The sequence below is a fragment of the Hydra vulgaris genome, chromosome 08 (assembly GCF_038396675.1).
Source record: "Hydra vulgaris chromosome 08, alternate assembly HydraT2T_AEP".
Lineage (NCBI taxonomy): Eukaryota > Metazoa > Cnidaria > Hydrozoa > Anthoathecata > Hydridae > Hydra > Hydra vulgaris.
In genome coordinates, this window is record NC_088927.1 from 10108274 (window position 1) to 10180362 (window position 72089).

At 26.9% G+C, this 72089-nt stretch overlaps 3 protein-coding genes and 2 long non-coding RNA genes across 5 annotated transcripts; 2 read left to right on the plus strand and 3 right to left on the minus strand.

Moving 5' to 3' along the window:
- Positions 1–9799: 9799 nt before the first annotated feature.
- Positions 9800–12962, plus strand: LOC136082992 (uncharacterized). The gene is made up of 4 exons (XM_065802404.1): positions 9800–9904; positions 10945–11141; positions 12281–12519; positions 12900–12962. Exons 1-4 carry the CDS (start codon positions 9888–9890, stop codon positions 12960–12962), a joined length of 516 nt encoding a protein of 171 aa, XP_065658476.1. The 5' UTR covers positions 9800–9887.
- Positions 12963–15622: 2660 nt separating this feature from the next.
- LOC136084159 (uncharacterized) lies at positions 15623–16001 on the minus strand. The gene is made up of 2 exons (XR_010640368.1): positions 15917–16001; positions 15623–15836 (listed from the first exon to the last, which is right to left on the minus strand). It is a non-coding gene; the product is annotated as an uncharacterized LOC136084159 (long non-coding RNA).
- A 1232-nt stretch (positions 16002–17233) lies between these two features.
- On the minus strand, positions 17234–20494 carry LOC136084160 (uncharacterized). The gene is made up of 6 exons (XM_065804295.1): positions 20425–20494; positions 19781–19864; positions 19385–19665; positions 19211–19285; positions 18943–19077; positions 17234–18861 (listed from the first exon to the last, which is right to left on the minus strand). Exon 6 carries the CDS (start codon positions 18604–18606, stop codon positions 17503–17505), a length of 1104 nt encoding a protein of 367 aa, XP_065660367.1. The 5' UTR covers positions 18607–18861; positions 18943–19077; positions 19211–19285; positions 19385–19665; positions 19781–19864; positions 20425–20494; the 3' UTR covers positions 17234–17502.
- Positions 20495–23768: 3274 nt separating this feature from the next.
- Positions 23769–24443, minus strand: LOC136082993 (calcium/calmodulin-dependent protein kinase type IV-like). The gene has a single exon (XM_065802405.1). It carries the CDS (start codon positions 24441–24443, stop codon positions 23769–23771), a length of 675 nt encoding a protein of 224 aa, XP_065658477.1.
- A 2866-nt stretch (positions 24444–27309) lies between these two features.
- LOC136084161 (uncharacterized) lies at positions 27310–29749 on the plus strand. The gene is made up of 2 exons (XR_010640369.1): positions 27310–27421; positions 29654–29749. It is a non-coding gene; the product is annotated as an uncharacterized LOC136084161 (long non-coding RNA).
- Positions 29750–72089: the final 42340 nt, after the last annotated feature.

The window sequence follows — 72089 nt, forward strand, 5'->3', positions numbered from 1 at the left end:
CATAACTCAAACTTTGACTAAAGTGGGTTTATTTAAAACATGTTTAAAACTCGCTCAAAGTAAATTTTTTTTAAACATCTATGAAATTTAGCCTAAAAGTGGATTTATTTTAAAGATGTTTGAAACTTCGCCTAAAGTGGACTTATTGAAAACTTTTTTGAAACTTCGTCTAAAGTTTATTTATTGAAAACATGTTTGAAACTCGTCTAAAGTAGATATTTTAAAAACATGTTTGCGACTTAGTATAAAGCGGATTTGCTTAAAGAGATGTTTGAAACTTCGCCTAAAGTGTATTTATTTAAAAGTGTTTGAAACTTTGCTTAAAGATTTATATAAAACATGTGCGAAAGTTTGCTTAAATGGATTTATTAAAAACATGTTTGAGAATTCGCCTTATTTAAATTTTTTTTAAACATATATGAAACTTAGCTAAAAGTGGATTTATTTAAGAGATTTTTTTTAATTTTATGTTTTTAAAAATTCATTCATTCATCAAATTTTTTTTAATTTTACATGTTTAAAAATTTGTTTAAAGTAGATTTTATTTAAATTATTTTAAAAAATTTGCTTAAGGTAGACTCCTTTAAAACATGATTAAAACTTAGCTTAAAGTGGATTTATTTAAGAGATGTTTGAAACTTCTCTTAAAGTCGATTTATTTAAATATATGTATGAAAACTTCACTTAAAGTGGATTTATTGAAATCACGCTTGAAGACTCTTCTTAAAGTAATTTTATTTAAAACATGATTGAATGTAAACTTAAAGTGCATTTACCTAAAACATGTTTAAAAGTTCGCTTAAAAAGGATCATTTTAAAACATGTTTAAAATTTTACTAAAAGTGTATAAGAAAATCAGTGTAAAAAAAAAGTTTTAGGTTTGCTTTAAAATAAGTTGAAAAGTCTTTTTAATAACTCTTCACAGAAAAATGTTTTTTTAATAAAAAATTGATTCTTTTAGCTTTTAATAATCGAATTTGTTATAAGTATTCTACTATTAAATATGTCAAATGTTAAAAAAAGTTTTTCTAAAAAATAAGCATCGACGTTCCGTATTTTCTTCATAACGAAAAAGCAAATATAATACAAACTTCTACATTAATCTTCGAGGTAAATCAAATTTTCTTAAGCTTAATAAAAAGAACATTTTATGCGTTTAAAATCTAATTGTATAAAAAGTTATATTTTCATCAGAGTTGTGTTTTTCTTTTATTAATAAATAAAGTACAAACTTTTATGTCGAAACGGATTTTATTATCTAAGCTTTAAATAATAAAAATCGTTTAGATGTAAAAGTTTGTATTTTATTTTCAATTAAAGAAATACCAAACCCTTTTTTTTTAAATTTACTTCGTCACTATATATTTTACGTACATTTAACTTTAATATATTTATATGTATTCATTTATAAATAAGATAAGAACTTTGAAAGCTGAGAGATAATAGTATGAAACTTAAAACTTATCGATGAATATAAGTCTAGTTGAGAATAGTACAAAAAATATTTTATTAACTTATTTACTTACTTGTTCGTTACGTTTGGGGTAGAGATGAAATACAAGGGGTTTTTTGTTCCCAGCCTCTAATCATCGCATTTTTTTGTAAAGCATCATTATTTGACATAAGAATAAACATACACATGTTTAGAGTTTGTTCCACGTCTGGAAATCTCAAACACCAAAAAATGCTGGATCCGTTACTGCCTTTCATTTAGATACAATTAATAACAATGTTACAATAATTTTTTACGTGATATAAAAATGTTTTTTTTTACCTCTGATGCTTACTAAAACTGATGTTCTTTTCAGTTGTTTTTGAACTTAACAACAAATCCATTTGGTATAAAGTCGATGTAAAGTAATTTACCACGATAATGTAAAGAATCAAACATTAAATTAAACATAAAAGATAAAATCCATATTAAGAACAAAACAGAACAACACCTAAATGTTTTACAAGTTAAAGTATCAAAATTCACCTGGGGTTCTGCCTGATAATAAAGTCGCATAAAAGCAGAGTTATCTCAATTATGCGACCGTGGCGCAGTGATTAGAGCGCTTGCTTTATAAGCAGGAGATCTAGGTTCGAAACGAGCTCTGGACATATTTACGCGTCACGGTAAGGAAGGAGGCGTGAACTTCCTGGTTAAATGCATTTCCGCAGTACTCTGTGACAAGACCGTTCCCAGGCAACACCAAATGGTCGCTCATTATTGGCCCAATAAAGTTTTCCAACGGCTATATTGGGCCTAGGGTTTCTCAAACGGGATCCCGTTTTCCCGGGATCCAAAAATAAGAAAATATTGTTGCATTTAGTTGCATTTTTATGTGTTCTTATCTTATATTAAAACCTAGCACAACAAGAAATGTTATTGAAACTATCTTAAACTATCTAATTCAAGGAATGTTTTCTTTTTTCTCGTTATTATAAAATATGAGTAAAATATAAAAAAGATTTCTAGTGACGAAAACAGTAAGTTTGATTTTTAAACTTCTAAGTTATTGAAAAGTTAAACTTTTTCTGTATTGAAATATTTAATAATTTTTGTATTTAAAAAACGGCAAACAAAGACATATAAAGTCATACGTAAGATATCATACATATGTAAGAAATATTTATAACTTTACCTTTAGTTGTTTTACGATTCAATTTAGTTATACCATGTCAATTGTAAATGGATCGAAAGCATGGCAGTATTTTTGTAAAAAAAAATCTGGCGAATCTGCAATTTGCAAAAAGTGCAATGTAAAGATAATGTGCAAAGGATTTTCGACAAGTGGGCTCCTTCGTCATTTAAAAAACGCACATAAAGATTTGGATTTAAATACGAAGCGTCAACATGAAGATACTGGTTCGGAAATTAAAATATTGCAAAAGAAAATCGCATTGTTTGTTAAACAGCAGGCAATCGAGCAAATTGTGTCAAAGCTAGCAACGGTGGATTGCTTCTTAATAAATGCCATAACAAAAAGTGAATTTATTAGAAATCATTTTCTGAAAAAGGCATGCTATTACCAAAAAATCCATCTTATGTTATGAGTATGATAAAAAAACAATATGATTTAGCTAAACAAACTGTGGTTTTAGAGATAACAAAAAAAATATCTAGCGGGTCGCTATTTTCTTTATCCTTAGACGAATATACGTCTTTAAAAAATCGACGTTATTTAAATGTAAATTTACACTTACTAACAAAGTTTTGGAAACTGGGATTGACTCCGATAGCTGGATCACTTCCTGCAGAAAAAATTGTTGATCTGGTTGAAAATAAACTGTCAGATTTCAATTTATCAATTAAAAAGCACATCATAGCTAGTGTCACTGACGGATCCGTAATGAAAATGGCATCATCATAGCTAGTGTCACTGACGCATCCGTAATGAAAAAATTTGGACGACTAAGAGGTATTGAACATCAGCTGTGTTATGCCCACGGGCTTTATTTGGCAGTATGTGATGTTCTTTACAAAAAGTCAGACTCTTCAGCAAAAAATATATAGAATCACAGTTGGAAGATTCCGATGAAAGTTTGAGTAATTACGATAAGTTTGATGATGTATTTGACTGTAATGATGAGTCATACAGCTCAACAGGCGTTACGTTTATTGATGATTTACAAAATAGCGTAAATATAGCCTTAACAATTCAGAAGGATCGAAAAGTGGTTCGAATGTTCCGTAAATCATCTCTTAAAAGTTGGAATAGAAAGACTTGGTAGAAATAATGCTACTCTACTTGACGCGGAAGGTGTAATGATTCATCTTGGATGAATTGGTGGAGAAAAAAATTTGATAGCTCGTAAACTGCTTCAATCTGTGCAGCAGAGAATTAAAGAATGCAGAAATGCCAATTTAATTGGACTACTAAAATTTTCAAACAACCCAATTAGTTATAATCAGGAATTAAATATCAACTCCAAACTTACTCTTACAAACATGCATTAAAAGCAACAGCAAAAAAAATTTATGCCAGGTTGTACATAGAGGATGCTAGCACTAGTTCATCAAATAATGAAATAGTTGAAGTGAGTCGTGATAATGAAAGCATGGTTTATGACCCGTCAATATCTCAACCTGTTGCTCCAAATTTATTAGGCAAAAGTATTTTGACACTAGAACAAAAATTGGATGCGACTATTTGTAATGCCAAACAAGTAGAAAAAGCAGCTCTAGAAGACATTAGCAATTTAAAAAACCTCACAAACGAAATCAAACTTTTTGAGTCAACTGGAAAACGTAGCGAAAGTTTAGAAAGAGTATATTCCACATTAATGACCATCAAGCCGACATAAATTGAATCAGAAAGAGCTTTTTCTGCCGCGGGTCTATTTATGGGAAAAATTCGTTCACAATTAAGTGACATATCAATTGATTGCTTATAATTTTTAAAACAATATTTTATTTTATATAGTAATATAGATTAACGTGCTAAGATAAATTAGTCAAAACCCACTTGTTTTTTTACTAAAAATAATGCCGGGAAATCCCGGGATAAATAAGTTACACACCGGGAATCCTGGGATGCCAAATTTACGGGAAATGAGAAACCCAAATTGGGCCATCAAAAGCCATCCCTTCGCAAGGTTTGTGGAGCCTTGGCGTTTGCTTGCTTGCTCGCGCAGCCGATATCGGAGCGTGTATATAGAGAACGATTTTTTGAATTTAATATGAAAAGGTAGATGTTTTTCATGACACATTAGTTTTACCTTTGCAAAAGGCACTTTATGAAAATATAAAGACTTGGAAGCAAGTTTGAAGTTTTTGAAGTCATCTTTGTACATTTGTATGACTTTCAACTCTACTCCAGAAGTTTTTTCAATAGATGACAGTAACTTGAATAAGGTAGGAGGACTGTAAATCTCAAAATGTCTTAATTTTTTCTCAATCACACTATGCGCAGTGTCAATATTCTGTACTGAACTATGACCAGGTTCACTATACTTCTGTTCAATGAGTGGTATTCTGCTTTCATTTTGAAAATTTTTTATTGCCATAGACACAATTGAGTTCTTATTATGGGGAACACATGAATCAGACCACAAAATAATTTTATTTATTGATATATTAGGGCAGTCATGAATAATTAACTTTAATAGTTTATACAAACAACTTGCAAGTTCATTTGCACCTCTACCAGCCATAGATTCATTCCAAAGTGCACAATAAGTTTTGTTATTCAATGAAATTATAACAATTTAATTTTCTTTTGTTTTTTAATATTGAAAAAAACATTTCAATATTAAAAAACAAATGGAATGCATTACTTTTTATTTACAAAAAACAAATGTTTAAAAGTAAACAAGTGAATGAATATACGTATTAATCTAAAGTCACGTGAGCAAATAGAACGCTACTATTGGTCTACGCGAAGTACAACAAATGTAACTCGAGCGTTTTGTATGAAAAGTTCATTTACGACAAATGACCTACTGAAATATATTGGAAAAAATTTTAATTGAGCTATCGGATAATTTTTTTAAAAATAAGTCCACAAAAAATACATAGTTCGCATATATAAGTCATTTTTTTCAAAAATATCGAATACGACACTTGTATTCCGGGCTGACGATATGCAGACTACATTGGGAAGTGATTGGGCCTATCTTTACATAGACGGGGCAATATATTTGCCAATATTGGCCAATATATTCGCGCCTGCGCGATTCAAATGCCAAATAACCGAAAATGATAATTTGTAACTACAACGACATCGACTTCTAGCTAAATTTTTTTTTTTATCTTCTAAAGTAAGTAGATTTAATTTAGTATTTAATTATAAAGCACAGCTCATATATTCACGTTATATAAAATTCACTTTAGAGTTTCGTTTTGACTTTAGATCTGTTTATTTAGTCCCATAGGCTCTAATGGCATAAATAAACAGATCTAAAGTAAAAAACAACAACAATAAACTAGAGCTCTAGTCTGTTTATTCAGGGTTCCCACCAGTCCTAGAAAGTTCTGGAATTTGAATGTAATCCTAGAAAGTCCTGGAAAGTCCTGGATTTTTCTAACTATTCTGTAAAATCCTGGAAAAGTCCTTTAAAATGGCATAATATTTCTAAATTTATTGTTTTTTTTAAGTAAAAACATAAATATTTATATACATATAAATTATATGTTATATTATATTATAATATATTTAATTAATTTAATTAATATTATATTATAATATACATGTATATATGCATATAAATATAATTATATTTATAATTATATACATATAATATACATATAAAAAAGTTTTTTATATGTATATTATATGTGTATATAGTCATTATATGTATCATTGCTAATATTTTGTGTTATTTTGAGCTATCGAAAAAAAAAATCCTAGAAAGTCCTGGAATTTACAACTTTTTTTTTGTAAATCCTTGAAAAGTCCTGAAAATATTGAAGCAAACGTCCTGGAAAAATAGAAAAATTGTCCTGGAAAGTCTTGGAATTTCAAATATTTTTTTCGGTGGGAACCCTGTTACTGTTTTATTTTTTATTTTTTTAATGTATATCTCTTTCATAAGTTTATAAGAAAATCTAAATACAGATCTGTATAAACTGTAAAAGATATAGATCTAGATGTATATTTTTATTTTATAATCATACCTCTGGCACTTCCCTATTGTTTTTATATTAATATATTGACCTTTATTGTTTTAATTTGCTAGAACTGCCTATTCAGTTGCCATAATATGATCAGATTATATAAATTTGTATCGATCTATATTACTAGAATGCATACTGTGCCTTCATACTGGTCAAAGAGAAAAAAAATTATGAAGTCAGTAAATAAAATTATGACTGCTATTGATAAAGAATATGACAACTGTAATACTAAACCTTTCAACCAACATTTTGAGATATCTATTTTCAATGACAATGGGAATACAGACACTGGGCATGGGGAAAAAAGTAATTGTGTTGATTCAAAATCTTCTAAAAATCAAAATGTGTTAGATTATGACAAGGAATCTGAATTAAACAATAGTTTAAATGTAATAGTTGAAGAAAGTTATGAAATTGCACCTGGATATGTTCAAACTTTATCGAATGACAACGAAATCAATTATAGATATGAATGGGAAAGGTATATGCAGCAGGATGAAATTGAAGGTTGTGATGCTGAATCATTATCAGAGAATGATTCTGTTGAAAGTGAAACTGAGGATCCAGATGAAATTAAAAATAATGAAAAATGTTTAGCATTTGAATTAAAAATGTGGGCAGCATCTTTTTCTATTTCTATGGTTGCCATTTCTTCTCTTTTGTCTATACTGAGAATATCTCACCCATCACTTCCAAAAGATCCAAGAACTTTACTGAAGACACCTTGTGTAAGCAATGTCAGAGAAGTTGAAGGTGGTTCTTATTTTCACTCTGGTATTGTAAACTCATTGCAGCACCTAAGCCATTTAATACATTTCTTCAAAAATGCTTCTTCAGAAGTTCCTGTGATTTCTCTGCAAACTAATTTTGATGGATTACCTTTGCACAAGTCCACTACACAGCAATTTTGGCCAATACTAGCCAAGGTATCAAATCCATTTAATAGTGATCCTTTTTTAATAGGCTTGTTTTGTGGCATGAGTAAACCAATACACATAGATGAATATTTAAAAGATTTTATTGACGAAATGCTTGAATTAGAAAAAGGCCCTGTAAATTTGTACGTAGATGGCAAAAATTACTCTGCTAATATAAATCTATCCTGTTTTATTTGTGACACCCCTGCAAGAGCATATATGAAACAAATCAAAGATCATACTGGATATTATGGATGTGATAAGTGTACACAAAAAGGGGAATGGCACAACAAAGTTACATTTCCAAGCACTAATGCTCCACTTAGGACTGATCAAGCTTTTAATCAGAGGGCTGATTTTGAACATCACATAGGAGTTACTCCTTTAAAAACTTTATCTATTGGCATGGTGACACAGTTTCCACTTGATTACATGCACTTGGTGTGCCTCGGAGTAATGAGGAGGATTTTAATGTTTTTACTGAAAAGTCCTGTTAGAGAAGGAATTAGATTAGGGCAAGCATCCATTAATGGCATTTCAAAAAGGCTAATTGAATTTAGAGCTTTTATTCCCCAAGAGTTTTCCAGAAAATGTTGACCTTTAAGTGACATTGAAAGATGGAAAGCAGTTGAATTTAGACAATTTTTATTACATAGTGGATTTGTTGCGCTTAAAAGACATCTGTCAAATACCTTGTATAAAAATTTTCTTTTGTTTTTTGTAGGGATTCACTGTTTAGCTAGTCCAGATCTGTGTGCAAGTCATGCAGATTATGCAGCAACTCTCCTATGTGCTATTGTTGAAAATGCTATGGAAATTTATGGTAGAGGATTTATTAGCTACAATGGCCTGTATGTACATGGCCTCATAATGTACATGGCCTGATACATATAGCAGAAGATGTAAAAAAATTTGGATCACTTGATAACTACATTGCATTTCCATTGGAAAACTTCCTGGGACATTTAAAGCATTTGATACGCAAACCACAATTACCTCTTCAACAGGTTATTAGACGTAGATTAGGAAAAAAAAGGATCATTAATAAGAAATTCAAAAAAATCTATGGAAGAAGATATTCCCAGAAAGCTACATGACCAAGGCCCTGTTATATTTAGAGAACATTCTAATTGTTTACAGTTTAAAGAAATTTTCGTAAATGGTTTCTTTTACTCTACATCAGACGGAAACAATTGCGTAAAATTAAATAATGAGTTTGATTCAAAATATTTTAAAGTTGGATAGTGATGAAAAACATGGTATTGTTTATAAACTTTTTTTAACTATTGAGCCCTTTTTCAATTATCCAGCCAATTCTTTGGAAAATTTTGATATTGTGTAGGCATCTAATTTGTCTAGATATTATAAAACTGCAAGAGTGAATGGAATTCAAAAGAAATATGTGATGTTACCATACAAGACTAAATTTATTCTGATTTCTCTGTCTAAGTAGCTTGTATCAAATTATAACTATAAATAATATCTTAAAACGACTGTGCTCTCATTTTTTATTTCACTATATCTCATACAGGTCCTATTTTTATGTTTTGGTGTTTTTTAGATGTTATATAATTGCTTTTTTTACCATATCAAATAATGAATTTGAATTAAAAGGCAGATCTTTTAATTTTTCTGTCTTTTAATTATACTGTTAGTTTATAAAAATTTTTTAGCATAAGCCAGTAAAATAATTCTAATAGAAACCGAGCTAAAAAGTAAACTTGACCGGAAGGTGGATTTGCATTTAGCAATTTTGTTAACTTTATATGTGATCTCAAAAGATGTACGGGTACTTGGGTATTTTGATCCTATATATAATATGCCTTTTTACCAGCAAAGCCCTTACAAGTGAGCAAGAGTATATTGAGTTTTGGCATATTTTTGGTTATATATACCTCTTTACGTTTTTTCTTACAGCATACCATGTTTCATCTACTAGAATTTCAGGAGGGAGTGGCAGTAGTTCCACAATGTTGGTTATTGCAGGAATCCGCTAGCTGTTGGCCTCAGGGAATCGGTGCTACACAATTGGCAAAAATAGGAAAAGCACCAATATTAAATCATAAAGACTGGCCTATCTATCCATATTTGCTTATATTGAAAAGTGGAGGTAAGTAAATTGGTATTAATTCTATAATTATAAAGTGCCATGTATTCTTACATTTTTTAATGGATATGCCAAAAAAGCAAACACATTGGGTAGCATTCTATTTTACCTCTTTTTTACAATGATTAAAAAAAAATGAATTCTAAAATTTACTTGTCACAGGTTATGAAAAGATGAAAAGGGCGGAAGTTAAGTCCTTGGATAACACTGAAATTTCTTCAAGTTGTTCTGAACAAGTAAATGAGCCAGAAAAGAAGAAAGAATGCCTAAACAGCAATGGTATGATATATTGTTGCTATGATATATTGTTGTTCTAATTAACAATTACTTGTAGTGTGCAATTGTGATATTATTATTTTGTGTTTTACTTCACTCGGCTTTTTAAAGACAATTTATTTATTTTAAAAAAGTAATATAAACATTAGGTATATATGCTATAGGTAAGCAGGCCTATAAATCGAGCCGAACAAGCCAAGCTTGCCAGGGCTTGGCTTGGCTCGTTTACACATTAAGAGTGTTCAGGCTCGGCTCGAGCTCATTTCGAACATGAGTTTCTTTGTTCAAGCTCGGCTCGTTATGGATTAGGATTGTTTGGGCTCGGCTCGTTTTACATGTTGCTCGAGCTTGACTGGTTTAAAACTTGAAATAATTATTGTAACCTGTTAGTTTAAAGCTTGTTTAGTAAAAAAAAATTGTTCGTTAAAGGCTCGTCTGTAAATAATGCAAGTCCAAATCAACAAACAACATAAACAATCCTACAGTCTATTAAACATGCGAATAAACAACATAATGAAATAAGATCCCACAAATCTAATAGTTCAAAATAAAAGTTAAAACTAATAGTTCAATGTTCAAACTTAATGTTCAAAGTTCAAACATTATGTAAACTCTCACAAACATAATAATTCCTATTAAACACTGCACTCTAATAGTTCAAATTACATTTTCACAAATGTAAGTCTTGCTCTCATTGCATTAGATAAATAAATATATATATATATATATATTCGAGCTTTAATCGAGCCTATATGAACGAGCCTATGATGTTCAAGCTCAGCTCGTTTAATAAACGAACCTAATTTTTTGTTCAAGCCCGGCTCATTTACCATTCGAGCCGAACATAACGAGCTCTTGTCGAGCTGATCACCAAGTCGTTCATGAACACGAGCCAGGATTTACAGCCCTATAGGTAAGTATATATAATAAGGTTATTTTGTAAATTTTTAAATTCCCTTTAATTGGTTTCAACAATCAAGGGTAATTTTTTTCAGTGTATTATTTACACACCTGAAATAATTATTTTGTTTCTAATTTTCCAGGGATCCTGAATTTGGATCTGAAATACAATCCAGAAAATTGTTGAAGAGGAGTCGTCAGTGTTCCAGCTCAAGTTCAGAAGAAGAACTACAGCCATCAAAAACTGTGATGCATAAATCACTTCCTCTACCACCATGTCCACGTCTAAATGTACCTCTATCTCCTCAAGTGTTTGGTCAACGTTCTGCTTCCACAACTCGTAAGTTTTACTTTTATAAAACCATCTCAATTTTCCCTGACAAACCCAATCAGATACAACCATTATTCCTAATCTACGTTTAGGATCATCACTTCTTTTCTTGTCTTTTACAGTCACACCACACATTCATCTGATAATCTTCTTTTCTGTCCTTTCATAGCACTGAATATCATCAATCTTTGTTGCCCATGTATCACTTGTCATACATCATAACACTCTGTACCATGGCGTTCTAGAAATACAGGCCTTGACATCGTGACTGGAGGCCGATTGTATAAGGCTAGATTTTTAAGGATTTGGATTATTTTTGCTTTACAATAGTAATACTCTGCAGCGATTGGCGTAAACACAAATTATGAGTGACTTTGTACAGTTTTTTTTTTTATCTAATTTGTATTTTTTAACTGAAAACTTAGATGAGCAATATATTAATCAATGAATTTAACAATCATGCCTCAAAAAAGTCTGTAAAAATGCCTTCAGTCAATCTTTACTCCACTATTCGTTTAATTTATTTTTTGACTTCTTCTTTGTATTCACTAAGAGTACATTTTCTACACTCAAAACCAACAATCTTAAGTGAACCTTGTATACCACTACATCTCTTATGAACCTATTGTTTACAAACTGTACAAACAGTCGAGTTTGCTCTAACTCCCTTCCTACACACTTCACATTGCCACTTCCCAGTATTTTCTGCTTGCTCATTCTTGACTTTACAATGCATAACTTTAGTCTTATTCATGTTTATCCTCAACCGTTTTGCTTCCATTCCATCTTTCCAACAACTCTTTGTATTAGTTTTTCTAATCTGTCACTGCTATCAGACACAAATCAACTGCATAGAATAACTCCCACGGTAAACCAACTCTGAACTCTTTAGAGAGAGCTTCCAAGACAATAATAAAAACCAAGGGACTGAGTACTGAACCCTGATGCACACCAACCTTTACTTCAAAATTATCACTCTCCTCATCTTTTGTTTTTATTGATGTTGAACTAACATAGCCATGATAACTGTCACCAGCCATTCTTCAACTCTTAAATAATTCAAAGCCCACCATACTACTTCTTTTGGTTCTATGTTTTAAAATACACACCATTAGCATTTAACATAAATATATTTGTTTTGTCTTTAGTTCCTGATATTGTAAAGCATGCCGTGGCTGAGGCTGTTCGACCATTTTTCCAAAGTGTGTTCAAGCAACTGGAGGAGCTGAAAGCTGAAATTAAAGAGCAGGGACAGAAACAAGCTCCCATTGGACAAACTATGACTGCAAATCTTCCAGAGGCTCTGACCTTTCCACTCCAAGAAATATATGATCTTCTGGAATTTAACCGAATTCTTATGGAAGATTCTGAGCAGAGATCAAAAACAGTCTGCTATTTTTTATTAATTTGCGATATTTTATATCTCCATTTTACTAAATTGTTTCATATTTTTTTATATAATGTCATATATTTTAAAAAATAATAATTATATATTTTCTTGCTAACAAGCGTTTATAGAATAACATATAAGTACACAGTTATTGTTTTTAATTGAAAAATTTGCCTGTCCTTTTGTGCGGCTAATGTTTCACAATAAGTTGACCATTAAACTGTTTAAATATTCAATTCATATGCCTACCTGCCCCCCCCCCCCCCCTGTCATAAAGTTATACAAAATCCATGATCTACCTATCCCCTATATGTGTGACGTAATTTGCGAAGGAACCCTAATATTTATTGTAATATAAATGTTGTATGCTTTTTCAGACGGAACTTTTTATCATTAAGCTAAATATTCCAAGAGTGGAAGTCCATTTATCAGAAACTTAGTAAATAAAAAGGAAAGCCCTAGGGCTTCCCTTTTAGTTATAAATGCTAAAAAATTCCAATCATGCATTTCAGTTGAAATGAATAATTAAAAATTTTTTAACTTTTACTTAATTGTGTTTGGTGGCAGGTTTTCCATTCCATTTGCAGATGATCTATCATAGCGTATATATTTTTTTTCTTAGATAAACTATTTGGCTCGCATTGGTGGGAGTAGCCTGGAAGACTCTATGAGAAAAATATTGAAAAGAATTTTGACAGCGCAACTGTCGATGTTATACAACTTTACAGGAAGAAAAGGAAAGCTAGAGTTTGGTGCCCTAGTTGGGGTGAAAGATATGGTAAGTCTAGAAATTTCATAGAATAGCCATTTGCCCGAAATACTTAGGACATTCAAAAAAATTTATTATATATATATATATATATATATTGATTTTAAATTTTTTTCTGTTGGTATATTTTTATAGTTAGCTATATTTTACTTAATTATTTAGACAAACAATAGCTTTCAGAATGTATATTAAGTTGTCATTTAATAAAATTTATGAAGATTTTTTAATTTTTTGTCATTTGTCAAAGTTTTTATTTAATAAAACAAAAGCTCTAACCAAATTTAAAAATTTAATTTAAACTGAGAGGATACCTGTGTTTATGACAGGACACCTATGTTCTTGTAAAATGGTAGTGGATTGGAGTTTTATTTAGATGTTTTTGTTTTTTCATTTTCTGTTCACCTCTATTGATTCTTGGTATTTTTTTATGCAGATGCAGTTAGAAAAAATTATCCCACAGCGACGATTAGTCAACTGGAAAAGATCCTGTCAAAATGGCTGTCAGGTTCAATTGACAGGTATGGCCTCAAAAAAATTCGCGAGGAGAGACGTAGAAGTTTAGAAATTCCTGGAGAAGACATTTAATTTTCTTTTTCATAATAATTAATTATATAAAATGTAATGTTTGTTTTCATTAAAGTGTTTATCTTCATGTTTAAATTGTTTATTTTTCAATTAGAAGCTGTTGAGAATAGATTAATAAAAATTATTATTTATATTTCCAATTTGTAATGAGTTTATAAACATATAGTTGAAGAATTATAGTGAGAATGTGTTCTAATCACTAAAGCGATTTTTTCATAAAAATCTGTTTATAATCTATTTAAAAAATATATCACTATAGTGATATATTTAGCGACTATATATAGTGATCTTTTCATAAAATTTTCATAAAAATCTTTTTAAAATAAAATGGAATGTCAATATGTTTGAAATAAATAATAAAAACCATAAAAGTCATAATTATGACTTTCATGTCATATATAGATATATATGTAATTATAAAATAAGATATTTTGATATTTAAAATAAGATATTTCTGCATGGCATGCAAATTATGAATAATCAATAATTTGCCGTTCTCCAATATTATGCCAAGGTTTGGCCAGTGTTGGACATTTATTGGGCCGTGATTAGCCATTTTAAACCTATATTGGTCCAATATTATTTGTAATAGTTTATTTGTAATGAAAGTGAAAAATAATGTATATAAAACTTTGATGGCGAGCATATGTTTCTTGCTAGTGGTCGCCATTTGGCTCTTTCGGAGGCTATTGCTCCCGTATTTATTATTGGAGGTCATTTGTTCTTTGAGCACCGTAAAGACCAACTCTCGATCTATAGGCTAAGACTAAAAGATTTATAACTTATAAAAATAAGAGCGAGAAATGAATATTTATATCGGACTTAATTCACGAAAGTGACGAACACTAGGTGTTTTACCCTAGTTAGTAACACACAAAATATTATCAAATTTAAAAAAAGGCTTTTATTTTACAGCGTAAAAGCATATTACATGATAATTATACAAAAATATATACATTATATAAAAGCTGAAAGTTTAAGCTATAAAATGGTGTATAATAATTTAATTTTTGAGAATGTAATTTTTTTGCTTTTTTCCACTGTGCGCCTGGGTGATTGAATAACTTTAAGCTTTTACATCGTTTGAGCACTGTCCGGCTTTTCGAAATACTTTTAGCGTTTAATATATTAATTATTACAGTTTCTTAATATTGATTGTTTATGTGCTGGTTATTGGAGTGCTGTTAAAAAACAGTTGTAATGCTTTGCTTATTACTATAAAGTTTTCAGGCTTGGCGTTAAATAAAGTATGTTATAATCCTTCATAAGATTTTCATTAAAATACTATTTAAACTATTTGAAGTTAAGAGAGTAGGATTTTCTAAAGAATTTTATGAAGGATTTAATAAGGATTTTATGAAGGAAATAAATACAAATCTAATTATAGCTTGAACTAGAGCTACTTAGAGTAGCTAAAACAACGCAAGCTTAAATTATTTAGTTAAACAATTATTTCTATTAAAAATATACATAACTCACTATAAAAGATTACAGTTTTATAGTCAGAAATTCTCCAGTTATTACAACTTTAAAAAATTAAAATTTATTTATCAAAACAATTTTGTTTATTTTTATATTTATTATATCAAAAATTATCTTGTTTTTAGTGAACTTAATATGAATATATTAAATTTACTAAAAACATATAACAAATTGAGGCGGAAATTAAAATATTGCTTTTAAAAACATTTTATGTCACAAGGCATACAACAAAATTGAGGCGGATTTATAATAAATTTTAACTCATAAGATTTATTCGATTTATTTATTTATCAAATGGTTACTTAACAACTTTTATAGTGATTTAAACAAACACAAATCACAAATATTTAAATATTAAGTTCTTCTGTTCTTTTTTTTCGTAAGCTCGTCCACTTTACTCGCTCGTTGTTAATTTTGTTTCTTAATGCTTTTTCTCGAATCCCAGTTTGGTTACAGAAGACCTTTATTTCATTATACTCTAAAATGGAAAACACTTTAAATATATATATGCCATACATTTTATGTACTTTTAAAAGACAATAATTTTGTTTTAATTACTAGGCCATCCAAAGTTTTTATCTCTGATAAATTTTCCAAACATTTCTTCCAATAGTTCTTCTTGTTCTGTTGACCACTGAGTATACATTCTCTCTAAACGAAAATTTTTGTTAGTTTAGACGGCTGTCGGATGCGGGGTGAAGAAAGTAGGGAAAAAACGCCGGTAAAACTATTAAGACTTTTATTAAGTAAAGACAAGTTTTTATACAGATTTTTTGAGGCAAATTAAGACAGTTAGCAGGTTTGGGGTCGTCCATAAATTATGCCACGCTTTAGGAAGGGAAAAGGGGTTTGACGACTCGTAAGGAACTCGCTACTAAAGAGTTACGATGTTGTGAAGAGGTGGGGAGGAGGGGTAAAAAAACGGTCAGGAATTGCGCGACGTAATTTTTGGAAAACCCCTTTGCAAAAATGTCCAATATTACCTTCTAATTTTTGAGCAGGAGATTTATTCAGTTCAACATTTGAATTTCGAATTTCTTTTGACAGATGCTGACTTTTTAAAGGTTTTTCTAGAAGTAAAGATTTTTAAATTTTAGATATAATCATTATAAGTTTTTAATCAAATAATAACAAATATAAGATTTAATAACATTACTAAAAAAGTATATTCCTCTGAAATTAACACTATTTAATAAAGAAAAATCAAACATTACCATGTAAATGATCAGTTGCCTCATTTTCAAATTTGCATCCTTTTTCAGGTTCACCTCCATTGGGATCTACTATTTAAAGTTAAATTTAGGTGCAGTTTATTTATTTAAAGTAATAGAAATTCTATAAATAAATAAATAGAGATTTTAAAATGAATATAAATTCCCACCTGTTTGAATCAAACTTAAACTGGTTTTCATACGTTTGGGATTCTTGGGTCTGCTTCCTGCATCAATAAAAAATAAATTTTTGAAAATAATTGTAGAATATCATTAAGTAAATATTATTTAATGCAAAAGAAATTATTATTGAAAAATATAACTTAAGTCTAATTTAATAAATGAACTTACAAGTCGTTCAAGTGAAGTAAGTAATTATTTCTAAATCAACAAGACTGCGAAGTCTTGTTGATTTAGAGTCGCATTAAAGATTTTTAACCATTTATTCTTAAAATTTTTAATTTAGATTGTTATAATTTGCGCGCAAATAACCTATTTTTTTAATGTAAAAACATAACTTACTTTTAAAGTATTATATATTAAATTCTATTATAAAGTATATAAATATTTTAAAACTATATCTTATATTTGTTTATTTATACTAGTATAGAGTATATAGAGTATAGAGTATACTCTAATGTAGAGTATATAGAGTATACTCTAATGATACAAAAACTACTTTATACCTGCATCGATAGCCAACAAGTGTTTTCCTGTAGACAAAATTTGTTGGTGGGCGGCTGGTGCTTGATAAATATTTTCATTTATATTTTTGCTATGACCAAAATGTTTAAAAACTAAACTTTTTTCTAAATCACTAAGGTTTATTGCAGCCATAAGCGTGCTTAATCTATGTCTATTTGTTGTACCAGTTAATCTAGACTTATTTATAATAGGCAGTTTATCACAAACATTAGTTAAGCTATGCCAGCCTTAACAATGCTTTTCTGAACTTTGACAACTAGGAAATACGTAAACATTTGATTCCAGAACTCCCACATTGCTTCTAACAACTGGATCGGATAAAATTTCCATAGCACGGACAGTATCTTCGGGAATTAAAACAGGGACAAGATGATTTGAACCTTTGCCACTTTGGTAAGTTATTTTCATGTTTATTTCATTTATCTCTGTTAAATCTTCAGCACGTTGTTCATCTAACCATGCATCCTTTGCTGCTTCAAACCACTCTCGTAACAAAAGACGGGCAGGCTCACCGCCTCGTCTACCATTAAATAAAACAAGCCTTGTACATGCAGCATCACGCAGTTCAACGTAAGCGTGAAGATCCCATAAGACAAAGTTATCCTCTTTGTACTTTTTCATAACAGATATGGAATAATCACGTATCATTTGAACATCTGATTCAATTGGTAATTTTGATGGTTTCTTTAAACTAATGTTTCTGCGTTCATTTAAATCATATGTTGCATCCCCAAATATTTCTTCTTTACGAAGTTGTAGAAGTACTAAAAAATCAGATATTGATTTAGCTGAATCATCATTATCTTGAGCCAAAAAGTTTCCGATACATTTTTTTGCACTGCTAGAAATTAAATAATATAAGGCAGCTTTTAACCCTGATTTTTGATTTTCAGAATACGTATCTGTATATACTTCAATTGCAAGCTTCAAAGAACTAAAATTTTGTCGAAGAAACATATCGGCTGCATTGCAATAAATTGGTTTTACATCGTAATTTTTAAAATGCGAGTATAGATGGCTTAATCGTCTCATATCATTTCGAACAGAATTTTGAACTTCACTTTTTTTGCTAAGTTTTCTTCTCACTTTCTCGTAAAGTAGTGACCCAATCATCAAAATTGTTCGGTCACTCTTCGCAATAATGCCAATAGGATATTCTCTAATTACTTGCAAAATTTCATTTTTGAAATTTTGAGTTAATCCTTCTTGTGATTTATCAGTAAGGATTTCAACCGGTACTGCACATTTTGAATAAGAAGAATCTTTTCCACATACATTCATATGACGAGAGTAATAAGATTTTGAATAAAAACCATGACACAATGAACACATAACTAGATTTTCACACTTTCGTTGACTCCGCTCTCTTTCGAAGTGAGGAACTTTTAAATCAATTTGTTTCAAATTAAAATTGCGTATACCATCTTTTTTAAAACATTGAAACAGCCTGTTACGCTCTATTTTGGGTTTTAGCAAAGCAGTTTTTACTTTTTCGTTAGTTTTGTGTTTTTTTGCGATATGTCTTGAAAGTCTTCGAAATGATTTACCACAGATAAAACATAATCTTTTAAGTATTCTAATTGAACCCTAGAAAATAAATAAAAAATTGATATCAGATTGTATTCATTTGTAAAACCATAATCAGTTTGCTAGCATTATTAAACTTACTTTTTTTACTTTATGATTACTTTTATTTACTTTCTCTTCGTTATTTAGTTCGTTTTTTTCATTCAAGTTAGTAAAGCATAAATTTTGGTCATTCAGTGTTGAAGACAAAAAGGTTTCAGGATCTTTTATTGAGTTCTATAGAAAAATTAGTAAAAGAGTTTTATCAAGTAGGAAAAACATGTTTACAAATATGTTTAAAAGTCAAACTAATATCTCAAAAAAAAATTTAAAAAATCCTACAACGATAAAAATTTATTTTATTTTTTACCTGAGATTCCGATATAGAATTACCGGTTCTGCTTATGTGACTCGACCCGGAATTTGTTAAAGTGTTGATAAAGTTCTAAATTAAAACAAACATTTATAAGTTGATATTGGTTGAAGAACGAGAAAACTTAAGATAAAGTTTGCCTTTTAACGAACAATTAATTCCATTTTCTACCTGAGCATCATCCGAATCACCATTAATGATACTACTCGCTTCACATAATTCAGGGTATGAAGATCTATTAACCGTATTCTATAATAACAACAAACTTTTTTTTTAGTAAGTTGAAAAACTTTTTGAATAATGCTAGTGAAAAAATAAAAACTTAGAGTGACGTAATAACATTAATTCCCTAAAATGCTAGTATAATTTTTAACCTGAGGTTCAGCCGATAAGTCATTAACAGTACTGCTAACAGGGGTTAATATAATGTTTGTTGAACTATTGATAAAATCCTAAAATAACAACAAAATTTAAAAAGATCATTTTGTTTTAAATATTGAAACAATTATACTAAAAACAAATTTTAAAATAAATGGCACTTATATAAAACAATTAAACAAAAAATACCTGAACAAAAGTGCTGACAACAAAGTCAACCGCATCACTCGTTTCCGTTAAAACCAAATTTGAATTATTTGCATTATTGTCCTGCTAAAAAAAAATTATGATAATAATAAATAAATAAAAATGAGATTTTTTTTATTTAAAGTATTTTTAAATGGATTTAGATAGCAACTAGAAAAAAATAATTTATGTAAAATAATATTATTTACAGTTAGAGGCTTGGTGTTAAAGTAACCATTTGTCTTATGATTATAAACAAAAAAAGTAATAATAATAATTTCAGATACCAACAATAAATTTTTTATACATAATAATATTACCTTAATAAAATTTTTAATAACTTAAAATAATAACTAAACAAATTTGTTTTACGAAGATTTTTGCAATATTTCAATTAATCATTGCCGTGGATAGTGCGTCCTTCCCCCTTCCCCCCCCCCCCCTCCCACATAAAAAAAACAACCTGTTTTTAAGGTCCAAAAATCCGGACAAATTTTCCACTAGATAAAACTAGAGCTCTTTCTAAAATTGCGCCCCCTTACGATTAGGGGTGTGGGGTAGCCTAGCAACCGGCCTGCATTTAACGAAATTTTGAATAATCAAACTGATTATAGACAATAATTTAACTAAATCGTTTAAAAAATTACCTCTGTAAAAGAAAAACTGGATTTATGGTCTTCAACTAAATCAACTACTCGAATATTCGATCCTTGCTCTGTAATCATATATGATTAAGATTTTAAAAATGCTAAAAATTGCTTCTATTAATATTTATATTTATACTTACTAAAAAATTTCTAATTAAATAAGTAATACTAACTAAAAACAAAGTTTGAAATAGCTATAAAACTATATTTTAGAAATTTAAAATTTTTTTTGAACACTCGTAAAAAAAAGTAAAATAAAATTTTTCAAATTATAAAAAACAAATGAGTTGTTTTTCATCTAAAGCTCTTGTGAACCCTTTATATGTATGCATGTTTTAAATTAAAAACTTTAAGGATCATACAGAACGATGTTTTTGGTGCGGAAGTAAAAAATATTTTTAATTTATATCATAATGTTGAAAACTTTTTATTTTAATAAAGCTTTCTTTAAAATATTCCTGAGTAAAACTGGTTTAATATAAATTTTTATTTGGTAGTCATTTGTAAATGAGTTTTCAAATCTGAAAATATTTTTCTGCAAAATACTTGGGTAAGTCGCATTAAGTTAATTTAAATGTATTTACTACTTTTTGTCAAATTTTAATCAGGTTGAGACATATATTTTCGGTTATATACGATATTAAAAATTTACATTGGCAGCCAAAATATATCATGATGAAAATTTCATGTTAATTTATTGTTTAAAATATAGTTAAAACTTTTCAAATTTCTTATTCGATTAAATCTTATTTAAGCGAACAAGAAATTTGAATTTTATAGTTTTAAAAAATAAAAAGTTGTAAAAGATAAAAAAAAAAATCAAAAATAAAAAGTACTTTTAGTTTTCAGAATGATGCACATTCTGAAAACTAAAAGTAGATATTTACAAAAAATATATTTGCAAACAAAAGCAAGATTTAGAATTTCTATATATAACTTAAATTCAATTTTTGTAAACTATATATAACTTTTATAAATTCAATTTTTGTAAACTATATATAACTTAAATTCAATTTTTGTAAACTAACTTTTTCTTTTTTCTTCTTTAAACTTCTGGTACAATATCTTTTCCTTCATAAAATAAAAAAGTTAACTGTTATAAAATTTATATTAACTTGACTACAAAGTATGCTTTAAGAAAATAACGCTATTTCATAAATCAAATGTAAATCAAACTATTTATATTAAATGTATTTTATCTGAAAATTATAAATATTATATTATAGAATTTTATAGAATAAAGTTCTATTTAAATAGTACAGAATAAACTAATACAAAAAAAATTAACTTACATCTGAGTGCCAGTCAAGGTTATTTTCTCCGTAACAATAGGTTATTTCTTCAAATTTTTCTATTTTTCTTATTGAGAAGAGGCAAAGAAATGGGACATTCTTTATGGTTAACTTTTCCATTTTACAGTTAGGAAAGTATTTAGAATCATTAACTAGCCTACCAAAAGAACCATCATCTTTGGTTGCATCAATACTAAATATTTTAAGATTAAAAAAAAATTTAATAAATTCGAGTTTGATTAGTTTTATTTTAGATGACTATAAAAATCTCCATATATTTGGGCCAATGTTGATATTTAAAGTAAATAAATATCTTTTAGTTAAGTCAACAAACTAAAACCAAAATATTATACGTAAGTTGTATTTGTTACTAAACAAATTTTACCAATATGCTTCATTGTTGTGCTTGAAACTAAATACATACGACCCAAAGCCTTCATTTTCATAAATTTCTTCAAGCTCTTTCATTTCATTCTTTTTTTTTAAGACTCCTTGGTAAACAGCAACAAATTCACCCTTGCCTATTTCTGTTGTTGTAAATACTCCAAACCCTAATTTTTTTGTAAAAATGCGTATTTTTAGAAATAGTTTTAAAATAAATTTATATCGATGATAATTATTAGTAGTTTAATTAGAAAAATATGTATAATACTCCAAAGAATTATATTGTTATTTCATAAATCAAATATATAGCTTTCTTCGCAAGCTTACCTTTGTAATCATTTATAAATTTTTTTTCAAGATTTTCAGGGTCAGATTTACTTTGGTAAAACTTTTCTGCTATTTCATTTTGAAAGCAGCGAGTCTTTTTCTGTGTTAACTTTAACAAACAAAAACACAACTTATTAAAAAATAAATATATTTTAATCTATATTATTAATTATATCTAGTTATTACTTCTTTGTTTTACAAAATCGCGTACTAATTTTATTTTGCTGTTTTTTAAAAGAGTAATCAAGTAACTTAAAGATATATAAGCATTTACTTTCTTTGATGAATCCAAATTTTCAGACTAATTTCAAATAAAACTTAAATAGAATTTAAAAATACCCAACACATATGAGTTAACTTTCTTTAAATAAAGAAAAATTGTTCCATACTATTTTGTTATTCATTTTAACCTTGTTATTGAAAAAAATTGTTTTGTTAATTATATATATATATTTTTTTATTATATGCAAATTTTCCAGTAGGCACGGGTTCTAAAAAATACGTTTATTGAGCGTTCAAAAAACGTCTGAAACGCTCAACAGACTTTTAAAACATGTTTAAAAGAAATCTTTTTTACGTCCCATGCTTACTGGGTATTGCTTCTAGTTAATAATAAAAGATAAGAAAGTAGTCAAAGTTTTAATATTGCAAACGTTTAAAGTTCTATAGTTTATGCTAATGTCATTTTATTTTGAAATAAAACTCCCTTTTTTTTTGAATCAAGTTGGGCTATGAATTCCAGTTAAAAAAAATGAAATCTTTTTTTAATTCCAGTTAAAAAGGAATACTTTTCTTTATTACAGTTTTGTTCCAAGAATGAAGTCTTATTTTTAAATAATAATCAAATTTTTTTAAACATTATTTTCGTGAATTCAAGTTTAAATATTTCCAAAAATATTGCTCGTGAAAAAATATGATGGTTAAAATAGCTGTTTTACTAATATTACTTTTTTTTCATACCTGCCTACGTTCGTTGAGTGGATAGTTTTTTGCTTCTTGTTTTGGTTTTATTGCTTGTTTGCTTCTTCTATCTTTATTTAGGGTTTTTAAAATCTGAAAAAAAAAAGTTATTTTAATTTCATCTTTAAATGTTAAATCTATTGAAATTTTGATATTACTTGATACTCGAATTACCTTATCAATATCTTTTCTGACTTCTGGATTTTTGTCCCAGGCATTGCAAATCATTTTAAAAACCCAAGTTTCATCATTAAATGTGTAAAACTGGTTTAAGTCATTTATATTAGGTCGTTTATCTTGACTCAGAGCTTCTATTAGGAGAGAATCATTGAGTATAGGTATTATTTTTACCCAAGGGCTTTCATATCCAGAAAGAACTTCTTAAGCTGACATTGACCAGGAATAAATGTCTGACTTAAAAGATGGAGATTTAACTTCTTGTTTGCAGATTTCAGGTGCTGTATAAGCTAAAGTCATTCCTAATAAAAAAGGTTTATTTGTCAGGGTGGCATGAATAGTTTCTTGTATTAAGGATAGGTCATCAAAATCAGTTAATTTGACGCATAGTTTGTTTAAAGTTCCAGTGACCAAAAGATTAGATAGTTTAAAGTCTCTGTGTACAATTCCAAAATGATGTAAAGTTTTTAAACCTAAGGTAGCTTGTTTGATAATGTCTAATCTCTCGTTTAATACATAATGATCATTTTCATTAAAAATTTTTATCATTTGGGATACATTGTTTACACATTCATCTCCAACATTTACTCTGCAGAAGTCAAATATTAAAGCTGATGGTCGCAATGAGTATCCTCTAAACACTACGAGGTGAGGGCAAACTAGTTTGCGTAGTTTATCTGCAACCTGTAGTGTTTTCTTCTTAGATAAAGAATGTTTAAAGATTTTTACAGCCACCGGATCACCTTTTAGCTCATATTTAAAAATAGATGCAGATGTCCCTTCACCTATTTTTGTACAAAAAATCAGTGGAATATCTATTGAAAAATCTTTTACTTTATTTTCTAGTTCTGACAATGATTTTAAAGAGAATGTAGCCATTACCTATAATTGAAATAATACTAATAAAATCTTTATCTCTTTAATTATTTCCCTAATCTCATACTAACTTCCTTATTACGACATATATTTGGCAACTTTTATAATTATTTATTTCTTAAAATATAATAGAGTTAATTGACATATGAACTTTATTAGATGTTTAAACTCTGAATAAAACAACAAGTTCGCTTCAATACTCTAGTTTGAAAGCCAACATTTTTTTATATTTATTTATACTTATTTTTATATTTTAAAATAACTATAAGTTTAAACAATCAAGATATTTTTGTAAAATATCTGATCTGCAAGATAATTAATAAAACCAAACGAATCTTTTTACATTCGCTTTCTAAAAAAGCTATTTATCCCAAAATTTGCCTAAAATATTTATTGACAAAGTTAAAATCAAAAAAGATTTTGTTACTAAATTTTTAGGAGTGGTTCTCGATGAGAACTTTACATGAAAACCACATATTGACTATATTTGCTCAAAAATATCTAAAAGTAATGGAGTCTTATATAAATCCAGATTATATTTAAACAAAAAGAACCCTAACCCAACTTTATTACTCATTTTTTCACACTCACATAAATTATGCTAATTTAGCACCAAAAAAAATATTTTACAATGCCTTTATTGCCGTCAGAAGCAGTGGGGAAACTAACATATCGTAAAACCCGCAATGCGAGGGAGCCCTAAGCTGTAGGAGATCCAAAATTTTATATATTATTCATTATCCATTTTAAATTTTTGAGCACGCCCATGGAACTGTTAAATTTTTAATCTATTAAATTCAGAATGAATTTATTCATTGTATTGCTACACGTTTAAAGACAATGCTAACCAACTGTATTAACAATGCCTCTTTTTATACATTGATACCACGCTAGACAAAAGAAGACTAACTAAATCAAGTACTTAGATATATTGAAATAACAAAAAATGAAAAAGATGAACCAACAATAATTGAAATTAGGGAAGTTTTTTTGAGTTTTGCGAAAGTGCACAACTACACAGCTCTTGGATTATATAAAGCAGGGATGTGGAGTCCCAAAAGGACTCCGGCTTTATATATCTACTTTTTCCAAGTCTGTAGTGTCTAGAGGCTCTAAACATGTTTGTTGACTTATGATCTGCTATAAGAAAAAAATTCATGAGATTTAATGGTTTAAAACTTGTTGTTTTTAAGCCCGGAGTCGATGCTGCCATTATACCTAAGGACTCCAGGTTCACAAAATGATTGTTCCTCTAACCTGAAAGTCTTAATTTTTTTTCTATTAGTAGTTCATAAACTTTTTTATATTTTTATAGCTACTGGATACCAAAAATAAAAATGAAGTAATCTTTTTGTGACTTTCATATCCGGAGTCCTTTTTGGGACTCCGCATCCCTGATTTAATGGTTCTTTATTATAAAGAAACATTAAATCTGCTTGAAAAGAATATCAAGACATTAAACAAATGTAGAGGACAAGATAATAAAAAATTATTTACGCAGTTCTACAGACAAAGAACATTTGCATAACCTATCTATATTAGAAATCGAAGCAAAAACAGCCAACACCATGGAAATCAAATACGTGATTACAGATTTTGCCAATTTAAAATCAAGGAGCATTGATTTGCAATTTTAAATAAACTGCAATTTATTTGTTTAATTTCAGTTGTGTAACAGTTTTTTCAATAAATAAATTTAGATAAAAATTATTACTTTTTTTTGTGGTGGGGGTGTAAATAGTATTTTGCGAGGGGGTCCAAAATTTGAAATTCCGCCACTGGTCAGAAGCATGCTATCCGCTTTATTAATTTTACGGTTTGTTTTACTCATTCCAAATTGTTATTTATGGAAATAAACTTATTTAATATTTACGAGCACAATGTTTATAACGTGTTATGCTTTACTTACATGTGGAAAAACAATTTAACTTTACCTATCTTTAAAATTTTATTTCTCTAAACCCAGTATACTTAGAAACAAAAATTTTGTATATGAACCAATTTGTAGAACAAAGTTTAACTATTTTTGCACTACATTTCGAGCACCATATAACTATTTTTGATATATCCAATACTTTTTTCCCGATCTTTAAAAACAAACTTAAAAGTTTTATTCTATTTATTGATGACGTATTTAAATTCTTTTTATAATAACCGCGTGTGCGTCTTTTTTACTTTTCTTATGATGTGGAAAACATTTTAAATTTGATCGAAAAAAACATGTTTTTTTAGATATTTATAGTTTAAGCACTTTGTAAAAGTTCTAGCTTTTTGATATATTATCACGTCTAAATTAAGGACGTTTTTTAATTTTATTTAAAACAATTCGATTGAGCAAAATCCTAAAGAAGTTCAAAATGTTACTCCTAAATTCTGTATAAATAAAAAAAAGCTCGAAGAAATTTTAATTTAAAATCCAATAAGAAGAAGAGTTGCATTAAATCTAGTTGTATAAAGCAAAGATAAGTTTTTATTTATTTCATTTCATTTAAAACATAAATTACAGATTGTCAAATATAAGGTTTTTACAATTTTTATCAAGTTTTTACAAATTTTTCAGTTATTTAATTCGACGTAAGAATCGTCTATAAACTACGTCATGCACTAATGGAGTGGGGAGGGGCGAAAGTTTTCAAAAAAATCAAAAGTTTTTTCTCCCAGAGATTTAAGTTAAATAAAAATTCAAAATAGCGTTTAATTTAATATAAATTGCCTTGTAAAAGAGCTTAAGTTCTCTTCATTTTTTCAAACAAATTTAGCATTGCGTAATTTATGAACGGTTTCTTAACTGAAGTTCAACATTTACCGTTTCTTTACGTCATTTTTATGTCATTCAGTAAAATAGATTTTTTCTAAACAGTGCGCAATATATAGCCTTATGTTAAATTTACGACAAGGAGCGAGTAGTATCAGTAGACGTATCTGACTTAATCTTTTGAATCGTTCGCATTCTGATTGTTTTAGTTTTGCTTATAGCAAAGGTTCGTATCTGTTATTATATTTTTGAACTATAAAGTTAATCAGTTACTTAATTAACTATTTTAATATTTGTTTTTAATCGCTAAGTTGTCGAGAAGTTAATTGCAATACTTATTTGCCGTTATTACTTTTTGCAGTTTGTTTTTTTATATAGTTGTAAAAGTTATTATATATTATGATTATAACTTAATAGGATTAAATATTAAGATTATTAAAGGGTTAACAACTTAAAATCAAGTGATTATATATTGTTATAGTTACATTGTTATATTTATATTGTTATAGTAAACATACGTTGGCTTTTCTTTAAAATTTATAACATCAATTAAAACAAATTAGATGTAACAGGTCAATTAGATTTTAGTAAGCAATGCCTTTATACCTTTTTAAATTGATTATAACTTTTTTAAACCATAGTTTTTCGGATTATATATTTATACATAAGTAAATTTCATACTTAAATTTCAAGCATAATATTTTAGTAAGAAATAAATAATATAAATACCGATTCAGGTATTTATATTATTTATTTCAGATTCAGATAAATACCGATTCATCATTATTATTCAGTTAAATTATTGTAAATTTTAGTAATTTAGTAATAGTTAAGCATTAAAGTAATATTTTTTATTCTTGGTTATTTAATTTAAAGTGTTTTTATTATCATTTTAGAGGATCAATTTAAGCGGAATGTCTGCCTTATTAGAGAATTTATTAAAGAATTAGAGAATGTTAACAAAAAAATTTAGATATTCAGAAAATCATTGTAAATTGCTCTAACAAAGTAACTTGTACATATTGTCTATTCTATTAGGATTGAAAACCATTGTTGTAATTTTATTTGTTTGACTTTTTTTTTTAATCCTTCTGATACACCATCTTTGCCAGATTATTTTAAAATCAAGGAAGAGTAAAGGAAATTGAATTAAATTTAAAAAAAATTAGGGAATATGGCACTCCATTGAACTTACATAACTTAATTAAGTTGTAAGTCATACACATATTGTTTTATGAACTTCTCTTGACTTACATTTGACTACATAAGTTGTAATTGAAAAGCATTTTTCTAAAGGAATTGAAGTATGATTTTTTCTAAAGTTGAGTTTTGATAACTTAAATTTAAATCAGGTGATCAGGGAAGCACACCTTAAAATATTGTCTAACATCCCCTAATTAAAGTTTTAGTAACTTTAATTAGGCAGATCTTGTAAATGATAAAAAAAATCATTTTTAGGTATCAGCAAACACTCTGAGATTTTGTCAATATTTTTGCTGTTAAGCATTTAAAAAGATTTGACTTTTTAGTACTGTAAATAAAGTTACTAGTGCTTCAGTATTTTTGTTACAAAATTTTTAAGACTTCTTAGAACTAATGGCAGATCTGTATTTCAAGCTCTTAATAGTAAGTCTGTAAAGAGGTCTTTAACAAAACAAATAATAAAACCCTGCCCCTTAGAGTTAGGCTCAGGGTTTAGTCTGGGTATGGCTTTCAATTTAAAAAAAATTTCTTTGTTGGGTTCAGGGTTGTGAAGTTGTAAATAAAAGTTTTTTTTTGGTTTTAAATTTTTTTTTTTTTTAATGTTTATAATGAAACAACTTTTTACTCAAATGGTATTATAAAAAGTTATCAAAACTTGCCATAACAATATTGATATATATTTGTCTCATATATAAGTATAAGCTGTATAGAAAAACTATAAACAGCTGTAAGAATAATCTATTCATATTTCTGCACTGGTTTTTTAACGAGTGTCTTTTTTGTTTTATTGTGTTTACCTAAATTTTGCGTTTGCCTTATATTATCACATTTATGTCGCAAAAAAGTGTCGTTATTAAGCAAAATTACTTTTAAGTTACTTGATTTTTAAAGTTGGGGTTTAAAGTTACTTAATTATTATTAAGCAAAAGAACTTTTTTGTGTTATTTATAAACTTTATAAATATTCAATTTTTTATGCAGTACATACAATTTATTTTGTAACTTATAATAAATAAGAAAAAGAAAAGTCATTAAATAAAATGTACCTAATGCATATTGATATTAGTAATGTTAGAAAGTATTAGTAATAATAAATAGATGTTTATATAAATTAAAGATATGTAACAATGTAAGGAGTGCTTTGTAATTATTGCTCCTAAAATAATAAGATTATTATAAGGCTTAGAAAAGTAATAGCTAATATGTTATGTTTAATTAAAAGAATTTAAATTTGAAAATGTTTTTTATTTATTTAGGTTTGGCTGTTTTTGGGCGCACTTTGTCATGGTGTCTGCTATTAATTCTAACGCTATTACCTACATATAAAAGCACAAATAAACAAAATTACATTAGCTTCTTTTGTATTATATATTTCACACTTTATTTGTTATTCATCAATTACTAATCATTTGAAACAGATAGCCACTACAGTTAATTATGTTATTAATGTTCTCCCAGACTTATATGCAAAATTAATAACATTTTATCACAAAGATTTTTATTATTATTGTTAATATTTATTAGAAATGAAATTGAGTTCAAACTAATTTTTTTTTGTAAAATTAAACTGAATTAAATTAAAGTTGCCTTGTTAAACTCAGGGACCTCTGACATTTTATACAAACGCTTTTTCGCTAAAGCTGCATGCTGTTTAGCCAAAATTATTTTTTGCTTGACTAATTGATAAATAAACTTGTAAGATTATTTGATAAATTAACTTGTAAAATTCGCTTGTAAGAGCGTTTGTAATAAATTTCCGTCTAAAATCCAAGGTCAAAAATTATATCAAACTGCTTTTCACCGTGTAACTCGAGCTGTATAAAATAGCCGCATGAGTTATAATTTTATTGAAGGTAAAATTGTAAATAGTTTATAATTTTAATAGTTAAAATTGTAATAGTTTATAATTTTATCAAAGATTAAATTATAAACTAGGATTTACGTAGTTGAGTCGTTCTCTAAAGCGTATTGAAAAAAAATCATAAGATTGTGGAGTCATAAATAATTTCTAAAGATATTAAAATAATATGTATAATCAAATGTATACTGCAAACAATTTTTACCTCGCGATGAAGAGTGATTCTTTTCTTTAAATGAATGAACTTTTAATTCTTGACTTTGAATGAAGTATTCGCACAAGCAACTATTTATCTAGAACGGCGCAAAATCTTCGAAGTTCGAATTTTTCTTATAATATTATCTAGAAGTTTCCTTGTCGTATTTATAATGTCATCTTCGCCACATTCTTCTTCAAAGGAATATCTAGAAGTTTCCTTTTAAAATTCATGACGTCATCGCTCTTTATTCTTAAAAGTAATATCTAGAAGTTTTAAATTTATGATGTCAGTAAAACGAGTGCTTACTTAAGTCTTATTATTTCAGCTCACAACTAATTTGTTTTATCTGTGGATAATAGATCTTTTAAAAAATCTATACGCTTCTCGGAAATTCTTTCTAGAAACTATATTTACAATTTATCTAATCTCTTGCCTGCAATAAAATTCTGTTCTACTGCTAAAATGAAATCGAAGTAAACATGCAGACTCTTTATAACGACTTTTATTGTTAAAATAAATTTTTTTTGAAAAAAAGATTTTCAAGAGTTCCTTTTTAAATAATGATGTCATTTAAGCGGTCCATCTCCTTTTTTTTTTGAATTTTATGTAATGTTCATAATTTAAACATTTTGAGCTTTAATATTTAGTTATATGATTATTTATCGATCTTGTTGTGGAACATTGTTATGTGGAAGACTAAGATAAACTATATTCAACAGATACACTTTATAACATTCAACAGATAAACTATATTCAATCAAAAATTGCCAGAACTGTAATGTATCGAGTCCGCCAATATATGTGAATATTTCAAGTCTCAAATTGATATGTTTTGGGCTGATTCACTGTTTTATTAACTATGCTAATATATCATGGGCAAGTACACATAAAACGAAATTTGAAAAAATTTATAAGCTACAAAAACACGCTTGCCGAATCATATACTCTAAACATAAACGTGAACATGCAAACCTCTTATTAAAGATATGAAAATGATGGATATATTTGAAATAAATATCTTCCAACATCAAATTTTTATGTATAGATACTACAACAATTTTTTACCATTAAATTTAGATAATAAGTTCGAAATAAAGCTAAATGAATAGTATTATCTAAGATTAAATAGAAACATTAACTATAAATTGCCTCGGAAATGTAACAAACTCTCAGAATATTGTATATCTTATCGAGGACCTAAATTGGAATGAATGTGAAAAGGATTTTAAGTTTACGGTGAAGTCCTTAAGTTCATTTAAGTTTCAAGCATGAAAAAAATTTTTTTTAATGTAATGTTCTGAATAATAAAAAAATTATTTTTATATAAACTAATTAATTTTTTGTTTTTTTGACTATTATAATAGTCACATTTTAACGTAAAACCAAAAATTTTTGTTATCGGCGGATTTTATACTCACTCTTTGATTTTTTAACAAACGACTACACCAATTTTTTAATTTTTATAAACTACATTTTAATGTTTTCAAATCAAAATGTGTTCTAAATTCTTTTCTGATGCAGATTTTTAACTAAAATTTAGTTGATAATTTTTTGAAAACTAGACTTTTAAAAGCAAATTAAAGACAGACAAACTGAGTTCTTAATTTTTCAAAAATTAAATTTTTTTTAAAACTAATACAGCTCAAAATTTGATGCAGGTTTCTAATTTGCATTAATAATAAGTTTCTTAAAAAGTTTTTGCATAATATTTTCATTTTGAAACAGTTTAAAAAAAATGTTCATAGCAACGGGTGTAGCAATATCGAGTATGTACATTTTGTGTTGTTTTTCAGAATTACTGTTTCAAGATTAGGATTTATATACTAATTGCCACCTAATATTGTGTTTCTTTTATATGCAGACATACGATTTTTTTGTAATTTATTAAATCTTTATTATAGAGCAACGTAAATAAAAATGTGAAAAATCATATTTGAGTGTTTATTGAAACCGCATTATTTATATTGGTATGAAGCCTGTAGTTTAAATTTATTAAAAACTTAAAATGGCACCAGATCATTTTACTTTAGCTGGTTTTAATTATAAACAAGAAATTAGTAAATAATACAAAATAGATAAAAAGATATCACTATTTAAGACATAAAAGTTTTAGGGTTTTTTCGATTTCAACATTTATCAAAAGGCGGTAATTTAAATTTACACATTTGGAACAGTTTTGCAAAGTTACATTACTTCTTTGCTCATTCAAAAACTACAACTTCAAACACCTTTATCGTCTTTTCTTATTCCTAAAGAAAAATCAATTTAAAAAAATTATGAGAACAACTTTGTTCCAACTTATTGGCATGATTTTTACCTAATAGTTAAAATATACTCTTATTTTTTTATTTATGATGACTACAACTATTAATAATAGTTGTATTATCATTAACTTCTTGATTGTTAATTTTTCATTAATATCATCAAAGTAGGATTATAATAAAAAATAAACAAGCAAAAAGCTGTTTTCATTTGTTACCATAGCTACCATTTTACATATCTTCTTTATTGTTAATGTCAGTTATAACATTTACTATTTATTTTTTTATTTTGGTTATATGTGTTATTTCTGTTATATGTGTTATTTTAGTATTTAAGGGTAGTTGTCCCTTTAAAAATAACTTTACGGTAGATTATTTCTTTTTTTCGCATTTTTTTGTTAATAAGTTATCTTATATATATATATCTTTACTCGTAATTATTTATACTATTATATTTTAGCTTTTAAGTTTTGATGAAAAATTAAAAAAATGTTTTAAAATGTAATGAAGAACAAACGAACAAACAAGCAACAAAAAATAAAATATTATACTAAATATAAAAAATATTATACAATATATAATCATAAGAAATGTAATACCAACATAGATAAACTAAAACATTATGTCGAATGTAATTACTTATTCAGTATAAGTTTCTTAGCAACTTCAAATTAGTAGTCATACTTTAAATCTCTTTTTCATGAAATCATTAGGAGAGCAGTTTAAGAGTTTTCTGACAAATTATGTAGAATCAATTCAAACGTAGAAATTACAAACTAATATCATCTAAATTAAAAACTAACAAGTATAAGGTATAATCAGTGGCCTGGCAACGGTGGAGTGATTGGGCGGCTCTATTTTAAAGGCAGCACATTTTTTTTAAATATTTTAAAACATATTTGTTTCGCATCCCGACCCGAAAACCACAACTCAGTATTTGACATTTTGTTTTAAAAAGCATCAAACTAGTTAATATAAAGCGAAATATAAATCTTCAATTTATTTTTTAAACTGCAACTACTTTGCAAATTGCATTTGTCTTTTTATCTAACCGAAATTAAACACAAAGTAAAAATTTGTATAAGTAAAAAAAGAGAATAGAACATACCGTAAAATTGGGACTATGGCCCAAGTTGAATATTTTGTTTCAATAATATACTTAGTACCCTAAGGTATTTTGGTTATTTAGTCTTATTTATAACTTATAATTCTTCATGATATTCTTATAAACAGCACTTTGTTACGACCACCTGAAATTCGTATTATTCTAGTCGTGCAAACTTTTACTCCCCTATTAATACCTAGTAAAGGTATTTCAAAAGTATTCAAAAAATTAATTTTTAATTATGAGTCTTTATTCTATCATGTTTTGGAAGCTTCAAGGCTTATACTATTTTTGTAACTGGAGCTCAAAAAAAATAGGATGCCTTTGGCCTACTACCTGGGCTAACTTTTCCCAGGCCTAAAATACCAAATGTAGTATTAAAAAAATGTTATATAATAATTTTAGTGATTATTTGTAAAGATTAGGATAGTTTATGTTTTGTCATAATAAAAATTCATATTTCGTATTAGAAGCTCAATACTAAATCCGTATAATTGTAAAAATTATATCAATTCTTAGTTTGAATATGCCAAGAATTTAATAAAAAAAATCAGGTAAGCAGAAAGTCTGTAACCTGTACTTTATAACAGGTACACCATAACGCATTAAAAATTAAAAAACTGTTTATTAAATCAAAAACAACTACTTCAAAATACAAAATATCCATATTAGTATCAAAGATAAGGTTAAACACGCATATCTCAAAAAGCATGGTGGATAGCCATTTATATCTACAAAAAAAAATGTTTTTCTTTTGATATAAATAATTCCACTGCTTTTCGGTGGAATCATACGACTTTAGACGTATAGCATAATACTATTTAGACAAAATGAACTTGTTGAATTTGTAAAAACTTACATAAAAATTAAAAAAAAAATTTATAATTTTATGTAAGTTTCGTCACAAAATCATTCTTAAAACCTTTTAGTTAACTTTTGAATTTACTAAAGTTTTGAAAATGTACAAAATTTTGAATTTTTTTTTTTTACCTTAGCATTGCTATTTTTATAGATTCAATGCATCGTTTAGTTCCTTTTTACTGGGTTAAGGCAAAGTCACATTAACACGCGAGGTGAGTTTTGCCCACCATTTAAACCCTCTAAAAAAATACTTAAAGTGGTTAATTTTCAGTTATGATACAGATAGTTTTAATTATCATATCTATGCACTTCTAACGGTGCTCGGTGTTTGAGGAAATAACTTTTGTGGTTTTTATGCACTCGACGTTAATGTGTAAAATCAGCCAAAGCCACCCTAGTTTACGTTGACTTATTAATTTACAAGAGTCTGAAAGTTAAATATCAAAAATTATATAAACTTCATCAGATGCTGTGAATTCTGTTACATTTATTTGGAATTATGGAGCAGTTTCACTTATTTTTTTTTCCTTAATCCATGCAAGGAAGTTTTGACTTCCGTCGCTGTCAAGCGCATAATCGAAACATGATATAGTGCAAATAGTGTTGTGAAAAAAAAAATTACTCAAAAATCCAATAGCTAAGGAGCATTTAATAAAAACAAAACAAATGTACTAGGTCAAATGTTGAGGTACGTTGGTTGTTTTGTAATTATTTTAGTTTTTGGGTTTTCTCGGGTTGTTGAAGTCAGGACGACTCCCACAACCCGAGAAAACGCAATCAGAAAACAAATGTACTAGGTCAAATGCTGAGGTACCTTTGTTGCATTGCAATCATTTTAGTTTTTGCATTTTCTTGGGTTGTGAGAGTCAGAATCGGTCCTTCGGGAAATAAATGATACACACACCTAACTCAAATAAAAGAATTGATGCGATATCAAGCTAGATGCTCTAAAATTATTTTCAACAGAGAATAGGTATCAATTGGTTAATAAAGCAGTCTTTTATACAAAAGATTCGTATTACTTGTTACAAATAAAATCTTCAAAAAAATCGACTTATAAAACACACACGTCAAAACTTATCTAAAATTTATCGATTATTCATTCACTGTTACACTACCTATTATAATATTAGTAAGGTAAGCACATGCCCTAAAGAATATACATAATATAAAAGCAAGCGTGTGGTATAGTATACAATTTTGATAATAAATACGCCACACCTTTATTCATGCAAGTTGAAGTGTTTGATGCTCATTTATTAAACCACTTTCAAAACTTAGGATTAATGCAAAAAAATAGCACGCTCCTAAAATATTTTGAAAAGCAATTTTTTGTAATTGATCACAAATATTCAACTAAATACAATTTTAAAATTAAGATGATTTTATATTAAAAATATGACTTTTCTATCTTATTCAAAAAACCGCACCTATGGAATTAAATTCCAAAGAGAAAAATAAAACGTATGACATCAATACATAAAACCATTACTAATGATGAAGTAATTAAAAACTTTCTGTAATGCAACTATGTTACCGTTGTACGGAACAATTCTAGTACAATCTAGAATAAATTTTAACTTGAAATTAATTGATTTACGCTCTCATTTAAGTTAATAGTATTAATTCAAATAAAAATAATTGATTTCATTTTTATACCATAATTAACAAAAATAATTAGTACTAATAAGACTAATAGCTTCATTATATACGTTTTACGATCACATTTACAAGATGATCATTTTGATAGTTAAAGTAAATATGAAATCGTAAATATAAGATCGTAATGTAAATGTGAAAATAAATTAATTATATGCTCATATTTTATATTTATATTTTATTTTATTTATATAATTTTTCTGAACTTCTTGTTTTTATTAGTTTTTTTTACTTTATTTCAGGTAATCGCGTTTTAATAGCGAATCACTAATTTTTCAAAACACCGGTCATTTGCAACGCTATGCGTTTTGGAATATTCATCTTTTTAACTATATTGAATAAATACAATTCTGAATGAAAAATATAAAATTTTCATTATAACGGTTTCTTTTCTACATAAAAATGATTGTTATATACTTAGACACCCTTATTCCGTGGAGTAGCTTCAAAACTTTGGCGATTCAGTAGAATTGTAACTGTAAATGTAACTAAGGGCTATCAAATATATTTCGTTAATAAAAATAAAACAGTTTTTTTACTTCTTCATTTCAGTTTCATAAATACTTACAAATAAATAAACCTAAAGAATTTAATCAACAGATATATAAGAAATTAAAATTCTCTGTCGTTTTTAGTTTATTGAAATTAAGATTTTTTTTTATGTAATACTAGTAATTTGTAACACAGTCAAAATGTCTGAAATAAATGATTTTAAATGAAATATATGATTATGAATTTTTCGGAAATGAGGCAATTCTGATTTGATGAAAACTTATATCCAGATAATATTATTTCAATGGCATTACTACGGATTGTTCATATTACTAACCAAACAAATAAAAAAAATTGTTTTATAAAAATGCGAAAAACAATAATTGTGATCAACTGAGAATTCTTCATATATATATCAGAAACTTAAACTTAGTAATTTAGAAAATCTTCTTAATTATTTAGAAGAAACTAATATTTTTTTAATATCATTTGTTTAACTAAATAACTGAAAAAGATTTAAATATTCGTATTTAAATCTTACTTACTTTGATTTAATTTCTCAAGAGAGATTCTCAAGAGATCAATAAACGCGGGAGTTCTAATTTATGCAAAAAAAAGTATTGCGCGTAATATTAAGAATGATTCAAGTATTTCTGACGTCGACAAATAAATTTCAATTCTTGAATTTCTAAACAATCAATGGCCAAAAATATTTTTTTTTTCATATTTGTTGGTTGTTGTACAGCTTTATATAACCAATAATAAAAATAATAATATAAACCTACAATGATAGAAAATATAACAAATATAAACAAGGTAGCTGAAAGATGATCGCGAGGGTCTTGTCGTCAGAACCTTAAATAATCATTTAACAAGGAAAATAAAAAAAAAAAATAAACTTTTACAAAATTGCAAGATAAATAGTCTATGTATCTGAAACAAGATCAAGAGGATCTTCTCATCAGAATTTTATACAGGAGTATTATAAATATAAATTTATAAATTTATATATTTATAAATTTATAAATTTATAAATTTATAAATTTATAAATTTATAAATTTATAACTTATAAACTTATAAATTAAACTTATAATTTTTAACTTATAAATTAAAAAGTATAAGAACAATAAATAAAAAAAGTAGGAATAAACTTCTATAAACGTAAACAGATATATAAACAATAAAAAAGTAGACCAAAATATATTTTTAATTTTTATAACTAATAATAACTCAATCTATTATCTAATGAAAGAATGAGGTTCTTCAGTTTATTTTTAAAAAGGCAAAAAGTAATAGGTACTTCAAAATTAAAATTTGGCAAAATAGTTTTATTCCAAAAGTGCTCGATAGGTAATACGAAATTGATTAAAGTTTGTTTGACAAAAAGGTTCATTTAAAAAGTTAATATTTCTCAAAATGTATTTACTGATTTAAAAGTAAAAAGAAATTTGAAAACGGCTAGGGATAAGTTATTTATCCATATATATACAAAGCATAAAATATTAAATACATTTAACTCATATATAATTAGAATTCTCATTTCAATAAAATAATGCTTTGATTCGAAGCCAGGAATATGAGGATGTATTTTGAACAAAACCTTTTTGAAAAGGCATCCTTGAAAAGAAAAAGAATTTTATTGTAGGGGACTTTAATATGAATTGCCTCCGCTGTTCTACGGATTGTAAAGTTTAAAAAATTTTGTAAGTGAATTTTTGAAATGGAAGCCATCCCTTTGACAAATTGCCCTACCAAAATCAGCTACTCTAATTAATAACATCCTAACAACTAATATTTTTTAACATTGACTTAAAGAAAGGTACCTTAAAAACATACTTATCTGACCATTTCTCCCCCTTTTTTTACCCTAAACTTTTATTTTAAAAGTATGACTAAAACAAACATAAAAATAACATAAATGGTTTAAATGAACAATTTAACATTAAATGCAAGCAAAACAAAATGAATTCTTTTACAACTGCTCTCCAAAAAACTTCTTTTTCTTTTTTCATTTTGCCGTTTGTTAAAAATTACAAAAAAGAAATTACAATAATAGAAAACCCTGGCGAGAGCAAGAAGAAGACAGACTTGTCTTATCATCGAGCCTTGTTACAAATATTATCCTTCAAGCATGTTTTAGTTTGCAATAAATTTTTTTGAGTTTGGTGTGTTAACCTTTTTACAAACTCATAAATACTGTATTATTTTTTCTACAATATGCGTGAACTGGTTTATTTGCGTCGAAAAAATTGGCATAAGTGCGCTAAAAGAAATTCTTTCGGTGCACTTATGCCAATTAGCACTTATGCCAGTATGCACCTATGCCTGTTTTTAAAACTGCTCTGCGCTTATGAAAGTTCACACTTATGCCAATGTTTGCAAATTTTATTGGAGCACTTAGGCTATTTTCGCACTAATGCGGATTCGCACTTATTAGAGTTTTCGCAACTGTTTCGCACTTATGTTAGAACTCTTGCTGTGCGCTTGCGCGCTCGACAGTGAAAATAAATAATTAAATTCAAAAAGTCTCGAAATTGTTCAGCAAACTGTCTTGGGTAGATAAGATAGAGTCTTATAATACACTTTTATAACTCAGTTTTCAACCTATAGTTCAGCGTATGAAAGAATTTAAAATAGTAAAAAAATTTTTTTTTTTCAAACTCTTGCGACTAAGTTTAAGTTAGCATATCAAATATATACGTATAACATACATATACTTCCATTCTACTTTTATCATATTTTCTAAACAGTTTACAGTCAGTTTTTACACTTTGCCCCATCTGTGATCTTTAGCATTTTCCCCCAATTTTATTAATGCTTTTTTCTATTTTTATTAAACAAATACTCTTGAATAAGACAGGAAAAATAAAATAGTTTTAAAAATAAAATAATTTTTAAAAAAACCCAATGCAAAACCCATTGTTATCTAAATTAAACTTAAATAATTCTTTTAAATTTTGCAATGCAGTGTTATTTTATTCAAAAAATATCTGTTCTTATAATGCTGATTCATTTTATTTAATTTAACATTTGTTAGTATTTTAAAAAATCTGTGGATCAGGGAAAAATTTAAAAAGTAGATTATGTTTGTTATGTTATATTTTGAGATTTTATCTTAAAATGTAATATAACATCCGAAAATGTTAAATTACTTGAAATAAAACTCAACAACAAACTTTTTTTCGAAGAGCATATGAACACTTTATGCAAATATGCCAGCAGAAAAGTAAACGCACTTTCAAGAATCACATCATATATGTCTTTCGACCAATGTAAACTTATACTTTCTGCATTTATAACTTCAAATTCTTCATACTCCCCATTTATACGGATGTTTCACAGTAAGATACTAAATAAGCGCATAAATCGAATCCATAAGAGAGCTTTAAGAATTATCTACAGAGAATTTGAGTAATTCTCTGTTACTTATCTTAAAAGAAAAATGTTTTTACATAATTTGATTTTTTCATTTCTATTTTTAAATAAATTAAAAAAATTTCAAACAAATGTCTAAAACAAAAAGAGCAATTATAATTTGATTAAAAAACAAAAGAAAAAAGCAAAAAACGAAGTCTTATTTTATTTTGTTCTTTATAACTTGTGCGATTCACTATTGTGAGTTTTTAAACAAGCAGGACGAAATAGTATTTAGTTAAATAATTTAAACAATTTAGCATTTCTTTAAAAAGTAAAAATAAAATGAAACGCACACGCAAATCGTATTGCAGAAATCAGTGGCGAAGCGAGGATCATTAAGACTTGCGACCAAAATAGAAAAAAGGCATTTTTATATAGTAAAATATATTTTTTTGATTAAAAAATAAGCCATTTTAAAAAAAAAACGAGTTTTTTTTTTGCTCTTTCTTTTTATGACGCTCCATAAATTGTTCGCGGCCTGGGTAGAAGTTCTTTTGACCCCCATCTCAATACGCAACTGTTATCAATTACTTACTTTAATTGTTTTTTTATAGTCAATTTTTTTTTTTGTGTGTGTGTGCGTTTTTTGTGTTTTTTTAATACAATTTATTAATTTGATGTTGTTTGATACATACTTTGCCAATTATTGGTGATTTCTAGATATAAATCAATAAATCAATCAATTGATATATTCTAAATTACATGATTTTACAATTCAAGGATGTTTACAAATAGTATAATTACTAATGATGCGTAAACACCTAATAATAATGAAAAATAACATAATAATAAAATAATAACAACTCTAAAAATCATAACTATAATAATAAAAATGGTATTAATAACAATAAAAATAATGGTATTAATAAAAATAATGGTATTATTAAAAATAATGGTATTAATAAAAATAATGATATTAATAAAAATAAAGGTATTAATAATAATAACCTTAAATATAACATTGATAATTATAATGGTATATTTAAATATATATATATACTTATACATGCACACATACATACATACATACATACATACATACATACATACATACATACATACATACATACATACATACATACATACATACATACATACATACATACATACATACATACATACATACATACATACATTTTTTTATATATACATACATACATACATACATACATTTATATAAATACATACATACATACATACATACATACATACATACATACATTTTTTACATACATACATACATACATACATACATACATACATACATACATACATACATACATACATACATACATACATACATACATACATACATACATACATACATGCATACATACATAGGGGAGAGTGGGGAGTAGTGGGACGGGGGAAAAGTGGGACAACCTGAAATTTCTAATTAGGAGTTGTGTCTAAATACTGTTATTTAATGTCAACAATTAAATTTCTTCCCCTCTATTTAGCAGAAATTGCTTTGTTTACCTGCGTGTGCTAGAAGCCCTAATTTTGAAATGTACCTTTAAAAAGTGTTTATATCGGGGTAAAGTGGGGCAGAAAAAAGGAATATTTATGCTGCTTCTTCCCGTCGTTATTTAATTATTTCGATTGGTGAAAGCTCTTGAACATTTTTATGTCGATTAGATGATTTTATGATATTATCAGTTTCTATTTAATATTTGCGTCAAAGTGTTGTTTTAAATTTATTTGTTCCACTTATACTCACACTTGTCCCACTTTACCCCAATGGCACGGTTTCTCTAAAAGCAAAAGTTTATATACTTAGTTATAATTGGCTGGAAACCTAAGGGGATTGAATCGGTGCCTTAAAGAAAGGTTTGTTCTTAAAAACCTGTTTGGTTCAGTTTATACATCGAATAAAAAAGATATTGCAAATACCCTAAAAAAAATTCACGTGTCCCACTTCTTTCCAATCTCATCAGTTTTAAAAGAATGAGGAAGATTGTTCCATGTATTGGTGCATGATGTTTAATTGATTCGCTGCCAAATTTTAGTGTCCTAGTATGTTCTACAAAGATCTTGTCGCATGAAGTAGATCTTAGGAAGTGAGAATGTTTGTTACATATTTGAAGGAAAAAGTTTTGAAGAAATTCGGATGTTTATCATGAGGATAATACTATACAAATAAATAATTTACAAAAAGTAATATTGTCGTTCAGCCTAAGAACTTTTGATAATTTATATAGCAGAGAAACATTGTCAAATAGGAAATTTTAAAAGTGAATAATTTTAAGGGCTTTGTTTCAAAGAAAGAAGAAAATCAGGATATACTGTGTCGAATGTTTTTTGCAGGTTATTTCTTAAAGTTTCTGTAAAATCAATTAGTGCATTTGTAGTTGAATGGTTACGTCTAAATCCGTAATGTAATTATGAAAGCAATTAAAGGTATCAAAAAAGTTTTCAGTCTTTTGTGTTGTATAGTTTTTTCAAATATTTTTCCAAAGTTGGATAACAAAGAAATAGTTCTGTATTTTGATGGTTCAAGCTTCGACCCATTTTTGTGAATTGAAATAATGTTAGCAATCTTAAAAATGTCACGAAAAATTCATTTTTTAAATGAGTTATTAACCATTGTTGAGATTGGTTCAGATATAATTTTTGAAGATAGTTTAAGAAATGAAGTCGGAGTCTATTAGGGCCAATGCTTTTCCTATTATTCATTGCGGAAATAATTGTTTCAATTTCTACTTTAGTTACAGGTGAAAGGAAAAATGAGTTAAAGTTTGGGATTTTAAAAAAATCGTTAAATTTATTATTTGAAGGTTCAATTTTTTCGGAAATATTCACTGATTTTATATTTAAAAACAATCATTAAATGAATTAGCAAGAGTTTTATTATCGATAATTAGGTTGTTATTGATCATAAGTTTAATAGACTGATTTTGTGTGAAACTATAGTTAATATTAATTATTTCTCTTATTCCTTTCCATGTATTTTTCATACTGTGTAAATTGTTTTTAATTGTAAATGCTTTTTTTTATTTCTATGTATGCTTTAAATAAATTAAATGTACTTTTATTTATTATAGGTGACGAATGAGAAATTTTGTGTACAGTTTATCTTTTATTTTAATTGACTTCAAAAAAGCATCATTGTTGAACCTATTGATAACACCTTCTGTATATCTGTTGTATATTTGGAGTGAAAACTTGGAATTTGTACAAATTGTGCTAAATAATCTGAGATGGAAATTATTAGGTTACCTAATATAATGTTGTTAGATTGAAAACTAATGAAAATGTTATCTTATAAAAGTTTTTGAATTTAGTTGGCATTGAAATGTAAGGAAAAAAAGTATTTGAGCACATATTATTAATGAAAAATGATATTTCAATCGAGTTTTCATAATTAAGAAGATTAATGTTGAAGTCACCCATAAGCATAATATTTTTATTTTCATTTGTAAGTTTTTCCAATAAATTAAAAGGAAAATTTTTATTAAGATACCATTTGCAGTAACGTTTGTTTTTAAATTTTCTCACTACAATCTCTCTGTTTAAGATTCAATAACACCTCTACGAATTGGTACTTTCCTTTATTTATTTTGAAAAAGCCTTAAAATTCGCAATTGTTTATAGTAAAAAAAATTTAATTTTAGTACTAGATAAAACGTCAATGATACCTTTGCATTGTTCGTTCTTTTTGTTCAAATTCAAATACTTAAAAGCACAAGACTCGAGTTACAAAATAGTTGTTTTAATAACATTTCTTGTTGAACTAAATTTTCAATAGGGTTTTAGTAAAACTTTAAACAACGTTTTTGGAATACTTTTACACAAAAAAAAAAAGTTATATGTTTGTAGCTTTTTTAAGGCTGTTAAAAGCAGTTTTCTAAAACATGTTTAAAACTTCACTTTAAGTAGATTTTAGTTGAAAAAATCTACCTAAAGTGAAAATATATATTAAATGTTTGAAAGTTTGCTTAAAACATGTTTAAAAATAAACTAGTAGTTGATTTATTTAAAAAACGTTTGAAAGTTCGCCTAAAGTGGATTTATTTAAAATATGTTTGAAACTTCGCTTAAAGTGGATTTATATAAAACATGTTTAAAACTTCGCTTAAAGTGGATTTATACAAAACATGTTGAAAAGTTTGCGTTAAATGGACTTGAAAATAAGTGTAAAAAGACGTGTAAGGATTGCTTTAAATTTAAGTTTACAAATTATTTTATTACTTTCTTACAGCAAAATAACTTTTACATTACCTTGATAAACAATATCATTTGATTTAAAACTTATAATTAAATTTTTATTTTTGATCAAAATCTGTGCATTTGCGACCTCATTAATTGCATTTTTTATGCTATATCATTAGAAAGAAAGATTTTACATTTCATTTTAGTTTTATTAGTATTAGGTGTATGATGTCTTATGGAACAAAAAAACTCGATTAAATATTGTAAAGATTTATACACAAAACCTAATCTCAAAATGTAGATCCACTTTACTCAACGCCGTTAATGCATGTTCTGGAAAATACACGAATTTTGCGTTTTTATAAAAAGGTTATGTTTGATTGCATTTTTTTAGCCCAAATAATTTATTTTTTTTAATTATTTTTTTTTCCCCGAGCGCTTTATTTTGTCTAAAATCAAACAAAGTTAACTTTTTTTTAAAATACTAAAGTTTAGATATAAAATTTTTCTTTATGGTTGATGAACCATATTTTGGTATAAAATGGTGCTGCGCTCAATGAAGATAAAACATTAAATTTAGAAAACAACTTTTTCAAACAAGTTTTAAGTAATATGTTTAATTTCTAACCAGTCATATGTCTGCAAACATATTAAAGGTCGAAAAAAATTAGTTATTTCAAGTTTAAAATCTGTTTTTTCCATTTTATATGAAAGTTTTTATTAATTTGAGTGTGAAGAACACACAAATTGACATACGACCAGTTAGACTTTTAAAGTTAAACCTCTTAATGTTTATTTAAAAGTCTAAGCTCAAAATTTAAACATTACTGTGATATGAGCCACCCCTATTTTATAATGCCATAAAACTATTTTACTAAAATTCCGGTCTTTAAATTACCATAGATTAATGTAAACTCGTAAAATAGCGGGCAGAATATAAATTTACTTAACCAAATTTAGAATACAAGTAAGCAACAGATTTATAATAAAATTAACTCAATTTTTTGTTATGTCAGAGCTGTCAATTGCTGATCTTTTAACTTGCGGTTTCTCTAAAGTTGCAGTATATATAGCTTTAACTGAAAAACATAAAATAAAACATTGAGTAAATGAAAATTATAAAGTTTTTAGATCAAGAGTGCTAAATCATCAATACAAAATTTATATTGAAAAAAATCCTACATTTTACTTTAGCTATGAACAAATAAAAAGAAAAGGCCGGGTTATTGTTAAACATTTAAAAAACTTAGGGAAGACCAGGTCAAAATTGTCTTTGAAAAATATTATGCTTACCTTTTCCAAAAAAAGATTTAATAATTTAGGAAGCTCAAAAATGCTTCAAAGCTTTTTTAACTGTCAAGGATGAATAGCTAACAAAAGATTAAAATTAGTGTTAGAAATATTTCCTGCCAAATGTAAAAGGTTCAAATATAAAGAAGAAAAAAGAGCAATGTATAGGCAGAAAAAACTTTCAATCGCAACTCATAAAGCACTGAACAAACTAGAGCAGGATTTTAATAAAACATTTTCCACCACATTCACAAAGGCTATGAAAATCAATATACCTAATCCACAAAATAAAAAACACAGATATGATGCAAATAAAATAAAAAATGGTATTGAAAATCAATGAAAAGAAACCTCAACAGATAGGTATTTATATACGAAAGCTCAGCAGATAAGTATTCATAAACACCTGAGTATTTAGATCTATACATAATAAATATTGTTTGTACATACTGTATATACTACACAAGTGTGTATGTGCTTGCTGCACCAGAGAGAGAGAGAGAGAGAGAGAGAGAGAGAGAGAGAGAGAGAGAGAGAGAGTGTACTCTCTCACTTTGTTTTACATGTATAATATATGTATATAACACAAAGTGTAATAAAAAATTAACTTTTTTACGGCATTTGGTGTTCCTGTATCATTAAGCAATAGAGATAAGCTCCGCCTAACCCATAGTTTTGAAACACAAAAAAATGCGAAAAAAAGAAGAATATTAAAACTATCAGCTATAAAAAATGTAAGTCAAGTACAAGCAAATGAGTTGGTTAAAAAAAGAATAGTATAACATCAAAACAGATTTGAATTAAGTCAATATTTATAATTACAATGCGTCATTATGTTAAATTTAGGACTGGCATAAGTCATTAGTTCATCCAGTGATCCCTGGGTGAAGTAGTATGTAGGGATTTTTCTACATAAACCAAATAAAGAATCTTATAAAACCTAATAAATATCAAATAGAGGAAAATTTAACTTACACCATTATAGTTCTTACCAGCTCAAATGATCATTAATTATAAATGATGTATGAATTTTTTATAATTTGGACATTTAATTAATGTGTATTAATTAAATGCAACAGATGGCCTTGGTATTATAATTTCAAGTTGTATATTTCAATATATATATATATATATATATATATATATATATATATATATATATATATATATATATATATATATATATATATATATATATATACATATATTCATACACACATACTTTAAAACTCTATTCACATCTAGAAGGAACCTACGAGATGTGGAAACACTCACAGAGCTCGTTTAACAATCCATATGCAAATGTGTTCTAAGTACAGAGAAGTACTAGCCATTCCTTATGTAGTTATGTTATATACCTTCTAGCATACTACAGAGAAGGATTAAGGATTGAAAGGTGCATATTGTGAGGCTTATACAAAGTTTTTTTTTTTTCTACCACTAATTTAGGGAGAGAAAAAAGCAAAAACCCCTGTCGGTTCTGTTGAGAAATATTCCTGGAAACAAGTTGAGTGTTTGGATGTAATTTCATCCTACCCTAATGGTTTTAAAATAAACTTTTCTGAACTAGCACGTAAATTTTCTGTGACAAACAAAAAAGGTAATGGTTTTAAATGTCTGAGATATAGTATATTTACAAAAATAATAAACCAATAATAAAAGTATTATACTAATAAACTAGTTTTACCATTTTAACAGTAATAAGTACCAATAAAAAACAAGAATTTTAAACAAAATAATTTTTAGGTATTACACCCGCAAACAGAGGCCAAGTACTGAAAAGACTTTTAGAATCTATGAACTGTGATCTAAAAAGACTAAATCTAAAAAGAAAAATGTCAGACAATACATACCCTGATGGCACTAATATTAATAATATACAGTATAGAAGAAAAAAACGGAGATATTTATTACCTTACCTTCACTTATCATTAATAAGTTAAACTTTTCAAATTTTATTAATCATTCATGTTTAAACTCATTTATAGGTTAAACATGCCATACATCAGAGATATATCTTTGCCATGCGAACCAACTAATAAAAAAATAAAGCAGCAACTCAAAAAAAAATAGACGATGGAACATATAATTCAGGGGAAAAGATTGTACCCCAAAGATATGAAAAAGTATTTATATCATCTGAAAATCAAACAATTACAAAAAAAGAGGTTCATATTGAAGGCAGAAAAATTTCCTTGAAAGATATAAGACTAAATATGTTCAAAGACCATGAAATTTTTATGAAAGTTCAAAACGATAATGAACTAGAAGCACTTTCTCAAAGGCAAATTGTTGATGCTCTTGAATTCAGGAATATAAAGATGAATATGACACCCTAACTAAAAAAGAGCTGATAAATATACTTAAAACTTATGAAAGAACAAGGAATTTAATGTTTTGGTATGATTGCTCCAGTATATCTAATCACACTCACTTTCTTGTTACTGTTAGCGTAATGTATGATACAGCCATATTTTTAAGTAGCTTTGAATATAAACAAAAGTATGGAGAGAATATAAATGTTCAATCAGAGGTCGAAAAGCCTTATTTATACATACTTGGTAGATGTCCTTCCAATGACCAGCAACTTTTGTATAGTGATGACAGGATTAATGACATTTTGCAATTGAGCGATCCCTTAGAATTCAAGGGAACACCTATTTTAGATGTTGCACAAATATTCAAAGGTGACAATCCAGCAGCACAACTGGAAGCTGGTCATCAGAAGGGTGGTAATTATTTTTGTTGGGCATGCAACATGCATGCAGATCTTTCTAATAATATATCTATATCACTAAGCTTCCCATACACTTCCTTAAAAAATCGTATAGACCATATAAATGCAAGTAACACCTCACAGCTGGCAGTAAACCAAGGAATTCATGTCTAAAAAAAAATCAGATTGAACGAGAGCTTTATGAAAGAAATATTCAATTTCCATTAAATACGTCTGTCAAAAAATTAAAGGAGCTATTGGCAAATGAAATGCATGGAGTGCAAGGATTGCCTGCCCTTCTTTTTAAAAAACCAGGTTTTTCTTTAACACAACTAAATCTTTTACACTATAAAATTTTAAATAATGAACCAATGCATGATATTTCAAACCATATTAAAAATATATTTGATGAATTGCCATATTTAGTAGAAAAAAAATATAAAAAAAATTGTAGAACATATAATTGAAAGCTCTTTCAATGGCATTGAAGCAAAAAATGCTGCCAACTATTAAAAAAGTTGATTAATAGTTACTAACTGTTCCTAGAACATTACAAGGTTGGTCACTTTGTTTTTAAATTTTTACTAACTTGAAATACAAAACATCCTTTATATGCCAGAAGAATCTAGATCAACACACAGTATTCTTCGTTTAATAAATACCACATTTGTGCATGCAATAATTATAAAAGAACATTTAGAAGCAAATCTAAAAAATAGCAAGCGAAAATTCTTTGGTGCATACTATCACTCAATCACATCCCATGCTCCACTACAGTATAGATTGTTTGCAGGTCGTACGTCTAATGTGGAAAAAGAAGAAGCAATGTTTCAAAATTTGAAACTGTCTACAAAAACATCTTCTAATCATCATTCAGATAATGTTATTTTTAATGCAATAATCCGCAACCAAGCAAAAAAATATTTAAAGGAAGGAAAAAAGTTATGTGATGGCGTTTCAATACTTCACAAATTCTACCAACCATTACATAGTCTATTTAATGACACAAAAATATCAATTACTTGGATTGAAAAGAATAGCAATGAATATCAAAAACTTTTAGAAAAATCAACTGACTATTTAGTAGAAGGCATTAATGTATGGTGGAAAGAAGTTGAAGATGGAGTAGTATTCTTTGATATAAACTACCCCAATAATTCGAAAAAAACATTTTCCCATTTTCGTTCCTCCTCAATGCAACAACAGTCAGAGTACTTAGAAAAATGCTGAAAACATTGTTTGGAAAACAAACACAAAATTCCTGCTTATAAAATCACAGTTAATGCATATGTTTTTTATTTAGACACACTTCAATATTTTCATAATTTTAAAACTGGAAATATATCTAGAAATAACATTATACCACTAGATATTATTTTGATTTGATAATATCAAAGTTTTTCAAATTAGTATTAAAAACAGTTATATAAATAATACTATTATTCTTAATGACAACATCTAATGTTATTATTATTTTATTAAAAAAGAACATAAATATTATAAAAAATATGTTTATAATGTGTTTACAACATTACCATTATGTAGTACATAGCCATTGTATGTACAGTCAAGTACACAATCATTGTGCCATAATTTTAGCAGTATGCATACCATATTATGCATAATAACGTTATTATATTATATATAATAACGTTATTATAGTTATACTAGTAGTTATAACTACACATATAATATTTGTATATATATATATATATATATATATATATATATATATATATATATATATATATATATATATATATATATATATATATATATATATATATATATAAATATATATATATATATATATATATATATATATATATATATATATATATATATATATATATATATATATATATATAGTATTATTATGTATATGTGATGATATATAGTATATACATATGTATATATGATATATAGCATTATTTAATAACATTATTAATTTTGTATTATATTAGGATTATTATATTATATAAGGATCTATTATTGTTATCAAAAATGAATTTTTATTCATGATATAAAAACATATATTACTTCTAATAATTAAGTAAAGTTAAACAAAAAATATATATATATATATTCAACAAAATATTGCGTTTCTTTACTACATATCTTTTTTACTACATCGCAAAAGATACGTTAAGTTTTAAACAATATCTTAACAAATGTTGCAGACCGGAAAAAAAGTATGTTTGTTATCACCGAGAACAAACAAGACAAAAAAGTTCCAGAACTTGCATTAACGGCGTTGAGTAGGTGCTGTTTTGTACAGAGACGAAATATACATGATCAAAATAACAATCACTTAAACTGAAAATTATGTTTTTAAATCAAAACTCTCTATCCGCCAACCTTTATAGAAGCAATAGTCTGATTAGAAAAACTTGCTATTAACTTCTTAACAGCTATAACTTAGTCTAAAAACTAATCGAAAACGTAAAGTGGACTCAAAAAAATCCACTTTAAGTAAAAGTCCGCTTTAAGTTATGTTTTTACTAATGAAAAGGCCACTTTAAGTCGATCTAACGAAATATATATATATATATATATATATATATATATATATATATATATATATATATATATATATATATATATATATATGTATACATATATATATATATATATATATATATATATATATATATTTATATATATATATATATATATAAATATATATATATATATATTTATATATATATATATATATATATATATATATATACATGTTTATATATATGTATATATATATATATATATATAAATTAGTAAAAAACACTTATCTAATTTTTGTTTTCTTCTACACTGTGTTTCGCCATCAGTTGGTTCGTCAGGAAGATTCAGGAAGAATTCATCAAGATTATCAGTAAGAAGTCATCAAGTTCATCAGGATAAATTCTTCCTGATGATCCTACTGGTGGTGAAACACAGTGTATATATATCAATATATATATATATATATATATATATATATATATATATATATATATATATATATATATATTAATATATATATATATATATACATATATAACAATATAAATAATATATTATTGTTTACGTTTTGTATATAAATATATATATATATATATATTTAAATATATATATATATATATATATATATATATATATATATACATATATATTTATATATATATATATATATATATATATTTATATATATATATATATATATATTTATATATATATATATATATATATATATATATATTTATATATATATATATATATATATATATATATATATATATATATATATATATATATATATATATATATATATATATATATACATATATAATAATATAATTAATTTATTTTTGTTTACATTTTGTATATAAATATATATATATATATATATATATATATATATATATATATATATATATATATATATTTATATAAATATGTAACTTTTATTGTACTGCTATTAAAAATTTATTAAATTTACTAGAGGGCGGGAAATGCTTATCAACCAATTTTAAAAACACTTTTCCTATGTTAGTGGAAACATTTTGCTTTATGAAGGGTTGAACCAAATTACATTTCTAGCTCTATTTCGCTTACGTGTATATTTTTTTGTAGCGTCAAATTTTAGTTCAAAATTTTCAAAACTTTTTTTTTAAGGGTATATTCAAATATTGGTTCAGAGGAATAGAATACATTTTCGTTAGAGGAGTTTTTGTTTAGCTTGTTATTCGTTTAAATTGGTATTTGATTTAGAATTTGGGGTGGATGTTTTGAGTTAATACTTATATACAATAATTCATTGTTTGGTTTTTTGAAATGATATATGTAAAGGTATATATGTGACATTAATAATGTTCGCAATTGTAAAATTTATATTTATTTCAATTTGAAAGCCAATGTTTTTAAAAATTTTTATATCTTTTCTAATTTTATTGAGCTGTGGACCAGGTTTTATACGCATTTTTATTAAACCATTGTCGCCTAAATTTTTTCTATTGATAAATTTAAAATATATAGTCCAACAAATTCAAAAATTTCTGCTCCGTCATAACTGCCGATTGTGTCATCAAAGCAGTCATGCATGTTTTTCTCTTTCCAAGTTTCCTTATTAAAATAAAGTAAGGTTTTTCTACAATGTTTTGGTATACGGACTGTTTCTTCAGGAATAATTTAGTGGCTTTTTGCAAATTCAATTGTTTAATCCACACTATCTGCAGTTATTGAAGAGTTAAAATCATTAATGTCAAAATGAATAAATGTACAGTCGTTTTTATTTTCGAATATGGAGAATCAATTTATAACATCAGTGGTATTTTTCCACTGTTGCAAATTTAATCTATCTTTAAGAATAAATTTGCCCAATTTAATTTTGCCTTTATGTCGAATCTCACTTTTTAAGGGAAACAACAACCTACAAGGAAGTTTGTTTTGAAAATTTGGTTTATGGTCCTTTAGTGTTACGATGGTTTGGGCAGGGGCAGTTGATTCGATTCTTTTATCAAGGTTTATTTTTTTAGCAATACTTTGCGCTTCTAAATTAATTGCGTTTTCTATTTTTTTAGGGGCTTTCTCATAAAAACTAGTATAATTGTCGCATAAAATTTTTACATGTTTTCTGTTGTGAGTTGGTCAATGTTATTTTTTATCAACAAAAACCAAAATATTAGAGTTGAATTTAATTTTTTAACATCTTTAATTCTTTTTGAAGTTCGTTTTTTATTAATATATTCGTTTTATAGGGTGAAACTTTTTTGTTTTAATTAAATGCAATAAGTCATTTTCAAAATTTTCTAAATCAGGTTTTCTAAAAAAGGTGGAGTATTTGTTTTAAATCCATAGTTATCGATATCGTGGTTATTATAAAATAGATATAGTGTATTTGTTTTTGGTTTTAAGAAAAAACTGGGCTTTCCAGGAGGAAGACCCGAATTTTCTTTACAAGCAGATCTATTCGAAAGAATAGAAAGAACTTCAGCTTGTTTTTTTCTTGAATTTGATAGTGCTTTTTTCAATGCTTTTTTTCTTTATTATACGTTTTAAAAAAATGAGCTTAGTCTTTAAGATTGATTTAAAAGTTTTCTTTTTAGAATGCAACTTTTTACTTCTAATTTTGCTTTAGCAGTGTAAGCTGCTTTTTTATTAGGATCGGGTTTCAATTTTTCTCGATACCTCTTAGATCTTACTCTGGAAATTTCTTTCTTTTTATCAGCATTCTGAGAAACATTATTAGCTTGATATTCTGCATAAGGTTTTTTTTCTTACTTCTAATTTTGAATTAAGTTATTAAAAAATTACAACTTTATAAGAAAACGCCAACATAAATCCAATAATTTACAAATAATTACTAATAGCCCTTCACAATACTAAAATGCAAAATTTATTCGACCAAAACCCACAAAGAAATCTGAACATTTGGCTGATATTTTTACTTCATTACCACGCTATTTTATGAAACGCTAATTATCCTGTTGATGGGTTCAGTGACTCAACAGCTTAAAAACTGTATCTATTAGATAATGTAATGCTTTTCAACCAATTTTTTTTGAATAGCTTTTTTTGAATAGTGATGGAAAGTTTAAATTCAAATATAGAATTTTTAAAAAAACCTTACCTTAATGCCTAATTTCATTGTGATAATTAAACTTTTTTGGCTTTTAGTTCAGTGACGCAACCTAACTTTTTTTTTTTTTTTTTTTTTTTTTTTTTTTTTTTTTTTTTTCTTTCTCTGTTTTAATATAATATAAGATTTTACAACTTCGTAATATAAAATTTCAATAAATAAAATAAGTAAAACAGATAGGGGCTCAAAGAAGATGAGGATGACAGTACGTTATCGCAATCTTTTCATAGAGCCCCTATAACAAGATTTCAAAAAAATATCGTAATATGTTAATGCGTAATAAAATTTCAATAAAATATCGTAATAAAACGCGTAATTCGCTAATAAAATTGATAAGCAACCAACTTTTGCAGATGTGTTTGTGACAAAAAAACACTTGAAATATTTTTAAAGACTAAAAACTTTTTTACTTAAGAAATGTATATAATCTTAAAGATTTTTTCTAATTAAAAATATGGATATGTTTTGTTAAAAATGTTGCAATAGCTTGCCCTCAAATTTTACTCACTTCTTCGAATAATAAATAAAAAAACAGGCGCTAACATTCATCAAATTTTCTACTCGGTTAAAATATTCTCTACTCAAAATTTATTTTAACAAAAATTTTAAGGTGTTTAAACTAAAATTAAAGAAAAATAGTTTTTTGAAAAAAGAACCTTTTTAAACACGAAGTTTATCTCCTCCGTCGTGGAACTAGACATACATACATATATAAAATTATTTTAGCCATAATACTTTTATTAAATTTGTGGCTTTAAAAATATTTGTTTTCTATTTTTCAGAGCAGATGTAAAATTTTTCTGCATCACTGTTGTACTTTGAAATAATAATGTGCAGTTTTTTTCAAAACTAAAACTCTCTGCTTTGAAGTTTTAACTCTTTCTTTTTTTTCAAAGAATTTCTTCAGGCAAACATAAGTTTTTATTGTTATGTATTTTGCCATAAAGTATATAATTAAAAAATTAGACTTGAATAAAATGTATATAGACGGCTGAAGACGGCTAGAAGAAGACAAATTCAGTCTTATCGCGAAGCCCCATAAGTCATTTCACAATTTACAAGCAGACTATTCAACCTTTTTAAGATCAAGATGACAAAATGCTATGGAGTTTTTATCTTTGCTAAATGCTTTAATGAGTTTCGAAGTTTTATGTCTTTTTGGCCATATTTTATTTTGTAAACTTTACAACACAAGTTGCACGAAATTGGATACCAAGCAATCTTTAATAATAATATTACATCTAGATCTTGTTCAATTTCCTTATTATTGTCAAAAACTCCATCAGTAATTGCTACGTACAAATATTCAAGCTGTGTTGCTATATTATAAAGAATTTATAAAGTATATAAATTTCATTGCTTATTTTTTAAAGTTGTATAAGGTAACCAGGCCGAACAACAAATTTCAAGTTGAAACGGCAAGACAATGGAAACGACCCGTTTTTCCAGACTATCTATTTCTTGAAACTATAATGCAACTGATACTAAAAGATTGTATTAAAACAAGTTGTTTAAATTTGATTATTTAAAAGTCTTGTATTTTAGATTTTCTTCTGCTATAATAGGGTTATAATAGAATTTTTTACATTATTTGACAGTTTTAATTATAAATAAAACGTCAAGTATTTATGTGTATAATAAATAGAAATTACTCGAGCACAAAATATTAAAATTTTTTATTTTTTTATTTTTTTATTTTTTTTTTTTTTCTTTCTCTGTTTTAATATAATATAAGATTTTACAACTTCGTAATATAAAATTTCAATAAATAAAATAAGTAAAACAGATAGGGGCTCAAAGAAGATGAGGATGACAGTACGTTATCGCAATCTTTTCATAGAGCCCCTATAACAAGATTTCAAAAAAATATCGTAATATGTTAATGCGTAATAAAATTTCAATAAAATATCGTAATAAAACGCGTAATTCGCTAATAAAATTGATAAGCAACCAACAAAAGTAGAAATAAAACAAAAACAGATTTATGAGAAATTATTCAAAGTATGATTAACCAAAAACATTTCTTATATTTTAAAAATTTCTTTTTTTGTTAAAAACTTGAAGGAACTTAACGAATTTACCGTGCCTTTGAATCCTTTTTGAAAAGTATTCCATACTTTTGGACCTCGATATAGAATGCTGTACTCTGAATATTTGTTTATTATCCGAGGCAGTTTATATGTGTTGGACATATTCGCTCTAAGATTATAGCTATCATTTTTATTTATTTTAAACTTGTTATTAAAGCTTATAGGAGAGATATTGTGATTATAACGATACATGAAAATTAAATGCTGGTAGATATTAATTTCAAACACATTCATCATTTTCATATCTTTCATTAAGGGCTTAGCGTGTTCACGCCTATTTTTTGAGTAAATGATTCTGCAGGCATGTTTTTGTAGACTATAAATTTTTTTAATCTTTGCCGCTTGAGTACTTGCCCATGAAATGTTTGCATAGCTGATGAAGCTATGAATTAGCCCAAAGTAGATTAATTTAAGACTATTTTTATTGACGTAGGAGCGAACTCGATACATCAAACCTATTATTTTGGTGATTTTTGACTGGATATATATTATATGTGGAAGCCAGGATAATTTTTCATCAACAATGATTCCTAAGAATTTTATATTGGATTGCTTATTTACTAGTTTATCATTTAGAGATAGGTTAGGCAACTTGAGAGGAAGATTTTCTTCTTGTGTTTTTTTGTGAAATAGTATATACTTTGTTTTCTCAGCGTTAAGTGAGAGTTTGTTTGCCTTAAACCAGTTGTTTACTTTACACAGTTCAATATTCATGTCTGCATATAATTTCTTGATATCATTGTTGGTGAGAAATAAGTTTGTGTCATCTGCAAACATGACCGAGTTCATTTTTAAAGATGCATTACAAAAGTCATTTATATATATTAGAAAAAGAAGTGGACCAAGAATCGATCCTTGCGGGACTCCACATGTGACATTTAATACTCCAGATTGGACATTATTTACATATTGTTTTCTGTTTGTAAGATAGCTTTTAATCCAATAATAACTTTTATTTATTATTCCGTAGTGCCTTAATTTATCTAATAGAATGCAATGGTCCACTGTATCGAATGCTTTTGATAAATCAAGAAACACTCCTAAAGTAAATTTATTATTTTCAAAACCATTAGTTATTTGATTTACTATTTCAATGATTGCATGCTCTGTAGAGAGATTTTTTTGAAAGCCAAACTGATTTGGGTAAAAAAAATTGTTTTTAATGAAGTAATCATAGATTCTATTATAAACTACACGTTCGAAGAGTTTTGAAAATACAGAAAGTATTGATATAGGCCTGTAGTTTGTAATGTCAGAATGATCATTACATTTGTATAATGGAATTACTTTTGCCAATTTAAGTACATCCGGAAATATCCCAGAATTTAATGAGAGCTTAAGTATATGAAACAGGGGTCTATTAAGACTGTGTTTGTTTGCAATAACTATATCACTAGATATCTCATCAAATCCTGGAGCCTTTTTTTTTTTTAAGGAGGCAAAGGCTGCCTCTAATTCTTCATAGCCTAATTCATAATCAAGCATGGTAACGTTATTCGTGTTTTTAAGATAGGTTTTAAAGGATACAGATGTTGGTACAATTTTATTTACAAGATTTGGACCAATATTTGTAAAATATTTATTGAATTCTTCTGAAATTAGTTTTTGACAAAATATATCGTTATTTTCAATAACAATTCGTTTAGGAAGAGAAGGTGAATTTAGTTTTTCTCTTCCCATTAAGAGATTAATGATGGACCATGTTTTTTTGCTATCAAATTTGCATTTGTTAATTTGATTACTGTAATATTTTTTTTTTGCATTTTTAATGAGATCTTGGTAAAAATATTTATAATTTTTGTAATTTTTTTCATTATCATTGTTTCTATTTTTCAAAAATTTATTGTAAAGTTTTTGCTTTTTTTTTGAGCACTTTAATAACGATTTATCCATCCACGGATTAGCAATTGCTTTTGACTTAATTGTTATTATCTCTTTTGGACAGGTTTCATTAAAGTACTCCAAAAATGTACTTAAAAAGGCATTGTAAGCTTCATTAGTATCTTTACATTTATATACGTTGTTCCATGTTTCTTGTTTTAGTCTACTTGTTAATTTATTAGTGTTACTCAATTTTAAATTTCGTTTTTTTAAATGTATAATTTTTGAATGACAATCAGACATAGATTTAAAGTTTTTTATTTTTATGAATATCGGGAAATGATCGCTAATATCTGTCAAAAATATACCGGTTTCAAATGTCGTTTCTAAATAATTATTGATAAAAATATTGTCTATTGCTGTTGCAGAGGTTTTTGTTACTCGCGTTGGTTTATTAATAGTTGACGAGACATTAAATTTAAAAATAAAAATTTATCATTCTCGTTACATCAAAGTTAATCAATTAAAACAATACAACAGCTTAGATAAATACTTAATGGTTGAATGCGTCTAAATGCTCTTATTTTAATTTAAGATAGTATTTTTGTATTGAGGCTAAAGGATTGACCTTTAAAAAAAAGTTAAAACAACATTTAAGAAATAAAATACAGTTTAATATAATTTCATTATTACAACATTGCAGAGAATATTCTATTGATTTAATAACTGGAAATTCAGTTAAGAAAAAAAAAAGATAACATTTTTTCTTTAATAGATTACTTATTTGAAAGTTTTTCATAACAAATGACAGACTACTAAAACTGGCATTAATATTGTAACACCATTGAATCCAAAAAGTGATGCTTATGGCATAATACTGTAATTAATAATATCTCTTTAAAATACTTTTCAAGATAAGTCTTAGTTAATCAAGCTATATACAGAATGTCAAAAAACTTTTAAAAAGATTTTATTTTCTACAAGATTTTTTATAATATATATAATATGTAGCTACCTGAAACATATTATTTTAATTTGGTGATGCCTTTCCTCTTCAATATATATTGTCTAGACTAGCAAACTACAAAAACAGGAGCTGCATCTAATTTTAGCTTTTTCACAAATCCTTCATTTTTTATCAAAATATCTAAAATTTTTATCATTAACATTGTAAGTGGCATGTTAATTGTTAAATTGTCATAGGGGTCATAGAAAACTAAAATCTTGGATATCTTTAACTTATATAAAAATACGTAAGAGGTAGACGTGTTGAAGAAAAGATAAAGACATTTATATGTTTGTTTAATGTAATATAATTTTGCAGCATTTATAAAACTTAAACAGCAAAAACTTTTTTACACAAATGTGTTTACCTAATCGTGAAGCAATTTAATCTAAGTGAAATTTTAAAAGAATTGCAATAGGCTGTGTTAAGTTACATTTTTATCCGCATACCACCTGGTTGAATATAGAGTTAGACATTAAAATAGTCTCGCAAAATAAAAAATTTATTTACGTTTTACAAATATGGGAAGTACATTGTCAATCAAGCAACTTGAAACCTATTGGCTTATAAACTAAAAACTCTATACGACTACTGTTCTTAATTCTATGAAATGTTTCAAAAAGTGTTGCAAGATTTGCAACTGCCATCTACTGTTTTTCTGCTGTTGGATTAATATTTCAATGTCAAATAATACTTGAAAATTTATTTAGTTGGACAAAAGATGTCGCTTATTTTTGTAGTGCAACTGCTGCCAATTTTCTTTTAACTCAAACTCTAAATGGATGGAAATAAAAAGAGTCTTTTCATAATTACTCTTAGAAAAGAAATAGTTGAGTTAAAAACAAGTTGGTGGTAACTTTTTATGATAACCACAGCAGTCTTAAATCCTAAAATTTGTTTCAATGGTGCAACAAAAAGCAAGTTTATTAAATAAGTTTGCCTCGAATGACATGCACGTTTTACAAATGGCAGACGTTCCTATGTTTGGAGCAACGAAACATGGTTGGAAAAAGAACCAGGTAATCAGAAACAAATAAATCAAAAAAAAAAAAAAATTAAAGAGATGTTATTTGAGAAAATTTTTTAAATTGATGAATATCTATATCATAAAGCCAAAAAAAAATTTTTACTACTCGTGCATTTTTCCATTCAATAATCAAAGTATAGATCGTTGTCTTGGAAGAAATTTTCCCGCAATTGCCGTTAAATATGCAAAGGTTATCAGTAACAAAGTCATAATTCCTGACACCTGAGCTCATTTGTTACACAATATAGCATTAATAAACTCATAATACCCGTGGTTGGGTTAAAACCCTGATGTATTAGTAAGTGTTGAAAAAACACATGAAGTAAAAAACACTTTTCAAAACCATAATTAATTGAATATGCTTTTCTAAATAAAATATTTTAATTGAAATTTATTATTACTATCCCAGCATTAAAATTAATGAATACCCAGTGAAAAAGCGCACATGGGATACGCGTGGATATTTCCACATGTAACCCATGTGGGGATTATTATTTTGTCCCATGTGGGTTTCATATGGTAAATCCCACATGGATTCCGTATGGTAAATTCCATATGGGATACGCGTGGGTTTTTACCATATGTAACTCATATGGGGATTATTATTTTTTCCCATGTGGGTTTCATATGGTAAATCCCACATGGGTTTTATGTGGTAAATCCTACATGGGATATAGGTGGAAAATACTACATGTTATAGATCTTAAATGCCACATATTTTAATCCAAATGGTATAAAAGTAGTCAATACTAGACAAATGAAAGTCTGAATGCTTCTATGATAATTTTTAAAATTCTTTTAATTTAAAAATTACTTAAATAGTAATTTAAAATTATTCATCGAAGCTTTCAGAGAGGCTTAACTTAATCTGGTATTTGCTACATTATCCCATTTGGTATTCAAAACGTGTAGCATTTTTGATCTTTTACATGTGATGTTTTCCACCTATAACCTATGTGGGATTTACCTTAAACTATTATGACGAAATTTTATAAAATTAAAAAACGTGTTGCAAAAAGAATTTATTTAAAAATAAATGCTATTAATCAATACATCCAAAACGAATATTAAAAATATTATTTTTTCTTTTGCAATTTACACGCCGTTTTTTGTCAATTGAATTAATTAAATCGCTTCGGCTTGTATAATACCAAGGTTTTTAGTATCTTCTAACTTTCTTCAAACATTTTCTAAAAAAAAAAAAGATGTATATATATATATATATATATATATATAGTGAGAGAGAGTGACAGAAAGAGAGAGAGAAAGAGAGAGAGAGAGAGAGAGAGAGAGAGAGAGAGAGAGAGAGAGAGAGAGAGAGAGAGAGAGAGCAATTTTATTAAGGAACCTTATCAGTCGAGCAATTTTAATTATTAGCCAGTTTGAAGTCATTAATGACTACAATATTTCACAAATAATTATTTCATAATTTATTACTTACAATGACTAACGTATTATGCGTAATTGAACACATTATGCGTATTGAGCTTGAACCCCTAAGGAGAATCCTGAAAAAAAGTGATCAATAAGGATAAGTAGTTGAACAAAAAAACAAAAACAAAAATGTAAAAACCTACTTTTTCAATGATGTAGACTTCTATAATAACAGGCCTTGACATCGCGCAAGATGCCGTAAAAACTGAAGGCCGATTAAACTTTAACTTTTACTTATATTGATATATTTTTATATTAGGTAGGGTGTAATGGCAGTCTATGTTTTCTAATAATAATCTCTAGTAAAAACGGAAATATAAAAAGAAAACCAAAAAATTGTTGAAAGATAATCATGCTTTTCGTATTTCAAATTTCATTAAGAATATTTATGTAATATTAAATAGTACCAATATGAAGCAGAACCATAACAAAGTATATATCTATATATTAGAAAGATAACTGTATTTTTAATTTTTTTTGCTAAAAATGGTAACAATAAAAATCACCAACAATATAAAACACCAACAAAAGTTGATTCAAGCAAAAAAATTTTTTATCAATATATCTCAACAGGGTTAAAGTCCTTATATTTGGCAACTTGTAGTCAATACACAAACAATCATATAAACTTCGTCGCATAGCAAAATACTCATATGCTCTACATATAATATCTGAAGTATATAAAACTTCACCAACATTAACTTTTCTCATAGCATTAAGGTGTTCGAATAGAATATTTGACTGAAGCGAACTTTCTTTATTTTTTAAAAATCTAACTGCTTCAAATAAAGCTGATTTTGTTTTCATTAACTTTAATTTGTTTACAGCTAAATATGAAATATTACAAGTTGTGCCATTATGGTTAGCTACAAATGAATAATCCTTGAAAATTACTAAAATAAATAATGGAACACCAAGTTTGTACATTTTTGATTGTATGTGTAAACTTTTTTTATTAAGCTGGAAAACAATAACATCGTTATTATCACTTGACAAAGATTGAATATCGTCAAATATAAGTTCATCCTCTTTTAGAAAATCATTTAACTCATCTGGTAAATTGCTTCGAAAACCGCTTGAAGTTACATTTTTTTAACTTTACTTGCTGGTGTGGCTAAACAACTAGGCGGAATATTTTAAAAACAGGTGGTGGGTTTAAAGGTCGTTGCTTCCCATATTTGCTTTCAAAAGGTGCTTCATTTGGCCAATGCAGTTGACATAATGCTGTATAGTCTGTAACAATAAAACCAGTTCTTGGGATAGCTTCACTACATCTTTTTCTCTCCTCTTGATTCTTCGGGAATTTATAAATTGATATTTTTGTTGTAGTTGTAATTGATATTGTAGTTGTAGTTGTATAAATTGATATTTTTGTTGTAGTTGAGATAGTTCGACTTGCAAAGAGATAAACAGCATTTTAAAAGCATTTTCAAGGCATTTTAATTATTAAAAAAACTTATCGTTAGTTTGACAATATTATTACCTTACAATGTTAACGCCTTGAACCTTACAACGTTATCGCCTTGATGTTGGGCTATCTAATTTATAAACCAATCACATTTTAAAGATTTATTAAAAAAGCGCGAACACAAACTTTCGTCTAATGTTAAAAGATGAAAATGTAAAACACAGTATTAGGAATTGGCCTTCAGTTTAACATATTTGTTGCGCGATGTCAAGGCCTGTTATTATAGAAGGCCGCAGTCACACATTATATAATATTCTGAAACTAATAAACAAACATCTAAATTTCTATAAGTAAATTTATTCTTTGATCATTGCCTTCATATCCTATCTTATTTTCATACCATATTCTATTATGGAATTATTTATATAACATATCACAACAATATTATTAAATTTGTGATATTTAAATATCATATGAACATTCTCTAACATGTTCATATGATATTTGAATATAGTTCTTGAGTATATTATCTGCAAACAATTGACTGATGCAAGTTCTAATGTTGTCAAAAACTAAGCATGCTAGTTTTTGACAACATTAGAACCTACCTATTGAGCAAGCTTTGACCACCTATTTTATAAATTTGAGAGACAGAAGTGGAAGTGCGAATCGCAAAAGAACTAATAACAATGCTCTAAATTGATTTTAACTTTGTAGACTAACATTAATATAGTATTTAGAAATAATAAATGAAGTTTACATGATTTTTATAATTTGTATTTATTTCCATTAATTATCAGTTGTCAGTCTCTATTTTATAAAATGAATTAAAAAACTATTTATTTATAGTATAATATTAATACATAAATACTAGTTTCCTAATGCTATTATCACCGCAATGTTAATGGTATTCGTTTTAAAGTGAAATTTTGTATCAATTTTATTGTTTTAATGTTGTATATATATATATATATATATATATATATATATATATATATATATATATATATATATATATATTATTTTTACTTTATTTAAAACACCATTTGATATACAACAAACCCCTACATAGCTTACAATAATTCAGCTATGATACAATCTGAGTTATTGAAACGTAATAAATTTAACGTCAATAGAAAAGTAAAGCTGTCATCATTTAAAATGTAAAGGGTGTTGTCAAAATATGTTGAAAAATAAAATTAACAAAAAAAATCACGTTCAACAATGATAAACATTCTTACTGTAGTAAGAAATAGTACTAATTAACAAATTTGAACAAATAAATATAAAATTAACAAAAACAATGAATAAATAAGAACTTTAACTTGAACTTTAACTAAATCTTAAATTTGAATTAATTGGTACTAATTTGTTCAAGCATAACCTTAAAAAATAAGTTTCTATAACAAATTATATGTATAACTAGTTATACATATAGTTAACTATCAGGAGTTATATGTATAACTATATCAGGAATTATATGTATAACTATATCAGGAGTTATATGTATAACTATATCAGGAGTTATATGTATAACTATATGCATTTTAAAGTATACTATTTTATTTAAACATTACTTTAGATTATATTACTTTGAAAACTTGACCCAGAGGCTTTATTCCCAATAACACTGTGGTACTCCAGATTAAAAATTGAAAAGTTTCTGTTAATATCCTGTTTTTGTTCCTCAATGTAGTTTGTAAGTCCCTTAAGTCATAAGGACCTTTTATCTAAAGTTAAAAGTTTTGGAGCATAAAAAAAGTTACAGAAACTTATCTCCCTCACAACAACAACAACAACAAAAAGCAATATATTTACCAGAAATATAGATGTTTTACATAAGAATGTTATACGTTATAAAAAATATTTGCACAGTCTACATTCTGGATGGTTCACTTTCATATAGCTAGGCTAAATCGAGGAGAGCGACCATGAACAAAACAAAAACACCACCCACCACCACCACCCTATTTTTTTCTTTTTTAACAAAGAAAATTGGGAATTCTTCGACTTTCAAACCTGCATTTCTTTGTGGGACACTGTAGTGTTCCATGCATGCATGCTTGGTTTTTGACAACATTTGAACTTTTATCAGCTAATTGTTTGCAGATAATATACTCAAGATCTATATTCAAATAACTATTATATATTCCTTATATACGTCTATTTGCACAAATCTTAATCTTATTTCTATAAAGAAAGATAAACATTATTCGTGGTACTTACATACTTGCTTGCCATTCTCTATATTAATATAAAATATTTTCACACAATATTAACGTAACGCAATGCAATGTCGATTTAAAAATTTTTATTTAGTTTTTTTTTTAAAGTTTTTTTTTAGTTTCCAGCTTTCAAATTAATTCCCATGCAAATCCCACATGAAACCCACGTGGGATTTCCCATGTGTGTAAATACCATATGGTTCCCACATGTAACCCATGTGGGATTACCCACATGGGTTTAAGGTGACAAATTTCCATACGGATACCACATGGGAAAATCCGTCCCACGTAAATCCCATCAATCCCACACGGAACCCACGCGGAACCCATGTGGGACGCGGTTTTATTTTTCACTGGGTAAAGGCTTTCATCCCACAATTATTGAATTCCCCTTCTTCGTTTGAAGCACATGATGGTAAATGCTTAATAAAAAAACATTTGACAAGGTCAGAAAATTTAATAAAAGTAAATAATTGAGATTCATTAAAGCAAAGAAATTATATACAATAAATGACTAAATGATATAGAAAATAACATTAAAATCATGCCTATTTCCAGTATTAAAATGAACAATTCTGCATTCTGTATTTAAATCAGAACTAATGGAAAATTTACAAATTTCTTTGTTATAATGATTATACATATTATTTGCATCTGTGTTAATTTTATTTTCATTTTTTTAACTGTAAAGTCATCAAGATGTAAACTTTTTGAATATTTAGTTCTTTCTATAATTTGTTTTTAAATGCACCAGCTGGCAAACGTTTAAGGTTGCAAGAATCTAATGAGAATAGATCATTAAAACATTTTCTGAATTTGTACTAAGTTTCTTTGCATTTTGAAATGTTTGTCCGCGTTTTGATCCCATTAAGTTTTGAAAAAAGTTTAATAAATCTAATTTTTAGAACCAATAGGGCACCTTATTAGAACTATATTTGAGTTTTAATTTTTAAAAAAAAGCCAAAACCTATTGACATAGAAAATGTGTTTTTTGCAAGATTTTTTAGTTATTAATTCTATATATATTCAGTTGTATATATATTCAAGCACTTGTGGTTTCTATTGTTTCTAACTATTTACATTTAAATATCAAAATATATGTGTGTATGTTAAGAGTGGGATGTTAAGAGTTTTTCTTTTTGAATACTTAGTTTATATATCAAAAATACGATTTCCATCATTTCTTTTGTGATGTTATAAAAGACATACTTTTCAAAATCTTTTAGAGAATAAGTCAAGGAATGTTTCCAGATTTCCAAAATTGGTAAAGTAGTTCCTACCTACAAGACAGGAGATCTTACTAACATAAATAGTTATTGTCCTATATTGGTGCGCTCAGATTTTTCAAAAGTTTCAGGAAAAAAAAAGGTTTAATCAAGTTTACGTCTATGAAATTAATAGTAAAATTGTATGCAAAAACCAATTTGCTTTTGAAAATATTAGTTCAACAGATTACTCTGTTACACACTTTCACAACTTATGCGCAACATTTCAGAATCTTTTAAAAATGTCCTTTCACATTAGGAGTATTTATTGGCTTATCTAAAGCTCTTAATACCGTCAACCATCAAGTTCTAATAGAAAAATTATCATCATATGCAGTAAAAAAAACACCCTTGGTTGATTGAAAAGATAACAAATTGTAAGCAATATATTTATAATAAATAACAAAAAGTAACGAAATTTCTAGAAATCTATATTGATGAAAATTTATTTTGAAAACATCGCATTAATATTATTTCTTCTAGATTTTACAAATGCATTGGTATTTTATACAAAGCTAGAAACATACTCAATAAACGGCAGTTTACACAATTATACAATTCATTTGTGGTGAAAGTAATAATCGTAGCCTCATTAGAGATATTTATTTACCGTTTCCTCTTGCTTTGCTTGAGTGTTTACACACATAACATTAGATTTGTTTGTTTTTTTCGCCATATACTTTTATAATTTAAATATTTATAAAAAAAACAATGGCGGGGCAAGTAGAAGACATTATTTGTCTAATCACCGAGCCCCAATCGTACGTATTTACAATAACCGTATAATTTATTTATACTTAGCAAATAATTTATTGAAAATTATAAATGTAAAAATAAAAAACAACTAGTTTAAGATATACTTCAAGAACAATATTTATGTAAAGAGTAATAATTATAAGATAGTAAGAGTAACAAGCAAAACAAAGTAAATATATTTAAAGTTGATTTAACTTAATATTTTCGCTCTTTCAATATTAAAGCTGTAGTTTAATGATTTATTTGTTTCTTTTTTAACTTTAGACTTTAATCTTCGTTCTGTTGTATTACTCATTATTATTATTAATATTATTATTATTATTGCGGCAAAACTTAATAGTAAAGAAACAAACATAAATACAGTTAAAATTATTAAAAAATACTATCCAGGTACCAAATGAAGTTTATGTAAAAACGCCTGCAAGTGAGAAATTTTTATAAGAGATTTAGCATAACTTTTATAAGTCAAAATTATATAAAGCTATTGTTTTGAAATAGCAAAAAGTTAAAACTACGTATTATCAATTGGTAATCATTAATTAACACAAAAATTCTTAAATTCAAAAGTATAATTTTTTTGTGTAATCTAAACATCTGAAACAATTTTGTTTCGGTTTCTACAAAATCAACATTCCTATCTTATTTTTATCAACATGTCGTTTACTATTTTTCTTTCATAAAATATAAAAGTGAAATGCTATTCTTACTTCTTCAGTTGCTATTATTTTTATCATTTAGGCTAAACTTTTTTAGTCAATTTTAATTGTGGCAAGGGAACAGGGAACCAAAAAAAATAATAACAATTTATTTTTAATGTTTGATGTTAACTATCAGGCTTAACTTTAATTTACTTACATTTAAGAGTAATTTTGTTTTTTAAATAAATTATATAACATGTAAAACTTTATTACTAAAGTTTTTTAAATGAGTTAATGTTACTTGAAAAAGTGATTTATTTTAACAAGTAAAAGTCATTTACGTTTTGTATTAAATTTTCTATAAAATGCTCATACGCGGTGGACTTTTCATTTATTAAGATCTTTTTACTTAGGTGCCCCTTTCTTTAAGCACCTAAATAAAAAGATAAAAAAAATAAACAAAATAAAATACTTTTACTTGTAAAAGCAACTAATTTGCAAAAACAAGTTACATAAAAGTAGTTTGAAAAAATTGTTCTTTACAATTACAAATAAAAGTAAATTTTGTGTTTGAAATTTTATATTTTCCTTTGTAAGTAAGTAAAATGTAAGTTATATTATCTACTTTCTCAATGAGAAGTCATTTCATGTTGACTTACCATAAATTTTGAGATAAGTGGCGTATTCAAATCAATTGCCTGCTTGTGGGCCCTTATGGGATGTAATTCAGGTAATACTCGATGTATGTGGAAAGTGTTTGTCGCGGGGCATTTTGAAAGGATATCTTTTTACGTATATCATAAAGGGTAGTTCATAATATGCGGGTATACCAGTAGAGTAGAGACCGGTTCCTTCCCGCTTGAGAGCAATAGCCATTGATTTTTTACTTCTTTTTTTATTTCCTTCTACCCAGTAGGCACAGCGACGTGACAAAAACGTGAGTTTCACGTTATTTTGGCACGTGACATTTAGGTGACTTTTTAATCCCCATAAAATGACCAATTCACATGATTTATGGACATGTTTTTCACGTAACTTTTGGCACGTGATATTTTGGTGACTTTTTGGTCCCCATGAACTGTCTAAAAGACGTGCTTTTTGCGTTAATTTTGGCACGTAATATTTAAGCAATAACTATGCTTTATAAAAACGAAGTGTTTGGATTCGTGTAAAGAAAAAAAAACTCATCGTCGAGGAAATTTTTAATACGTATTAATTTACATGGTTTTATTAGTCAGTATATTAGTTCTTGACATACAATGATAAACATTTTGAATTTGTAACAAAAGCTGCACTTTTGTTAAAATATCCTCCTTATATCCAATAAGTAATAAGTACAAAGGCAAAGATCTGCAACTTACGAAGAGCACGCTTCGATTCACAAGAGTGCACTTCAAACTTAACGAGCGCACTTCAAACACGCACTTCACGAGCGCACTTCAACTTCAACACTTCAACACAACGAACGCACTTCAAACTTAACGAGCGCACTTCAAACTTAAGAGCGCACTTCAAACTTAACGAACCAGTCGATATATTCTTCCATAAAAGCACGCTTCAAACATAATCTAACGAATCAGTCGATATTTTCTTCTATAAGAGTACGCGTCAAACTTTATCTAATGAATCAGATTTAGCTGAAAAGAAACGAATAAAATCTTAAATAATAATATGATTATTTCATAATTATCTTAAATCACAAACTTTTAAAACAAATCTTACTTGGTAAGTTGCCAACCATTTTGGCAACAAGACATTCTAGTTGTTTTCTTTTATCTAAACCATTAAATAATTTTAAGAAAACAATACTACATACAATGTAGAAAAATAAAAAAAGTCATTTGCCTTTTAATTATATACTCTTATTGCTAAAAAATAAATAAGGATTTAATAAAAAAAAACATAACATAAAATTCGACAGATAAATAAAAAAAAAGAAGTACAAAATAATAAATACAAGTCTAAAAAAATATTGTTGATCTATATATATCTATATCTAATATCTGTCTATAGACAAATATATATCTATATATAAAAATAATAACTGATGCGCGTGATTAGAAAAAGACCTGTACTCACCTTATGTGATAACATCTAATTAAATAATTTGTTTTCTTTTTTTTCCATCTTCTTATATTTGCACTTGTTTCTGTATTAACTTGTTCATACATTAACTCATTAGATGCAAAGGAGACAGCCCATGAAGTTGCTTTAAATGAGTAATCTACAAAGTTTTAAACATTAAATGTAATTTTAGAATGCACACAAAAAATTATAACAATTTTAAAAAATGTATTAGTTACCATATAACCACACAACATTATCGTGGGGATTTTACATCATGATTTTTCTACCCATGGTGAGATTTTCATCTTGAGGCTCCTTTAGCTGTGGAAACATTCACTACGGCTAAGGAGCCTTATCTACCCCTAATTATATATAATATATTAAGTATAAAACTAAATGTATGTATAATAAAGTATTGTCAAATTTGGTCACCAATAAATACCGAGTGCTGAAAGTTCAACTCAGAATCAAGTTGCATTCTCCAACAAGATATGAACTAAATTAAATTCTTGCTACAGGGTGCGATCAAAAAGAGGACGAAGAGAGGGAAAAGTGAATTTTCTCAAACTTTAAAAGTTAAAAGGTTATTGTGTCTTACTACAGAATGATATTCCTAGGCAATAACATAACAATACCATTGGATCTTCCTGGTCAATAATATTTTATGCAGAACTTATCATTTGTCATGTAGTTTAATAAATTTAGTATTAAATAAATTATAAGAACTTCGCTATTATTAAATTAACTACATCGACAAATTTGACAGTCTAAAATAATATATAATAGGGTAGAAAAAAAAAGTATTCCCTGTACTAGGGTTTGATCTTTTGCATGTTGCAAAATGAGAATTATCTCCCATAACCTTCCACAATTTCGAACTAAGCTTTGTAATATATTTATTAAACCTAAATTGATAAAATTTAGATATAAAATAATATAATATGTTTAGATAAAATATTATATATGTGACATTCTATTTTTGTCAAAAATGCATTGCGATGTTATAAGATATCTTATACTCTGATACTTTTTTTATTATTATAAAACTACAATGCAAAAAAATTATATTTTTATAAAAGTATAATAAAAAGTAATTACAATAATGAATATATAAACTACATATTTCATATAATCATTATATTTAAAAAAATTTGATAATTGTTTGCGGAAAATATCCTGAAAAAAATCAGATAATTTTCCCCCTAATTTTTCCCTTAATTTTGCATTCAGCGAAGTTGATGACAATAATATATACTTTAACTTGCATGTATGGAAAACTTTTCGGATATTTGGAAAAAGATAAATTTCAGAAAAATATCCGGTATTCCGGGAATATCCCAAAAAAAATAACCCCTGAAACTAAATTATAAAAAAATAGTAAAGAAAATAAAGAATACCTTTCCAAGTTTTTAATCGTAGGTTTTTATTGTGAATAAAAAAAGACCCAAAATACACAATACTTTGGCAACGTAACTTTTATGCTTCAATCAAGTAAAATTGTAACCTGGACGAGGTCACCTAAAATATACATGATTGAAACGTGAAGAAGGAAACCGGGTAAGAGCATGCATCAAACTTTATCTAATGAATAAGTCAATATTTTCTCCAATAATAGCTAGCGACACCAAATTTAGCTAAAAAAAAACAAGTAAAAACTTAAATAATAATATGATTATTAAATAATTATCTTAAATCACACACTTTTAACACAAGTCTTACATGGTGAGTCTCCAACTGTTTTGGCAAAGAGATTTTCTGGTGTTGCTATTTCTTTGATCTAAATCATGAAACAATTTTTGAAAAAATCAATGCTATATTTGAGAGAAACTTGCTTTACATATTGGATGGTCGTCAACATTGAAAGATCAGTATAATGCAGTTTCAAATACAATAGCATCATAATCATCTTTTTGTGAGGAAAACATTGAACAAATCCGCGTTAATAACCTGTTTTATATTGTACATAATAACAATAGCAATAAAAGTCATATAATATATACAATAATAATTTCATATATACAATTCAAATATATATATTAATTGTATAACATTTAGATAATATAAAAAAATGAAATAAATAAGTATTAACTATTTTTAACAAGTAAAGCACAAGATCAAGATGTCATATATTACAAAAAGATAAAGTATATAATAATAACATATATATATATATTAATAATAAATAACATAACACATTTGTTTATTGATATTATCTTGGATAAATTCTTTAACCTTGTTGAGAAAAACCAAATAATAGAAGTAAAATCTATTTTTGGTTTTTATCTAATCTCCTTTTGAGCAATAATGTATGCAGAAGTTCTTCAGAC

What these genes read in the sequence shown, in the direction of transcription:
- LOC136082992 (XM_065802404.1), top strand. An exon ending in ACGTTCTGCTTCCACAACTC is followed by an intron (nt 11,142 to 12,280) that starts GTAAGTTTTACT and finishes TTTTGTCTTTAG; the next exon opens with TTCCTGATATTGTAAAGCAT. An exon ending in CTGAGCAGAGATCAAAAACA is followed by an intron (nt 12,520 to 12,899) that starts GTCTGCTATTTT and finishes ATGCTTTTTCAG; the next exon opens with ACGGAACTTTTTATCATTAA.
- LOC136084160 (XM_065804295.1), bottom strand. Translation starts at nt 18,606, where the DNA reads ATGTGTTCATTGTGTCATGGTTTTTATTCAAAATCTTATTACTCTCGT.
- LOC136082993 (XM_065802405.1), bottom strand. Translation starts at nt 24,443, where the DNA reads ATGGCTACATTCTCTTTAAAATCATTGTCAGAACTAGAAAATAAAGTA.